Source organism: Varanus komodoensis, unplaced genomic scaffold (assembly GCF_004798865.1).
Source record: "Varanus komodoensis strain SLA01 unplaced genomic scaffold, ASM479886v1 scaffold32, whole genome shotgun sequence".
Lineage (NCBI taxonomy): Eukaryota > Metazoa > Chordata > Lepidosauria > Squamata > Varanidae > Varanus > Varanus komodoensis.
The window spans coordinates 12,888,326-12,954,981 of record NW_025335798.1 but is presented as its reverse complement, the minus strand read 5'-3'; the positions used below and the strand labels follow the sequence as shown (position 1 = coordinate 12,954,981).

The following is a 66,656-nucleotide window of genomic DNA, read 5'->3' as shown; positions in this document are numbered from 1 at the left end:
TTAGGCTTGTAATAAATAATACCAGCATTCCAAATCCTCCTGACTTGGACACACAGAATATCCTTGAATGTGAAACTGAGCACAGTCCTCAGCCTGCTCCCTCCCTCATCATTTCTTGCTCCCAATTTTCACCTCTTGTGTTTGGTACATGACACATCCTTTTCATTGCAAGAGAAACAGCTGCCACTAAGCTCATTTTCAAAAAGCTCACTCTTGTCCAGGATATTACACTCCAGAAATGCTTGTCCTTACATATTTGATCTACCACCAATGCTGGGGAAAACTACAAATGGAAAATAATAGCAACAGTAATAATAACAGACAAATGTAACATTCCTTATCCTAAAAATGCTACTGGTTCATATTAGTGATACTTTGATTAATCCAATAAAGGGTTTTTTCACACTCACTGGATTCTTTTCTTTTTTTTTTAGTTTTAGTTTTTGGTGGGATTGAATATGCTGGGAGAGTCAAACTACGTTGCTAGCAAACTACTGCATTCCAGCGCTTACTCTTTTGTCTCCCCGTGTCTAAAGATCTGGTTCCTGGCAACTTTTCTGCCTTTCAAGATTATTGCAGGCTGGCACCAGCGTGCCACATCTGGATTGGCAAAGTACTTTTGATCCACCTGATGCAGAATTTGGTCTAGTTCGTGAAGCCCTACTCTTTTTCACATTACATTTCTTGAGTCACATTGCCACTATTAGCTGTCCTGCACCCAGGAAACCTGTTCAAAATGGTTAAAATTCAATAGATCAGCCATGGAGGCGGGGGGGGGGGGCACACAAAGCATTTGAGTTTACTCTCCTCCCACCTTCCCATTCTCTGTCAGACAACTGATCCGCAGAATTTCAACCTGGTTTGGCCATTGGCACCTCCACAATGACTTTTTAGAGGCTGCTGATGGCATTTCTCAGCCCAGGAGAGAGTTAACTTTGGAGGGCTTTGGAGGGCTTTAGCTTGACTGACTCTAGTAACCCGCTACCTCGCCGTGTAATCCAGGGTATGCAGGTGCTTACTGTGGTTACTTAATGGTAAGAAGTGGACAATCTGCACATGGTCGGATGCAGCAGGAGTATTAGTATTTATTACATCATAGAGCAAGTCTGATTCTGTTATTCAAAATAGATTCCAGAATCTAACCTTGACTTAAATGAAGTCCTCCAAACAAAGCTATTAGCATAACACACTAGTATTAGTGAAAGTCTCATTAAGTGATATACAGAACTGAATTGATTGCAAGACTTATCTTCCCGCTCTGGAAGTGTGCAAGGTCCCTTTTGATTGATCCATGGAAGGAAGGTTCAAGTTAGATGCAGCAGTTAAAGCAGAGAAACATTGTTTCAAAAAAGAAAAAGAAGAAATCAAATCTTTTTTAAAAAAATCTACCGTAAAATATGGAATATATGGCATGATAGTTTAAACATTTGAAATTAAATATTCTTCGAGTGCAATCCCATGCATGTTTAAACAGAAAAATGCAACACGCGACGCTGGGTGTTGTAAAACTTTTTGTTTGCTTGCCTAAACATACTCAGGGTTGCGCCTTTAGCAGCTTAAAATGTATAGGCAAGCCGTTGTTCCACTAGCCCGGCTCTGTTTACTTATGCAGTTAGTATTAAATTTTTGATGCATCATTCCATGTTTATGTCCTTGTATTGTTGTTTAAATAGAACGTTGATCTGTGAATACATGACATGTATTAAACATTTTAAAAGCTTAGAAGAAATCCATTTCCATCACGTCTGCCATCCTAAGAACACTTCACCCGTCTGGTCTCTCTTTCTAAATCTTCTAAGCACCCCCGCTAATTAATGGTACCGTCTCGCCTATATTATTCAACCTCTCAATAACCCAACGCTTCTTAAAGAAGGCAGTATGTCTAGGTCGATGTAAAAATGAACGAGCAAACTTTACGAATGTATGTACACAAATATACACAGAGAGCGAAACAGTAGTGCGAAGAATGAATAGTGCGACGCTTCAGGACTAACAGTCCAAACTTTGCAGGTTCCCATGCCTTTTCTTTCCTCGCCTCCCCCCGTTGAGGTGCAGCGAATGGCACGATCCAAAGCATGCTTTGTGCCTTGGAAGTCGGAGTTGACGGCGAGCGTAGCAACCGCGGTAGAGGCGACGCTGTTGCAGGTTGCGGGGGGTGGGCGAGTGGCAGCCTTGGCGGGCTAGTTGCCACCCGCCGCTCCCCCGCCCATGCGCCCGTCCCTCTCCGCGCGTCGGCTTGCCTAGGGCTGTGTGGACGACTCGCACGCACGGTAGGTTGGCCGGGGAGCTAAAAGTTAAAATAGAAAGGGGTGTGTGTACTTCTGTGATGCTGTAGCCTGCGCCCCCACCCCCGAAATTTCTCTGCCCCTCCCCCTTTCCTTTTTTTCCCCTTTTTTTTGCAAAAAAAATTAAGCAATTTACAGGGATCCCCCCCCCTCAAAAAAAAGACCTCAAACCGGATGAGCTGCTTTCCCCCATAATTTTCTGTGGGGCACCTGACCCACTTTGGTCTAGGACTGACTTCGAAGCTGATCCCTTCCCCCCTCCACCTAGCTGATAGTAGGAGGTGAGAACAGATTGATTCCTCCTGTGTTACTTATTTTTCATTAAGTATCTGTAAAAGCAGTTTCATACCCAAAGGTGTATGAAAGGTTGAACCCTAGGTCTGACTTCTGGGGATAAATCTCAACACAAACCCTCCCTGGAGTAAGTCCATTTAAATGAATGGGACGTAATAAAGTTATGAGTCTGGGCATTCATTGATGAGCCCTGGAGTAAAACCAGCAGTGTGGTACTCAAGAGATCTAAATTCTAGTTCTTAATGAACCATAAAGCTCACTGAGTAATTCAGGAGCAATCACTGGCTCATACCCTAACCTAACCTACTTCAGAGGGTCGCCATTATGAAGATAAAGTGGAGAGGAGAAAGTAAGCCACTTTGTGTTCCTTATAGGGAAAAAAGGCAGGGTAGTCCCTTGAAATGAACAGAATTAAGTCAGTCAAATTATTCATTTCAGTGTGTCTATGTTATGTAGGATTTTATGTTAGATTTTACTCCAAGGCCCCAGAATGGAGCAAGTGATAGAACCTGCAGCAGAGATGCCTGGCATCAGCACTTGGACTGATGTGGGCATGCTTGGATAGGCCAAGGCTGACACGGCTCACCACAGCATCCTTTCTTAATTTTTAAAACTATGTTGTGCTCACTGGTGGACAGCCAGGCACACATGTGATTACAGGGGCTCATTTTATTCTGTAAAATGTATTTTAGAAATATAATAATAATAATAATAATAATTTGTTTATTAGCCTGAGGGCTGCATAACCAAGCTTGGCTATATTCCCCTAACACTATGATTTAAGTGGGTTAAAATGTTAAACAGCATACTTGGAGTATGCAGGTTTTGATTTGATTTGTTGTTGCTCCAAGAATGTAGAGAAAAGGGTGGCACTGGGAGAGAAAAAAGCTAGTCGTGTATTTCACAATTGGAAGTGATGCAATAGCCATCTGCTCTCACGCTTCCCAGCCCTAGGTAAGACCATTTGGTCCAGGATCTAAAATTATGTGGCTGCACCACTGCTTCTAATTGTCCCTGCAGCTCAGTACTGTTTATTTTTACTGGCAGTATCTCTTGAGCTTCTTAAAGGTCTTTCCCATTACCTATTGCTACCTAACACTTTTAATTGGAGATGCAGTGAATTGAATAGGGACATTTGGCATGCAAAGTGTATGCTCTGCCATTTGGCCATGGTCCTCATCCCCACTCCCAAATTTATGTAAGAGGGAATTCCTATTATTATCAATTGCAAACACATTTTCCCAGTTCAAAAGATTTAAGCAACCTTCTTGTCACCTATTCATGCAGTTTTTTAAAAGATACACAAACAGTTTTTGGACTTCTCACATGTACCTTCTTGGTAGGAATGTTGGTAGTACTTACTGGTAATATACATGTCTGCTACAGACAGCAAATTATACAGATTAGGTGGTAAGATATAGTGTCATATGTGGAACAGGCAGCAAGTGTTTGTGGTACATTTCAGTAGTGGTGTGTGTGTGGGGAGGGGGGGGACAGGTTGTAGCCCTGGCATACTTGTGTGTCTTTCAGTTGTGTACTGCTACTTGTAGCTAAAACTATGCCTAGATGCAGGGGGCTGTATATGCATTTCTGTGTGCATTAGAGGAATGAAGTCTCATAGACGGGATTTATCTTGCCACACTTGCCCAAAGGAATGGCTATAACTCTTCCATAAATTTCTTATTAATTTCACCTTCTGTGTGCCTTTTCTCTTAAGATTTAAAAGTTTAAAATTTTATTGAAGAAAAGGTGTGGCTAGGACAAACTTTTAAAATCTGAGTGGATATGCACACACAACCATATGAGCAAGAGCAATATAACCAGGGATAAACACATCCTAAATGAATTGTGTCCTTATTTTATCTAGCCCCTTCCCTGCCAATACTGTACTGTCTAGTACTCTCTCAGGCAATTCCATCAGTTCTGTCTCTTTCCTCTCTGCTTTTGCCTTAGGCTTGTCATTTTTCCCCCTTTTCCCACCTGCAACCAATCAGGAGATTGCCTTCTTCTTTGCCTCTGTTCCAAATGTCTTCCTAAATTCTTCCACTGACCTTCACTTTCGCCTTCTGCAATTTTTTTCTTCCACCTCTGCCAACATCCTGGTTTCTAAACACATTCAATTTTTTGGCTAGTGCACGAACCTTAACCACGTAATATCCCCAAAAGAATCTAAATACAAAAATAGAGGACAGTTCTGTTCATTCACATTTATGTGAGAGCATTATACTGCCTTTACATCTATATATGATTTGGATTTTCTGTTTTTAATTGGTTGTATTATTTTTATTGCTGTTTTATTGTAAGCTGCCTAGAGAGCCCTTTGACTATGGGATGGTATACAAAGGTAATAAATAAGGCATGCAAAGAATTTAGCGATTTGTGCTTTGTTGTTTAATATAGCACACAAAGGCTTTTCTAAAATGAGAGAGAGAGAAGATATACTATGAAGAAAAGGTAGAGCCACATTTTGCAAGACATGGTACAGAGCTGATTATGAAAAGAACATCCTCATGTCACGTTCACATCCTTTCCATCATAACAGATAGAAACATTTTTCACCTCCTGATGTCATCAAATTGTGTATTAACATTGTACCTGCCAATTGTAGCAGGTACAACTGAGAGAGACTGCAGAAATGGCTTACAGTGTCTGCAAGACACACTGTGGAAGGAAATACTCCCTTTGAGGGTGGGGGATTTGATGCTGGGATACCATTTGAGTGATGGTACTTTATCAAATGTTACATGCAGTTCTGCTCAAAAATATTTCCAAACTTGGCTGCTCTTCTTTCCTTTTTTTAGGGAGTCAGCCATGCCTTAGGTTTTATGCCCTTTGGTATAGTGAAGAAAGCAAAAATAATAGATACCAAACAGATTAGGTTTTGTGAATGAAGCCAGCAGTGTATTGTTTAGCATTTTGTGGCTGACCTCAACCAATATTTACATATGAGATAACTATGCTTACTTTAGTGAGACCTATAATTTCATTTAGCTTCTGCTGTGTTTTGCATTTGTCTTCATTAAACTAACCCTATTAAACCATTATTTAAAGATAAGAACTGAAACAAAGAAGAAGCTGGAAAATGATACTTTAAAGATTGCCAGAGGAAGAGTTATAAAGCTCTGAAAAATAATCAGATGGACCTCTAGAACAGGCCATATTCCCTTTCTCATACCATTCTGTTTGTAGTTGCTGTTTAGTGCCATCAAGCCACCTCCAGCCTATGGCAACCGCATAAATGAAGACCCTCCAAAATGTTCTATCCATGGCAGCCTCGTTCAGCTCTTCTAAGTTCAAGGCTGTGGCTTCCTTTATGGAGTCAATCCATCTTATATTTGGTCTTCCTTTTCCTCTTCTGCCTTCAGCGTTCCTAGCATGATTCTTCAGTGAGTCTTTTCTTCTCATGATGTGTCCGAAGTATAACGGCATCAATTTTGTCATTTTTGCTTCCAGAGAAAGCTCTGGCTTGATTTGATGTAGGACACACTTGTTCATCTTTCTGTTGGTCCAGGGTATTTGCAAAGCTCTCCTCCAGCGCCCTGTTTTGAAAGCATCTGTTTGCTTCTTGTCAGCTTTCTTTACTGTCCAGCTTTTACACCCATACATTGTGATTGGGAATACAAATAGTATGATGTGGCTGTTCCTCCTGAAGAGGGTGGATGCATTTTAGTCTGGTGTCTCTGCTTTGGCCATTCTGCCTTGGATGAGCCTGCTAAGAGACCAGCTCAGTGCAACAGTCTGGCCTTCTGGTGGCAGTGCTCAAAGCTTCTCTGACGCTCTCAAATCCCCTCCGCACTTTAATGTGTGCATTCCGGGAAAGGGGGCATTCTGTAGAAGGGGAAAATAAGCTTTCTGTATTCACATTTATTTGCTTAGCATAAGCATGTTTCATAAGCTTAAGAATATAAACTTTTCTGTGACAAAAGTGTTTGCTGTTGTTTGGGAAGCAGTGTTTGTTAGTAATTTTTGAGCATTAGCTTGACAATTGTACTTCTATTTTGCTATTGCTAAGCACATCCCTGCAAGAGATTGCTGAACTGTGTTGCTGACCTGCTACCTGTTACGTTACCTGAGCATGTGGCTGAGGAGAGTTTAAAAAAAATTGTTAGCAGCAAAGTCAGGAGTCCTTTCTCTAACTGTTCATGCCCATTTTATTTATCATTTCATGTCCATTTTCTTTATTAAGTTTTGTGCCTTTACAAGTGGAGTTAACTAGTTTTCATGGAGGTCATTGGAGCATGAGGCACCTACATGAAATACAGCACGTGATCTGACCTGGTCTGCGGGACCAATTTAAGTAGACAGGTAATGAATGTCACTATTGCTTCAGTGTTTTTTTAAATGTTTTACTCTAAATCAGAATTGTTTAGAAAGGAGTTCTTAACTTTGCTGATAGCTGTGGATGGGGACGGGGTACAGGGGAAAGCACTCTGGTGCCTGTTCCAGCTAAAATCACATCTTGGATTTCTCCATTGATTTATATGGGCAGCTCTCACTTCCCTCTGTGTAAACTTTTAAAAGTAGCTTCCTGCTGTGTACCGCAAAGTAACATATCCCAGCAATAAGATGTTGCTCTCTCTCCCTTTTTAAATCTATGACCTGATTGCACATAAGGTGCGTGGAGCCTGCCATGACTTAAGTTAAAAGAATGTGTGGCACCTACAAGTGCCCAACTTTCTATTCAAGACCTGACTGTGGCTTGTTGTTTCATCTGAACCCAGGCAGCATGGTTTGTTGGAGGGGAAAACACCCCCCTAGTAACCTGTGGTGTGTTATTAGGTTAGTGGTGGACTGTTTCCTTCCCTCCAATAAATAATGTGTCCTGGGTTCAGACAACATAGCAAAACACGGTAACCTCCTGCTGGAATGGCACCAAGACATGCACCGCAGCCCATTCGTGTTTAAATAAACCACAGTGGGCTACAGTGATCATGTGGACTGGTGCACTGTGTGTGTCTCTTCCTCCAGTCCTAGGAACTTCACTACAAGCAAATGACCCATTCTCCGTTTTTTCTCAAAATGTTAGCTTTCTGTGCCCATGGGGCTCACTCATTCTCAGTTGGACTGTTTTGGGTCTTCCTCCTTGGCTTTATTCTAAAGATATGTTGGATGTTAGGGTCCCCACTAGTCTGCTGGCAACTCCCACTTGTTTGTGGGTGCTGTCCCCCAAAGGTTCTAGATAAGACACTGAAGCCTTGATGTGTGCTGCTGCTGTGGCAGATCATTTGCTGAGGAATTATGTTTGGAAAACAAAAATACTCCCATCAAAAAATACATGTCATTAGCACAGAGAAGATCAGAAACTGTAGTAGACTCACATATGCTTGTGTCAGAGAACTGAGTCATTAAACATTTGGTTTTGCATATATTTTTAAAATAACAGTAAGGTTCCATTTCCTTCTGCCACACTTGCATATCCTTTTAACTCTCTGGTTTGGTTCTAATTTAGGCACTAACTTGAAAGTAATTGATTTGGTGACTAGCTGACCTGGTCATTGTTGGCCAACAATTCCCATCACCCTGAACCATTAGTATGCTGGCTGAGGCTGATTGACATTTTAGTTCAAACCATCTGGAGGGCACCAGTTTGGGAAAGGCTTGGGTACACACAGAAGTTGATGGCTAAAAGAAGAGAGAAGCTTGTTGATCAGTAAAGTCCTTTGTTTAAGAAGAAAGCCACCTCGAGTTTCTGTAAAGAAGCTCTGTTCAGTTATAACTACAGTGGTACCTTGGCTCATGAACTTAATCCGTTCCAGGACTCTGGTCGTGACCCAAAATGGTCATGAGCCAAGTTAAATTTCCCCATAAGGTTCAATGTAAATAAGGTTAATCCGTTCTGTAACTATTTTTTTTATCAGAAAAATGTTAAGCGAAGTGACAAAGATTGCGGCCATCTCCCCCCACCCCAAGCATGAGCGTGGCCATCTCCCCGCCCCCCCCCAGCACAACCATGATCGCACCTGTCATCCCTGCATGTGCCCATCATCCTGGCGCATGGGGGTGGGGAGAGACAGGCGCAAACGGGGCGCACTGCGGGGGGAGAGACGGGTGCAGTTGTGCTGGGGAGGTGGCCAAGATCGCAGTTGCGCTCCTGTAGGAAAGACGGGCACAATCTCAGCCATCTCCCCCCCGCCCCCAGCATGATCACAGCCATCTGCCCGCTTGGGGTTGCGGGAGGGTGGGGAGATGGCCACGATCATGGTCACCACCCAATGCGGAGTTCGCGACCTGAGTCGAAATTTTTATGAAATTTTTGTTCGCGACCCGATTTGGTCATGAACCAAAGTGTTTGTGAGCCGAGGTACCACTTTATTTAGATTATGACTAAAGCATTCTAGCAGTGGGTGGGGAAGAGTTTCCAAGCTGTTAGGAGAAATTGTTTGGATGTGCCTTGGAAATACTTGTTGCATGTTTACAGCATCATCAACTATGAAAGGACCTGAACTTTTGACTGATAGTGTGAGCAACAGTTGAGCTTGTGCATGTGGAATTTCAAAATGTTTTGCACCTTATTTCAGGGAATGACCATTCTGACGCCTAGGAAGCCATAGTTTCAACAAGAAGATGGAGGTGGTGAATACAGCCCAGTCTGATTTCAGTGACACCAAAGGATCTCTTAAAAAAGAACCATCTCTTCTTTTGGACAGCCTGGTGGAAAAGCCTGAGAAAGGAAGCTATGTTCCTAATCATCTTTTGGAATCCAGTAAGTAACGGACAAATGCAGTGTTTTTAGGCGAACAGAGATATTGATTATAGGCTTTTAAAGACCCCCAGTCTGGGTACTAATGAAGTTGATTGATTAAGCCTGTATTTATGGGAATGATCCCTACTGCAGTTCAGGCCATGTGGAAGCACAGTTCATCCATTTGGGTTGCACCTAACAGTCCTTGTCCACCAGTAGAACAGATTGGCTGGGAGAGAAAAGAAACATTCCAGATAATCTGTTCAGGTAATACTGGAAATTGCCTGAAGTATAGTCTTTCAATGCCGTGTGTTCACTTTGGCCTTTACTAAGAACAAAAACAAGGAATGCTATTAATTCTGTAACTGAATTGAAACAAAATAAAACACATTTTTGGAGTTGATGCCAGACATGGACACTAGCCAAGGAAGAAATGAAGCTTTAGCCTCAAAAGTGGTCCAAGGTTTTTTCTTGAAAGAACAGATATCATCAGTGTGGGGATATTGTCTTAGCAGTACTTGATTATGCTTTGTGCAGAGAAGAGGTTGGTTCAAACAGACCGTGGCACAAGGCCATTTAGAGGTAATCTTGTTTAAACAAATGGAACAAGTTTAGTTGGGCTCTTACCCTGCTAAACTGATCTAGAGTACCAATTATTGCCTAAGCCTTATTTCATGTACTTCTTTTAATTTCAGAGATTTATACAAAGCTTTTAAGAAATGATGTCATACAGGCTAAACCTGCCGTTATGCATTTTGGAGGGTATGAAATTAAAAAATATCACCAACAAATTCTGGTAGGTAATACAGCTGTTTTGACTAACAGGTAAAATGTGGTAACGGTATGTGTTGAGTGCCAGTCTACTTGCCCTCCATTTATGTTAAAGCTGAAGAGCTAGGCTGGCTTTGTGATGAAAAAGATGAGCATTGTAGATGCTCAGTAACAAAAGACATCAGCAAAGTGAGAATACTTAGGGAAATGCAGCTTGTTGATATGACGGTGATTCTACACAGAATACTTTTCCCATCCTCCAAACCAAAAAGAGCTTACTTCACCTTAAAGCACTTTCAGTTGCTTATTGGCAAATCACTTGGAATGTCTAACATTTCTTAATTTATCTGTCCTCTTAACCTGACCCTGTAAAATTGGGCTGTTGATGTTAGGTTCACCCACCCATCTCAGTTTGCTTCCCAGAATTTCCCCCTGAACTTGAAACTCTTTCATCAGAGTCTAAGTCATGGGTCCTCAAACTACGGCCTGGGGGCCAGATCCGTCCCGCCATGCCCATTTGGACCTGCTGTGCCCACGTGCATGCCCGCCACCACCCACCTTGCTCCATGCGCGGGGAGGCAGTGGTTTGCTCGCTCAGAGAAAACGATCTCCAAGCGAGCGAGCCTCAGAGGTTTTGGACTCCCCATGGCCGTGCCCCCCGCTGCTAGCCTGGCCGTGCGCGCGCTTGCCACTGCCTTGGCCCACGTGCATGCTCACAGGCGGCTTGGACTTCCTGGAAAATCTCCGAGTGAGCAAGCCGCCGCCTCGTCGCATGCCCGCCACCGCCATCTCACCAGCCCGCACCCGCGGACACCCCCACCTCACTGGCCCGCGCCCACCGCTGTCGCCTATCAACTGGCCCCCTGTTGACAAAGTTTGAGGACCCCTGGTCTAAGTCAACAGCCTTTGAAGGCTGTGTTATAGGAGGAGGGCCCCCAGTTCCTACAGTATCCACTGTCTTTTCATACTACCTTATTCTTAAAAGAAAGTATAATCTCAAATTATATTTATTTATTTATACATACATACATACATAGTTTGTTTTGTTCTACAGAAACTTGTAAACATTTCTGGAGATGTTCTAAACATTCATATTATTCCACCTGAGACAAAGCACTTCCAGATCAAATACAGCAAAATAGTAAGTGCCAGCAATAACTTGCACATGGTTCATTATTCGTTCTCCTCTTCTTTCTTGCTGTTTATTGTATAGCAGTACAAATAGTTCGGTAGCACTTTTGGGAAAATTGTTCTGTTCTCTTTTATAGCACCGACTTGTCCCTGGCTTGTCCTTTACAGTTAAAGTTGATTTCTGCCCTGATGAATGGCGGTACTATTATGACTGCATCCGAATTCATTGCCAGGTAAGATATCACAGGAGGTGTGTGCAGGCCCCCTCCCTACCTGTGAACATACTGTTATCGTTCGTGACATCTACAAAGAACTGGTATGATGAGTTTACATTACTAGCTGTTCTTTGCTGTTACATTAGTCTATGTTATTTATCTTTTTCTTTCATGTTATTTTTGTTCTTTGGCCATTAGGAGATAGGACATACAACTGAAGAGGGGCTAAGTGGGAATGAAAAAAGTTATAAAGTGAATCCAGGAAAAAATAGATGCTAGGAATGCCCAGCTGGGTAGCTAAAGGGCACAGCAGAACAATTAGTCAAGACTTCTTTTTTTAACTGGAGAAATAGCCATGTCCCCACTCATGGAAAAAAATGTATAAGAAAATGATTTATCAACACAGTATTCTCAGGCACAATCCCATGAGTTAGATTTCTACTGGAAACTGCTTAAGAAGGCGTGTCTTGGTGTAACCAACCATTCGTGCTGCAGGGGAATAAAAAGACGTTTTTCTTGGATAATGAACATTTTAGACAAACTTCCAGTTTGCACCTAATGAGAAGCCAGTGTGAGCTTGTCTTCATGATGAGGGTGGGTTATTGTGGTATATGACAAGCCCATTGGTAACCCCAAAAGATTCAACATCTTTTGAGTGGCTTGTCAGCCACACCCAAAACCTACACTTGCTGGGTTCCTATGTAATGAGAAGCTACAATGCACCTCTGCCATGTCCCAGATATTCAAAATGAAAGCCACTATCAGCAAAATTCACCCACATGGGTTTCATGTTACATGTAAACCAGGTCAGAGATTGTATATGTTTTCAAAGTTTTTTTCCATTGCATGAGGACTAGAAGCATACTTTTTTTGAAAGTCAAAAGTTGACCATTTATCAACATTCCTAAACCACCAAAGTTTAGGCTTTAAAAGTCTAAACTTGGCCATGCAGTTTTCTAAACTTGTTTCCAGATTCTCATTGAGAGCCAAACCTGTTCTCTCTATTTTTGCACAGCCCTAGGACAACAGGTAACTTCAGGGGATCTGGAAGGCCTCCTCTCTTTCCTAGTGCCAGTGCCAGAAAAATTGGCACTTTGCTGCCACATTTTAATGGCAGGCCCTTACAGACTCATGAAAAGGACAAATAGAGCTTGTTTCAAAACAGGTTTTCTTCTGGTGGTGATGCCTACACCGGAAGACAGGGGTTCCATGTGCAGCCCATGGGCCATGTGTTATTCACGTAAAGTATACACCTAGGCTATTCGGGCACTTCTATAGATAATAAATGATGATGGCCTAAGTCCTCACTGAGGCTTACATCTGGGTAAACCTGGTTTAGAATTTGGCTGCAAATCTTTTCCCAGCCCTGAAGTTTTTCTTTTACTAGGAGTAGAGATTATTCAGTGCTGCCTCATGCTGGTGCCCCTCCACCACTTCCACAGGGGCAACCCAGCAGATCCTCAATAATCAGAACCAGGCAAAGCACTATTCCAGAATGGCCCGAGCCAAGGAGCTTGCAGAAGAGAGCTCTGCCGACCTGTGCTGTTCCAGAAAGGAGCACTTCTACTTGTTTCTGGGGTTAATGTTGGAGGCATTAGTTTCTCCTTTGCACTTATCCCCCCCCCCAAAGCACAACAGAACCAGCAGGAGTGCAGTGCAGTGTTGAATACTTCTGCAGATACTTTTCACAAAAATCCTGTGGCTCACCAAACCTCCCCTCTGTAATGTAGAATCCAGTAAGTGGCCGCCTGAGTGCATATCAAGTAATAATTATCCTTTGTCTCTGTAATTTTCTTTATGTTTTCTCCCAGGGAGATGACACATTACTTGTTCCCTTGCATGCCTATCCTGTGATGAATACAGTAGAATTTCCTTCCTACATTAGTTTGTCTGATGTTCCTCTTGGACAGTGGTAAGCAGCTATCTCATTAGTTATTTTTTATTTTATAACAAGCATAGCTAAGATAATTCACATAAGGTAATGTTGGGTGGCAGATGAAGGATCAGAATACCTTGTCTTTGTCTAGTGTTAACTAAATCAGCAAATACAATTGCATCTGGTTTTATTCTAACAATATTTGCACATTTTTCTTTCAGTGGCCAGGGATTGTAAAATGTATTTGATTATTTTGTAAGCTTATCTGCAGCTGTTACACATTTTGTTTCCAAGGCTGATGAGTTTTCTGTGTGGCAGTGCAGCTTTTCAAGCAGCATTAGGTCTCTCTGATGGCCTCCAGTGTGTAAACATTTTCCATCAGCAGTACTTTGTGGGAGCACAACTGAGTTAGGCCATCAGTCAGCCTTGCTTGGCATTGCCTTAGACTGACTTGCAGCAGTTTTCCAGGATTTCAGACAGTTTTCCAAGATTTCAGACAGAAGTCTTTCCTGTGGTCCTCCCTGAAGATCCCAGGATCGAAACTGGGAATTTCTGCATGAAAATGGAATACTGGAAATAGTTTTTGTCAACGAGAAGCAAAAATGCCATATTCCCACTGGTTCCCTCCCTTTGTATTAATAGATGCAGTAGACATTAGAAGAAAATGGACATAAATGTTCAATAGACCATGGTAGAGTCATTCCATGATGATTACAGAGCTCTTTTGGTGAGGTAGAGCACAGATCTGAAATTTAGAGGAAGGCTGGACTGCTTATACTCTGTTTTCTTCCTTAGCTGTCTTAGAAATTATTGTAAATAAAGCAGTAGGACAGTTTTAAAACTGCAGTAAGCTCTATTGAACTCAGTGGGGCTTCCTTCTAAGTAGGTATGTACAGGATTATGCTGCAATTCTCTCTTGGAACACTAGTTATAAATAGTGGCAGTGATTATACTGGAACCCCTTTACTTTTTAATGTTGGGAATATTTTTACAAATTCTGCTGTTTCTTTTTTATCTCTTCTCCATCGCTGCTGACCCCCTCACACCCCATCCACCCCATGTCCTTTTTCCCAGGCAGGGTGAAATTGCTACCCAAATTGGAAATGTTAAAAACTCACCAAGCAATGACACTCGCCATTTCTTTTCTTCCAATCTTAAAATAAATTTCAAGGAAATAACTTCATATAAACTACATTCTTTGCTAATCAGTTAGACTAGATTTTAGACAGACAGTTTACAGAATGTAGAAATTGTTTGAATAAAATCTATTTTTTTAAACATGGTAGAGAATATGCAGTGTTTTTCTAAACTGATTTGTTTTGATTAGCAAGAGCCAGATGCAGAAAAATCACTGTCTGAACAATGAGGACAGCTTTTAGATCATGTACAGGGAAAGGAACCACAATCTTTTTGGGTAGGTGGACTCATTTGGCGTTTGGGGAGTATTGTAGTCAGTTTCACAAAAATCTCTTTTGTGGCAAGGCTTTCTTGTTCATAAAAAGGCTCCCATAGTGGGCCTGGCCAATCGCAGAACTTTTTTTTTCCAAGAAGGCAAACTGGTGAGGTTAAAGGAAAGGTAACTTCTTCAAAAACCTACGTACCAGCCAAAGAGGGAGTCTGAACTGCAGAACACAAAACCATCCATTGAATCCAAAAGAAGAAGATACTGAAAGACAGCAGTTCGCTTTGTGATGTGGAAGCTTAGCAGTTTACAAAACAAAAAAGAATGCATAAAACAAAAAGCAAGAAAGGCAGGGAGTCTGACCGGCACTGCATCGGAGATTCCAGCTACAGGGTATCAGACAAGGAAGTGGCAGCTGAGTACCCTGACTTGCTATGTATTAAGCATGGTAGCTTCTACTATATACGGAGCCGCATGGGCTTGGGCTGTTGTCCTAAACATGGGATGAAATATGACCTGAAACAAAGTAATTAGTGCATACATCTTGTCAGTAGCATGAATGTTACCTGGCAAGTAAGAATTAGGTTACAAGTTCAACAGTATCACAGGGCAAGTCTTCCTGGATTGGATCTCTTTAGGTCAAACATGGAGAATTCAAGGGTCTGGATGTTCCTCACTCTAGAAAACAGGATATAGATTCTCTCTAAGGGGTTATTTCTGCATGTACAGGGTTTGGAATGAAGTGCAGTAATCAAAATCTATCACCTGAGTGATTCTGACAGATTATTTACTGAATACAGGAAAATCTAAAACAACCAGCCTATGAGGTTGTTTCAGAATATGTAGTGCAAGTCTATGCAGGTCTACTCAGAAATAAGCCATGTTGAGTTCAATGGGATTTAGTCCTCCAGGTACCTGAGTAAAGGATTGCAGGCTTAGTTCTTCATTCAGGGAAGAACATAATGTAAATTGCTATTAATGTAAAATTAAGTTTTTACAGCTGAAAATACTTCCTAGGCTTTTCTTATTATTGTCTTCAAAATGTTACTTCAAGGATTAGGAAGTTCTTCGTCGTGGCTTCTGTGCATCACACATATGGGTGCTGCGCCTGTGCAGTGCCTTTGGCCGGAAGATTGCAAGCTAACGGTTTTTGGCGGGAAAGCTCCGCTCCCCCTCCCCCATAGCCTATAAAGAGCAGAGCGTCTGCCATTTTGTTCAGTCTTTGCAACCGCCGTTCACTGTGCCTCATGCCGCTTTCGCTCTTGCTCTGACCGTTGCTTGTCTAGCTTGTTCTTCTCGATTGTTCTCTCCCAGTTGTTATAGCCACGGTATTTCTTCTAGTTCTTGTAGTTCTCTATCATTCTACCTTCTCTTCGATCTTCTATCAAAATACACACACACACACACACACACACACATATACACACACTTACCCTCTGTACTATCTCCTTTTTTCTCTTTCTTGTGATGGCGCAGCAAACGGCTTTCCGCAAATGCGCGGAGTGCGGGTCTAAAATGTCTCCGACCTACCTGCATGACCTATGCCTCTGCTTGCGGGAGGGGCATAGGACTGATAAATGCTCTCACTGCCTGGCCTTCACTAAGCAGGCCAGGAAAAACTGAGAATCGCCTGCGGAGGCTCTTGTGGGACCAGGATCTCATGCAGTCCAACCCGCTCTTTGCTTCGAAGTCTGGCTCTGCTTCAGTGGCTCCACCCTCACGCCCTTCGGACGAAGGCACGTCTGCCACGGTGGTTCCACCTGCTTCCAAGAAAAAGCACAAGAAGCTCAAGCATGCTGAACCCGACAATGGCCTGGGGCTGCGTATCTCCAACTACGAGGCGACGTTGGCAAGGTATCAATACTTCATAATACAATGCCTCCACAACGTCACCTCGACCCTCCTGGACCAACCGGACGACCTGGCCAAGGTCTTCATCAAGGAGGCGATGCAGGTTGCTGTCCAGCAGTTGTCCACAGCCAGGCACCATGTGGACATGAACTCGAGGGCCTTGCTCGGTGCTGTTTCACTCCGGAGACATGCCTGGCTAAGAATTGTAACTTCCCGGAGGAGACTAAACGTCGGATAGAGGAAATGCTCTTCAACGGGTCCGGGCTTTTCCACTCGCGCACCGACCACAAGTTGAAGAAGCTACATGAATCCCGCATGACGGCACGCAGGATGAAGCTACAGACCCAGACCAGGCGTAAGTGGTCATGGACTCATCCATCTTATAGGCAGTTCTACCAGCCTAGACAGCAGCCCCAGCACTGGCTACAGCAGCGCCGCCGTCCTCAGCCTCAGCAATGCTATCAGCAGGGCCATCGTCGTTTCAACGATAGGAGACAGCATTGACGGGACTAGCGAACCATTCCTCTGATCCCTTCCATACCCACCCCCCTCTCATCTGGGGACCAGCTGCAAAGCCGACTCCCCATTTGGGAGTCCGTTACATCTGATCGGTGGGTATTGTCCATCATACAGCATGGCTATCGGATAGAATTTGACATTGTTCCTCCATCGAGTCCGATCCGGTTTACATCATGCTCGCCGGTACTGCTCGATGAAATACAACAACTTCTTCGTAAAGGAGCGATTCGTCAAGTAACCCCACCTGACGGACTCCACGGATTCTACTCCAGATATTTTATGGTCCGGAAGCAGGATGGTGGTCTATGTCCGATTTTGGACTTACGTAATCTGAATCGATTTATCGTGACAAAAATGTTTTGAATGACCACCCTTCAAAATATTTTGCTGCTGCTAAGGAAAGAGGATTGGTTCGCCTCATTGGACTTGAAGGACGCTTATTTCCACATTTCGATCCACCCGAGTTATAGGCGTTTCCTTCGTTTTGCTGTTGTACCCCATTTCTACGAATTTACAGTTTTACCTTTTGGACCGGCCACTACTCCGAGAGTGTTCACCAAATGTATGGCCCCTGTCTGCGCTTTCCTACGCCTGCAAGGCATACAAATTTACCCGTATCTTGATGATTGACTGCTAGTGTCCCTATCTAGGGAAGGACTCCTCGCATCCATCCGTACAACCTGTACCTTGTTGGATGATCTGGGCCTACGCATTAATACTGAGAAATCTTCTCCTGGTGCAGATGCTTACCTTCATTGGAGCCCACCTGGATTCGACGTTGGGAAAAGCCTTCCTTCGTCGGGACAGATAACAGACTCTTGCTCGCCATATCCATCGAATGCGACAAGACGGGATGGTCCCGGCAAAGTCCATCCAGAGGATCCTGGGACATATGGCTTCCTTGGTTGCTGTGGTGCCACACACCAGACTTCCACTCTGTCCATTACAACTCCTCTTCAACAAGATGTTCCACCCACAGAGAGACCCACCATCGAAATTGATTCGAATCCCATCCTCGGTGCTCCATTCTCTACTCTGGTGGTTGGTCCCAGTCAATCTGACTGTTGGGGTTCCCTTCAGGCCCTAGTGTCCTTCGATAACCCTCAGTACCGATGCATCTCTTCTGGGATGGGTAGCGATATGCTCCGGCCTATACACCCAAGGCACGTGGAATCGTCGAGAATCCACGAATCATATCAACTTCCTGGAGCTGCTGGCAGTATTCAAGGCCCTACGTTCTTTCAAGGATGTTCTCCAACATCGGGTTGTTCAGATAACTTCGGACAACATAGCCACCATCTTCTATCTGAACAAACAAGGTGGAACAAAGTCCCTGACTTTGGCCAGACTTTTAATGAAAATTTGGGACTGGTGCATTCCGAGAGACATTACGCTGATGGCAGTCCATCTGGCTGTTACGGACAATGTGCAAGCGGACCTCCTCAGCAGGCACATGTTCATCTCTCATGAATGGGAACTAGATCCTCAGACACGCGACCATCTCTTTCATTGCTGGGGGTTCCCCAACGTGGACTTGTTCGCCACCCAACAGAACAAGGTGTGCGATGCTTACTGTTCGAGAGCGGGAATCGGGGACAGATCGCTAGGGGATGCCTTCATGATTCCCTGGAACAACCTGAACTTTTATGCCTTCCTTCCAATCCCTCTTATGATGAGAGTGATAGTGAAGATAGTATACGATCGGGCCACGGGCATACTAATTACCCCTTGGTGGCCACGCCAAGCTTGGTTTGCGACACTGCTCAACATCTCTCATGGGGAATGCCTCCATCTACCACTGCTTCTGTACCTCATAACCCAACAGGGCAGTACGCTTCACCATCCAGATTTATTGTTATTGAACTTAACAGCGTGGCGAATCCGATAGCTACCATTGCGCCATCGGTATCAACGACAACTTCAAGTGGTTTGAATCCTGCTATCGAATCCAGTGGGTTTGGCGTTTCCTCTTCGTTTCTTCCTTCCGTACCATCGGATTCAAGGATTAATCCATCGAATCCGACAGTCTTTCATCCTGATATCCAACACATCCTTGATTCTGCTTTGAAGCTGTCCACACGGAAGTCCTATGTGGCTAAATGGAGATGAGTTTCTACCTTTGCTGAGTCTCATTCATTCTCTCCATTTACATCATCGATACATCAAATCCTTCAGTTCCTGTTAGAACTACACCATTCCAGATTGAAACCGTCTTCAGTTAAAGTGTATGTGGCAGCAATAGCCTACCATCGTGGCTTGGTTGACGGATCAACCATCTTCTCTCAACCTACTGTTAAGAGGTTTCTTAAAGGACTTCATAATCTTAATCCATCAATCAGGCCAGTAATGCCTACATGGAGTCTCTCTTTGTTCTGCAAGCACTTACAAGAGCTCCTTTCGAACCATTGGCAACAGTCGATTTACGTCTGGTTTCATGGAAGACAGCATTTCTTGTTGCGGTTACTTCAGCCCGACGGGCCAGTGAGCTCTACGCTCTCCGTATAGACCCTCCTTACCTGAATTTTCACAGAGAAAAGGTCATCTTGCGCTTCGATCCATCTTTTCTTCCTAAGGTGCCACATCTTTTCATATGGGACAGGATATTATCTTACCTGCCTTTTTTCTGTCACCGTCGACTCTGTTAGAAAGATCATTGCACTCACTTGACGTTCGGCACTGCTTAGCCTTCTACAGATCGAGGACTGAATCTATTCGACACTCAAATAGACTATTCGTTAAATATTGCACCAGTGATCAAGGCGCTCCAGTCACTCCGCAGAGACTTTCCAAGTGGATAGTCCATACTATCACTTTATCCTATCAACTGGCTAAGATTGAATTACTCACAACTCCTCGAAGCCATTCGACTAGGGCTGTTGCAGCCTCATCTGCCTTTGCATTGGGGGTTCCAATTGATGATGTATGCCGAGCTGCTACTTGGGTGAACCCTTGCACTTTCGCCAGACATTATCATCTAGATGTTTGGGCTTGGCAAGATTGCTCCTTTGGCAGAGCCGTTCTTTCATCTATTCTTCATTGAGGACACCTCCCCTCCTCCTTTTATGGTAAGCTTGTTAATCTACCCGTATGTGTGATGCACAGAGGCCATGACGAAGAAGAGCAGGTTGCTTACCTGTAACTGCTGTTCTTCGAGTGGCCATCTGTGCAGTCACACAACCCACCCACCAGCCCTGCTTGGTGTCGGTGAGTGGACATATTCGTTGGTACCGAAGGTTCCCCTTTTTTCATGGTACCGATCTTTTTCCTATCTAGTAGTGACAATTTTTTCCACATGGGGGCGTACGTTCGGTCATCAAAGACTGAACAAAATGGCGGACACCCCGCTCTTTATAGGCTATGGGGGAGGGGGAGGGGAGCTTTCCCGCCAAAAACTGTTAGCTTGCAATCTTCTGGCCAAAGGCACTGTGCAGGCGCAGCAACCCATATGTGTGAATGCACAGATGGCCACTTGAAGAACATCAGTTACAGGTAAGCAACCTACTTTTATGAATAAAAACAGGATCTCAAGCTTTAAAACAACAACAGAGGAGTAGGGAGAAGTCACCAGGGCACTTCTGCTTCTGCCCTTCCTGGAAACTGTTTTGCCGTGGTTTTGCTTTATCCTGGAGGCCCTGCATATGCCCTGAAACACACTGGCTTGGGTGCAGTCAAGCCAATGCCCAGAACAAAAATCTGTGATTATTGGATCTCTAGGGAACTACATGGCTATTGATAACATGTCACCAAACACATCACATAGTTCCCTAGAGATATTCATGGCTTTTTGTTAGGGATACTCATATAGGGGTTATGGTAGTCCACGTGTTCATAAATACAAGGTCTTTGTAAGCAGGTTGTTCATAACAGGGGCTACCTGTATTTAGAGTTCTGGCAGCACGTATAATTATACAAAAATACTTTTGGCAAAGTTTGGATGTAAATCACTAAAAATAAAAAAGGATTTAAGTCTAGTGAATATTTCATTATCTTGTAAGTTACCCTTCCAAGTTCAAACCAGTGCTGCTTTCTAAATCAAGACCTAACTTCCTGATACAGAGGCACAAATTGTGGTATAACTTTTATTGGAGTAATTCCTTTAATTATCTATACAGTCCCAATAAAGACCTGCAGATAAGAGATTACAACATCGTTCTTTGGGCTGGATCACTTTACAAGGATCTCAACAGCGGACTCGGTCTGCCTTGGGTTCAACAGACAGAATATAACCAGATGAGTTTATAATTCCATCCAGATAGCAAAACCAGGAAGCTTGCCAGGTTACGAAGATGTTGCATCCAGCAAACTCTGCTGCCCATTACTCTCATTTACTTATTAGAGAGTGCCTGCTAAGGATCACGGCTGGACTTTCAATCCTGGCAAGGAAGCCTACTTCACAAAAGTGTGTGTGCTAAACCTTGCCAGCTGCCTCTGTTCCACCTCCACTCATTGATGATGCATTTTGGACATACCCCACTTAGAAACATAGGAACAGAGCGAGTCAGAAGGGACCTCCCGGGCCATCTAGTCTGACCCCCGGCTCCAGCCAGCTCCACTCACGACATGCCCACCATGTGCATATCCAGCCTATCCTTGAACACCCTCACTGATGGGGCCTCAACGACCTCTCGTGGAAGCCCATTCTACATCCTCGGGGTCCTGACTGTCAGGAAGTGCTTCTACAAGGTCCTCCCCCTGTGACCCTTTTCCCTGATCACGCAGAGATCCCTGTCAGGATCAGATCTCCCAGGCCGTATCAGCATCCTAAATCTCTCTCTCCTTTCTAGCTTGTAAGCCGGTGGAAGCCCTAGTAGAACAGAATTCTCAGGGATCTGGCTTTCTGTGGCTGGGCCTGGCTTACAGCATCTCCCTGAGAATCAGTTTCACAATATATCATTCCCCACAGACTGGCTACATCTCTAACATGCTGCTGACGTACAAATGTGTATGAACATCCATTTAATTATTTTTCCCGTTTCACCTTTTGTAGCAAGGAATATGTGATCCCCCTGCAGTGCAGCTGTCCCATAGATTTTGAATTCCACATTGAGTATCTTCAGCCTCACAAAGCATTTACTGTTCATCCAACATCTGGTAAGATCTGATTGAGGAAACATTGTTTAACATTTTAAATAGTTGGGCTAGTAACGTAGTTGTATATTGAAACATCAAAGTTACAAGTGAAGAACAGAGCTCTTCCTCAGCAGTTTCAGCCCATCTGGACTGCCTCAGGCTGAAGCTACCATCTGCCTAGCTCTCTTCCACTTGCAGCCTGATCCTAAACTTGTTGAGGATATATCAGATATAAATACCACAGGGTTCAGTGGGACTGATCCAGCGGTATCTGTGCACTAACTCTTGAGCGTGTGTGAGCAGAAACCAACACCTGTGCAGCATCATTCGTGCTTGCTAATGTGATGGGTTTCTTGGGAATCTGTTGTGCTCACATGTGTGATTGATGTTCTGCAGGGGTAAGTTTCCAATAGCATTGTGTGATTTTGCCTGCACTTGGATGTTGTTGGATTGTTCCCAGCTGAACTGCCTTCAAGGAGAGCCTGGTTCAGATGGCTGCATCAGGAGGCTGGGTGTAGCCTGCAGGCCCTTCCATGCTTGCAAAGCAAGGCAGAAGTGACTGTTTCGTATCAAAAACTTCCAGTGCTGGGTGCAGTGTAAAAATACAAGTAGCTTAGAGGTTGAGTTTAGGCAATGGATAGAAATCACATGGATAAGTCTTCCAGAAGGAATAAGCCTCAGTTTTATGGGTTGACTTTTGTTTTTGTTTTTTTGGCTTTGTTGCCTTGAAGTGCTACAGACTCTTTAGCTATGAGAGCAATCCCAACAGAGGTTGTAGAGGGAACAAAGGGACAGATTTCCCAGGGCATGAAGGCAGGGTAACTTTTCTAGACTTTTTAATGCAGTGGACCTTATTTTCTCAGGATCTCCTTTTCCCCCCAATGAAAGTATTTGGAAGGGAATTAGCTATGGCAGTTCCAGGCTGATAGAACTGATGGACATTGGACCAGGCCTCTCTCTCAGGAATAGAGAATGCGTGGGTCCAGCCTATCCAAAGCCCTGCCCTACGCACCCCTTCCCCATCCCCAGAATGCCCTGTTTCTGAATATGGCACTGGCAACAACACTGGTGGTACATGTATGTCTGTAGAGCTTTCTCTGGACCCTCTGCAGTTAGAACGCCTTTCCGCAGGCTGAGGGGTAGCTCTTCCACGTCCTAATCCCCCGAGAGATCTGTCCAAGTCTGTCAGTGCTCTCTGCCCATGAGCAGTTGGGGTTTCAGTCTGCTGACCAAACTGGTTGAACTCATATCTCCTCCCAAGGCCTCCCAAACAATCCCTGATTGTTTTTGGCACTTTACTGCTTGGCATATTTCATTCAGTGTAAAAAGTGCCACTCTGACTTCAGGATAAATGCATGGATTAAATTTCATTATTTATTCATTCATTATAGGAATAATTCCAGCCAGTGGAAAAGCACAAGTGGTAGTTACTTATGCACCATTTGAATACGGAACGGCACAGATGCAAATCCAGTTGTGGATTTCACAGTTTGACTCAAAACCTTATGTATGTGCATTCACAGGAACTTCTACACCCAGCCAGAGTTTTACGTATGTTGTACTGATGCTTGCTTTGAATTATTTTTAAATCATTGTGTTTATTGAGAGACCTTGGCCAGATACGTCATATTGCAGGTTCCCCTTTGGTATATGCTAAAGATTGAGAAAAAAGCCAAGCCACTGTAAAAACATCAGGTTGGATTCTGAGTAAGTTAGTTGTGCCTTAGGTGCCATAGAAATTCATGTAACAAGTAAGTTGGGGCTAATGTACTCATGTGAACTTACCGCCCATAAAACATTTGGATCTTTTTAGTATAGAAAAATGGTGAATACAGGAAGGCATGGTGAGGGATGTAAACAATTGTGAGTGGTGCTTAAATAAAGTGAATAAGAAAAAGTCTTCCTATGCCATAACACTAGAAAGGGGCAAAGCAGGAGGTCATTTGGTGAACCTGAATGGTGTGAGATTCCCACGCACCACTTCAGAGCAGCAGTTACTGGCTTGCTTTTTGGGGAGGCAGGGAGGGTGTGGCACAAATGGGTGCAGTTTCATGTGTAATTTTTCTCAGCCTTTGCAGGTGCCCAGTTACGGCTGCTCGAAATGTGGGTCTTGCTCAGTCAGTGCCCTAGTTGGTTTCTGCTGGGAAAGTGCAGTAGGCCACAGCCATGGGCTGAATATACAGTATATCACAGAAGTGAGTACACCCCTCACATTTTGTAAATACTTTATTACCCCAAACATACCTCCAGGACGACCACTGCCTTGCTAAAGAAGCTGAGGGTAAAGGTGATGGCTGGCCAAGCATGTCTCCAGACCTAAACCCTATCCAGCATCTGCAGGGCATCCTGAAATGGAAGGTGGAGGAGTGCAAGGTCTCTAACATCCACCAGCTCCGTGATGTCGTCATGGAGGAGTGGAAGAGGGCTCCAGTGGCAACCTGTGAAGCTTTGGTGAACTCCATGCCCAAGAGGATTGAGGCAGTGCTGGAAAATAATGGTGGCCACACAAAATATTGACACTTTGGGCCCAATTTGGACAGTTTCACTTAGGGGTGTACTCACTTTTGTTGCCAGTGGTTTAGACATCAATGGCTGTGTGTTGAGTTATTTTGAGGGGACAGCAAATTTACACTGTTATACAAGCTGTATGGTCACTACTTTACATTGTAGCAAAGTGTCATTTCTTCAGGGTTGTCACATGAAAAGATATAATAAAATATTTACAAAACGTGAGGGGTGTACTCACTTCTGTAATATACTGTAGGTGGCTTTGCACAGACTTGATAGCTGTCTGTTGGCAAGCTGTCAGGTGAAAAGCAAAGTGGCAAAGGAATGCAAGTGGACGGCAAGTACATCAGCCCCTCCCCCTTGGTGTGATTGTCCAGTTTTTTAGTATTGCCCTGACTTTTGTAAGTGTCCTCCACCTTTTCCACATTTCCCCAGCCTCTGGGTGCTCCAGAAAGGGAAGATTATGCCACCTCCTTTGTGTAAGCACTTTATATTGCTAGTAGTCAAAAGAAAGGGTTCTTTCATTCAACCTACCTAGCAAATTAGGCCCTGATGCTGGGAACGACTGACAGCAAAAGGAGAAGGGGACGGCAGAGGATGAGGTGGCTGGATGGAGTCACTGGGGCAGTGGGGGAGGGTTTGGGTGGACTCTGAGCAATGGTGGAGGACAGGAGAGCCTGGAAGAATGTTGTCCATGGGGTTGTGGGCATGACTTTGCAACTAAACAACAACAAAGCAAATTAGAACAAATTTTTTGTGGTGGGGGAATGACAAGGAATTACACAGTCATGAAATTATCCGTTTGAGGGGGGCTCATTTGCCTAGCATCTCGCCACTTCCTGCAGTCCGCCTTGGGTTTATCATCCCAGGTTCCGATGACCTGTCAACCCATCATGAATTCAACAAGGCCTGGGTTGTTGGATGGTTTGTTGCCACAAATCAGCCTGCCCTGTGGGAAGAGGTGTCTATTTGAACTGCACAACAAGCCACCATGGCTGTTTACCCACAATTGGTTACTGGGTCATGCAAATCCAGTCTAGTTTACTAAAATGCAGCTACACTACATTGTGTACCTCCAACCTGGCACCTTCTGTGCCAGCTGGGAATTATGCCAACTTCAGTGCAACACATCTGGAGGGTTACAGCTTGGGGAAAGCTTTTGCCTTGGGTGTTGATTGCTGAAATGCAGAAATCATTTGGGATTGTGAAAACATATGTTGCTGTTAGTTCCTCTGCTACTTTCCTCATGTCTGTCAGTGCACTCTAAATAAGTTATTAATGTCTTTTGTTTAAAAAGTAAAGCCTAATGCAACTAGTATGCACTAAAACACCCAAATTATTTACTTAAGTAAATTTATTTCCTTACCAAGTGAGGCATTGAGAAGATAAATGGATCACAGAAGGTTTCTTAGCGTTCTAGCACTAACTGAGCACAGGAACTGTCTCTGTGTGTGACTTTGCTGTAGCCAAGCAGTTGTCATGAGCGGAGCTGGCTGGAGCCGGGGGTCAGACTAGATGGCCCAGGAGGCCTCTTCTGACTCGCTCTGTTTCTATGTTCTAAGTAAAACAATAAAATAAGTTACATGAAGTAACATTGCAGCAACTAAGCAAGGAAGGTTTGCCAACCTTGGCTTGAAAACAAATTTAAGTGATTCACAAGTCCTGTCTCAGGATTAGAGGAGAGTTTTATAGACTCCAGCTCAAACTAAAACCTGAGCCAAAGGCCAGTTCCTGGCTTCCCCTGCACCTGTCTCCACCACATTCCTTTACTCCCAAAAGCCACTTCCCCAAGACACCACCTTTCCCTTTGCTTTCCTTGCAGCCAGGAGTGGCAAAAGCTACAGCAGAAGGATATGGCGAAAGGCAGGAGATGTCCCTCTTCTCTATTGACTCATTTTGCTGACTGACTGAACCCTGGGGTTCTGGGGGCAATGGGAGAAGTACAGGAAGTCCCCTACATACAAACAAGTTCCATTCCAAGAGCATGCTCGTAAGTCCAATTTGTTCATAAGTCCAACAATACAGCATAGGTACCCAACTAGCACAATGGGCTATATAGTACTGGACTGTAATAGGTTTGTAACACCACTGAAGGACTTCTGTTGACATCCCTAGAGGGCTTTCAGAAGTTACACTTCCAGGTATGTGGCAGTGCAGAAGTGCACCCGTGTTGTTGTCTGATGGGTTCTTCTGCGTCTGATGTTACCATTAGGTTGGTGTGACCTGTGTTACACTTTGCTGGACTCATCTCTCTCAATTATTACAGTAAAGTACACAAAAGCACATTCGCATATTTGAAAGTTCGCAACTTGAAGGTTCATATGTAGGGGACTTCCTGTAATGCCCTCAAGGGATCTTGCCATTGCAGGAGCTCCCCCATCTCTTGAGGGAGATGATACTCAAAGTTTTAGTCCCAACATTTTGCCACCCACATCCCCAAGGAATTTTGTCCTTTCCAAACCTGTAGATGTACTTTTGCTTATGGATATTAAATGTATGTCTCTTTCAAAATCCAGAAGAGGAGACTTTGAGAAGCAAGAAGCAATTTTGCACAGAATACCGAAATCCGCTGGTAAAGCAGTGGTACGCCTGCCACAGAGGACACTATCACTAAAACATAAGTGGCTTGGCCCTCTTCAAAGAGGACAGGTGGGAATTTAAGAAAAAAAATACATTATTGCTTTTAAAAAGTTGTGTTTGTTAGTTGCTGTGAAATGTCACATTTTATTTTATAGGCCATTGAATATCAAAACTTGCGATTCCCAGCTGATTTGTCAACTTCTTATGCTGTAGCAACTGTTTTGATTCAGGAACCAGGCAAATTAAAGATTAAGCACTTAAGAGAAGGTAACAACTTTGAATATCAGATGTTGTGCAGTGTGTGATATGTATGGTTGGAATTTCTGGACATGTCTGTAATAGGTGAAAATGACAGCAGACTTGAGACTTAGAAGTTAAATAAATTTGTAAGTGCAAGCATTGCATATTGTTTACCTGTTTACTCCTGCATCCTCCTCTTGTATCTCTTGTGTTATTTTCTTGATTGTAACTCTCTTGGGGCATCTACCTGTTTTCTTCTTTGTATACATGGATGACATTATTTAATAATAATGTTGAGGGCAAGGCAGGATGGGGTAAGGAATTCAATTTCATTATCAAGGACAAGATATTGTATACATTTTGAAAAGGATAATATGAGGTTTCACAATGACATGCTCTTCAGTTCTGCTAAAAATTATGGTGTTGCTACTGCAGTTTTCCCACAGAAAAGTAATGGACTGTTACTAGCACAAGTGAGAAAGACATGGGTGGATTGACTCTATATTCTGATTCTCATAAAACATCATTACACTAGCAACTAATTATTAAAACATTAAATTTAAAAAAATTAAAGGAGTTCAAAAAAATTTATCTTTCCCCCTACCTCCTGAACTTCCCAGAAAGGCTGGCTAATGGCCCGAGGAAGAGTTTTGAGGTGTAGAGATTTGCTTCCACCATAAAGCACAGCTCTGTGCACTGACTGTAGCCTTCTGTATATTTTCGAATTCGATTCTTTGGTTTAGAGGTCACAGTGTCTCACTGCAATCTAAGTAGTATTGACTGATCCGTTCCATCTGGACTGAAGGATCCCACCCACCCCGCTTGCACTAGATCACCTTCTGCTTCCTCTAGCCTGGCAGTTCTGTGTGAGCCCGAAGGGCCGCCTCACACCACTTCTTCTTTCTGTTCATATGGATGCTGCTTGGCCACTCTCTGAGCCTTGGTCCCCTGGCCATCTCCATTGTGAGACTGCAGCAGGGTGGAAGGTACAGGAAGAAAAAAGAAGAGGCCCAAGGATGGATCCTCAGGCGTCTTGGTTGTGGGGAGAAGGATCAAGCTGCCATGAGCAGGTCTTGCCTACTCCTTTTTTCTCTCCAGTAGACCAAGTCTGCAGTCTCAAGGTTACCAAATGAAGATACTCAGAACACCCTTCACACTTACAACACCTCTGAAACAGTTGCATTGTATATAATTTCTGACATTCTATTTCACTACTTTGAACCTTAGGACTGGGGCCAAATCCAGCCTGTCTGGGCTCCCAAATGGATCTTCCAGGGTTCCCAGATTCTGTTGGCCTCACCCCCTTCCCCACAAAAAAGTGATCATTCAGTGGTTCCCCTGCTTTTGCAAAGATTTCCTCCCTTCTAAAAGGTGGAATACTTCTCCAAAGGCTCACTTGCTGACAGTAGGCGCTGTCAGCTAAAATAGGCTGGTATTTTGACTCCACCGCTTTTATATTCGGCTCTGCCTCTTTTGCCTTCAGCCCCAACAACACCTACAATGCCACTCTCGAGAGCTTTTGTGAAAAGGAGTTTAACCCTTGTTGAAAGAGACCCGACACCCCAGTCTGTAGGTTGATACTTGCTATCAATGCTAATTTTCAGGTGCTGAAATGTCTCTTCGGTATATTTTATCTGTTCTGTGCGTGCATGTGTGTGTGTGCGCACGCATGCCCGTATCCGTGTGTGTGTATGCAAGAACCCTGCAAACAGTAGACCTTGCTGTAACAGAAGTCTCATTCTCACAATGTCAGATGTTTCGTAATGAAAAGATATTTAAAGATGATCTGCCTTCTTTAAACCGATCTTTGTAACAATGTGACCCATGCATTTTCCACATGCTGAAATTGTCAAAATGCCAATGAATAATTCAGCCTTTATAACAGGCGGGTTGTGATAGAGGGGGGCCGTCCCCAAGCATCCTGTTCAATAGCTGTCGGTATTTGTGTCCTGCAGTCTTAGAAGGACAAGGTGATGGAGCAGTTAAAACAAGGCAGGTGAAGGAAGCCGTTTTTCTACTGAAAGTCAAGCAAGACATCCAGGAAGAACAAATCAACCAACTTAAATGGTGAGTGATACCTGCAGGTTAGCCAAGAGGAAATGAATGAACATAACTTCTTTGAACAAAGCAAATCACCTAGTGTATTAGTGAAATATGTTTTTGAAAAAAATGATTAAAGTCGTCATATTTGTGTCCCAGTTCATATCTGATTGTAGTTAGAACACAATAATTGTCGATTTTATGACTGCTACTGCCCTACCCCCTAAAGTTGTTTCAGATAGTACCCACTGTGACTCCTGGCTTCCAGTTGCTTATGCGCTGATTGAAAAGCAGTCATTTGACTCACTCAGTGTTTCAGGAGAAAGCAAACTTACGTTCTTAAGTATGGGTAGGGGCAGAATCCATGCATTAGCCTATGAGCACAGTCCAGCCAAAACGAAGCACTTTGAAATCGTGTGCATTTCACTGGGAGAAGGTTAAGTAAATGCTAAATTCGTCCGTTGAAATTAGTGGAAACTTCAAAATGGTCTTGCCTAATGTGAGTGATAGGCATATATAATATGGTAAGTGGCTCAAATAAACACAATATGTGTCCACTGCAGGCCTGACCATGATATACTAACTGGATTTGCAAGTCATGCTAAGTTACAGTGGGTTGTCATCATGGGTGATCACCACAGAGTGGCTTAGCATGACATCTGAACCCAGGGGTGTGTGAAAAATCCACTTCGGTGGTGGGAATCCATCAGATTCCTTCAGCTCAGCTCCCTGGACTCCAGCTTACTTTCTCATAGCCCTTGGTCCAATGTGGCACCAAGCATGCCAACCGTTCATGCGTGTGTCTGGCAGGAATTGAATTCATGCCAATACTGCACAAGTGGAATCCTTCTCCTGCACATGGGCTTTGTATTTGCTGCTCATGCTGCAGAGAAAGCTTGCCAGGTTGCACAAGAGGAGCTCCACTAGTGTTTCTGATCCGTCTTCAATTGCACCTAAGCTTGATTCACTTCCTAAGCAAGCATGAGAAAGAGGTCTGGGGAGCAGAACAGAGCTGGATTCTACAGGATCACTGCAACCCTATCCAAACCCAGAGCAGGTTTCCCATCATGGGTAGTTTTGCACAAACAAGCCGTTCTGGGAACCTTTGCCTTGGAATAGGGTCATTGTTCTCAGGGTAGCTTGTCATGATGATCAAACCCGGCCACATCTCGTCCCAAAGCAACTGCAGAGCTGCCTGGCAACAGCTGGGCAAAAAAACCATTTTGCTCTTCACAATTGCACCAATACCACCTCCTTCCTCCATTACCAGTGATGTCCACCCTGCACCAGTGCTGAAAATGTATTTTGGAAGGATCCTAACTTGATTAGTACATTTGCCTTTGTAGCTGCAACATTATACAAATGTATTTGTAATTTTTATTATGCAAATCCACCTGTCCACCATGTACAGTCTTTCTTTGTCAATTTGCTTTCCTTTTACTTGCCCCCTTTGGCAGGCTCCTAAAGCTGTAATACATAAGGAAATTAACAAAATGAGATTGCACATAGACAGGCTAAATTGTTCATCCTTGCCAAGAACAGTGGAAAAAATAGTACTTAAAAGGGATGAACACACTGGCACAATTCAGAAGCACCATGAAACATTTCTAAAAGTGAGTGAAGTGATTTCTTATGAAAGGCGCACCAAAGGAGTGGAGAACAATATCTCCCATTCGTCAATGTCATCCTCTTGCTATTCTGCCTTCAACTGACAGTTGCCAATGGCCTCCATCGATCGAATTCCAAGGATGGCTCCTGAATGGGGTGGTGCAGTTGGGGCAGGTGGGTATAAATACTGCTGGGTGGCCACCTCAGTTAATCCATCCAATCAGGGACAGGATATGAGTGGGGTTGCCACATAAGTGGCACTGGGATACATGCAGGGAGCATGCCGAGGGACCAAGGAGGAAAGCAGCCCAGCCACGGATTTCTCCGAGTTAATGTGGGCTGTTCTGTGAGCAGTTGATCCTCCTTATGGGCAAGTCTGCAGGCAGGTGGTCTTCGCAAGCCACAACACGTTTGTTTTGGATTGATAGTAACTATGCGATGTATTGCTCTTACGGAGAGACTTGCTTGAGCTGAACTTTTCAAGTGGAAATATTTTCTTGTTTCTGAATTCAAATGCAGGCAGGTTCATTTAGGCAAAGATCCCATTAGCCCAACTTTTCAAAAGCAGATTCTTGAAGACCGACAAAGAGAAGAAGAGCAGTACAAGGTTAGGATATATTTTGCTTTTAAAATGACTGTATGGGTTTGTATGCTGTGGGCAGTGAATAGAACCTACTTGGGTAAAAGGGCAGGCAAAACAGGAGGCAAAAAAGAGAGACGCACTGAAGGGGAAGGGACCTCCCTTCTGCTTCAAAGGCATGTCTTGAAACAAAACACACTCCATCCTTGCTGCCAAGAGCTTGAGCATCTGTATATTATCATGACTTTTGCACAAAATGTTCACATGGAATGTTGACGGGAAAATAGGAGAGATAAAGAAGATTAATGGAGGTGACCTCCTGTACAGCCTGCTTGGGCGTGTCTAGCCATTCCCTCCTTGTCAGGGAGCGTCTGACGGCATCGCTGCCATGGTGTTTCCTTTGGAATACTTTATTTTCTGCATCCCCATGGCACCTTCCCTGTCCCTTAGGCCTAAAGGTTTTGTTTAAGACTGAATGCTCTCTCGGATTCTGAACCTTTTGTATGCCTTTTTCTGACAAGGAGCTTCATCATCGTTGCAGCCCTCTCAATCTGAGACCGCCGTATCCCCATTTTGTGACAGACCTCATTTTGTTTTATCTATTTTAGTGTAAGGGGCTCTACCTTTGAAAAATTCCTGGTGAATAATAATAAGACTTTCAGGATACAAAAATATAAGAAATATTAATATTTCTACTTAGCATTAAATGTAGAACTTTGGTTAAGGTTCTGTTAATGTGCTGATTTGGATGTATATATATTTATGATGCAAATCCAGATTAAAAGAGGAGATCCCATTATGGAGAAGGAGTTTCATAGGAAGAATGTTCAGATCTCTGTCAAACGTGTCATCCGAGGTGTCAATGAGGTATGTCTTTGTGCTAGGGTCAAGAAGGTGGATAGGACTGCAGGGAAAAGAGGAGCTCTTTGTGTTCACATAGAGTCACAAAATGCCCACAACACTGGAATAGAGCAATCATGAGGGTATATATGAATATCATGGATTAAATAGAATTTCTTAACTGGTTGCCTGCTAGAATTATTTGATCTGTAATTGGTGAGGAAGAAATGGACCATAATCTCATGATACAGTTTTTATAACGGAATAAGGCTGCCCTCCTAAGGACACAATCCTATCAATGTTTAAACCAGAAGTAGTCCGGTGACTCCTAGCATTCCCCAGCCAGCTTGTAGGACCTTTTCCTATCTAAACATGAATAGTGCATTTATTTGGAAGCGCATTCTGCTGAAGTCACAGTCATACTGTTGGTGTAATTGCAGATACTATTAATCAGCGTAAATATGGTACTGCTTTTTCTTTTTTTGTTGCTAGTCGCAAAGTTGCATCCGACCCACCACGACCCCATGGACAGCAATCCTCCAGGCCTTCTTGTCCTCCACCATCCCCCAGAGTCCACTTAAGCTCACACTGACTGCTTCAGTGACTCCATCTAGCCACCTCATCCTCTGCCGTCCCCTTCTTTTGCCTTCAATTGTTCCCAGCAGTAACCTTCTCATTAGGTGGCCAGAGTATTTGAACTTCATCTTTAGACCTTCTAAAGAGCAGTCAGGGTTGATCTCCTCTAGGACTGACTGGTTTGATCGCCTTGCAGTCCGAGGGACTCGCAGGAGTCTCCTCCAGCACCACAATTCAAAGGCCTCAATAGAATGCTACAAATTCATTGTAAAAAAGGTTTTATTTGCAATTTCTAACTAAAACAGCTGAAACTTTTGTTCTGTGTGTGCCATGCAGTGCCCCAAATTCCAGCCCACGTTTGACCTCCTGCTTAACAACCCTTGGTGCCATAAGCATTGGACTCTGCGGCGGTTTCAGCAAGCTGCACGAAAGGTACTGAACCAAACCGCCACAGGTAATTTTACGCAGAGACACACGTACCAGCTACAGACATACTCATCTCTAAAAAAATTTTCTGGACTTGAAGATGTAATGGATAATATTTTATGAGAGATCAGAGTTTTTTTTTTTTTTTTACCCAGACGCCATTTCTTTTGTGGGTGTTCCTGCTTTCCTGTGCAGCTGCATACATGTGGGTGTACATACCCCCCCAAATTCCCCCGTCTGCTCCAAGAATCTTCCTGTCTGTGTTTGTTTAAAAAAAAAAAAGTATTTCCAGTTACGTCAAAGTAAATTTCATAAAATTCTGTGTGCTGCCAGGAAACTAAACTCAGGAGAATAAACGGCGTCCATCCTGTTAAACTGGAAAACAAATGAACATGCAGCTTGTCCCACAGGTGGCAATGAAGTGATTTATTAAATTAAAATTAGAAATCTTTATTAACTATTGGAAGAAAAAAACATACTGATATGTAACACTGATTTATTATGAACAACTGTATATTTAATTTGCTTTGATATTTGCCTATCTTTTCATTATTATGAATGAAAATCCTTGGTTCAAGAGACCAATAAAAACTGATGAAATATTTTCATTAAAAACTAAACTGAATTTAATTTAGATCATGTTCTTCCCTAATGCTGCAGCCCTATAACCACTCTCACCTGGAAGTGAGCCCTATTGAATTCAGTGGGATTTACTTCTAGCCTGATATTCATGGAATTCTGTTGTAAATGCACCTTATAGGGAGGGGAAAGTCATCTTTAACATGAAGAAAACTGTTTTTGTTTTGTATGCCCTAAATTCAATTGGAATAACCCAAGTTAACATACACTCAAAAAAGATGTATAAGTTCTAGAATGCATACCCATCAATTGTAGACTTGCCAAATATCTTTAGACCCAAGCCTTGGCCATAATGTTTGGCTAATATATCTTCACAGTACAGAAAAGAAGATACAAACATAAAATATCTCTAAATCAGCCTTAAAGTCCAGTAAATTATTAGGTCAGAATATTTCAGAATACATGATCTTCTGTATACTCCACATCAGTGTTGCACGCTCCACGTATACTTTATAGACTTTCCTCAGGTATACATCCAGCTATAACTAGACAACCATATTAAATTTATCATATATCAAATATAATGGTGGTCTAACCACTTACGCATAAACAAGTTAATAGGATTAAGTATACATAATTATGGAACAGCATCTTAAATCATTCTTCTAGGTCCTACTTCAGTGTCGACTAAAACGTGTGATAAATTGGCTGCATGAAGGATATAAAGTTGTTAAACTTAAAGAAGAGGAAGAGATGTTCATATCAGGTGAAGCCTCAAATCTACTCTGTTATGTTTAAACTGGGTTTTTATTTTAATTAGTAATTTTATGCAGTGAAAGATAATTACCACAACCCAGAAAAGACACCTTGATGCTTTTACTCCACAATGCTTTTTACATGAAAAGGCTTATTACTGACTATACTGGAGCCTAGAAAATCCCACCATGAGGACATGGCTTCAGTAATCTGGCCACACAAGGCTTTCGGTGTGTTGCACTTCCCTGTCCCCTACAGGCATTTCGAGTACTGTGATGATGCTAGATGGGGAAGTCGCACCATTCACTCAGTCCCATAACAATCAGTGGGTGTATCACTGAGTAATTCTGGAATAAGTGTGAGGGTCACTGTTGGTGGGCAGTTGATGGGGAGGGAATCTCCTGTCTTCTCCCAAGTTTGGCATCAAGATCAGGTGCTACAGATAGCAAGTGGTGGAAGGGCAAGATGCTCTACAGTTGGCCTCTAGTGGGAGACCTGTCAGCCCCCCTTTGCTGTGCTTTTCATCTTGGCCTTCATCCTCGTCTGTCTCCGTGCAACAGAATGCAGCAGCTTCAGAATGGGCAGCACAACAGCCATAGGCAATGAGGAAAAGAGAGTGCCTTTTGTCATGACTGCAAGTCGCGTCCTGCCTTTTGAATTCCCCACATACACTGCACCTCGGTGGGCTGATGAACTGGTAGGTACCACCAGGACACTCACTGTGACGAGTATGTCATTTAATGCAGTTTTCTGTCTTCCCTGGCATGGACAACTACCTCCTATGGGTGCTAAGCCAGTATTGGCAGGATTCTGCCATTCAGTTTATGAATATTGTCAGCAACAAACCAGGTTGAAGTAGATCCAGAAAATCCTTAGGCACCTTAAAGTAGAGCAGCCTTCTCCAACCTGACCCCCTCCAGATGTTTTGAACATCAGCTTCTATCAGGTCCATCAAGCAAGGCCAATGGTCGGGAAGGTGGGGAGTTGTAGTCTAAAACAACTGGAGGGCAACAGGTTGGGAAAGCCCGCGGCAGAGGGTCAAAAAGGACAGGTGGTGATCGACTGACCTTTTGTGTTGATTGTTATGAGCAAAAGTAGATATCCATTTACATGACTTTTCTTTTTCAGGCACCAGAAATTCTTGGCATAGTTCCTGTCAGGTCTGCAGGAATCAAGATCAAACAACCTCACCAGTTCTTTGAACTCAAGGTAAAATACTGTATCAGATTTTCCAGATAATTGTGGCGTGGTTAGGGTGTGAATATGGAATGCTTTCCTGTGTTGAGTGCTTCATTCACACAGTGTTGAGAAGGCACAAGAATGATGATAAACGAGATGCAAGTACTAGGAAGAGTAATAATGATTGTCATAAAGAGAACATAAGAGCCAGGCTAGATCACACTCGCATCCGCCTGGTTTAGCGTTCCAGTGGCCAACCAGCTTCTTAGAAATTCATTTCATTTGATCATTAGGAATTTCTACAGCATTATGCTTTTTCCCCCTTTTGCTACAAGGTTCCTCAGCATTATAGGCTTATGGGATATCAGCTGATCTGTGTACACCATGCAGCTACCAGTTACAAAGTTCCAAAGTACTCTCAAGTTCTGAGGACAGGCGCGGAGGTAACCAGCCAGTCCAACATCCTCTTTTTGGGGGGTTTGCTTCCCTTTTTTGTGGCATGATAAGTGTGACCAAAGCAGCCTTTCCAAATTACCTGTTGTTTCTGTCTTTTCCCAGGAAGAGCTGATCCCAGTCATCCCTGCTTCAGATGAAACGAAACAGCTTGCCTTGGAGGAACGAGAGGATGCACAGGACGTCTCCCTGTTAAACCTGAAAGCTCCTGAAGCTTTGCTTCACCCTCCAACTGAACATCCTCTTCAGATCTTTGTGAGTAAAAAAGGACAGATCGTGCGATGTGCCGCTTAAGAAAGGATGAAGAGCCTGGGTCTGTGTCATTAGGTTTCTCCCATGTTTCAAGGCCATGTTTTGTTTTCTTCCAGAATCCTAGTCCAGGATTGCATGTGTTCAAGTCACCACTACCCTATTCAGAAAGCAGCATCGAATATCACATTTGTCCTGTTCTAAAATATGCGCTTACCAGGAAATACCCACCCAAATCTAGCATACCAATTTCACAAAAGAAATTCCTCCATCACAGGGTAAGTGCTGCTGAAATTACCGGGGCGCTAACAGCTGAAAGCTCGTCTTTTCAAATCAATCAGAATTAGGCTAGCAGTGTTTCCTGATGAACCTGTGTTTGTGGTTGTTACAGGAGGTGATTCGTGGTGTAACTAACTGGAGAAAATTTCCCCCAGTCATCTATTCGACTTTGCCTAATGTACCGGCTCTGAATGGTGTAGCGGTACCATTCTGGTAAGAAAGAACCGTCATGTGTGTCAAAGTGCGAGTATAAATAGCACCTGACCCTTATTGGCAAAGTGGCACGCTTGGACCAGCCTTGGAAGATTTGGAAGTGTAGTAATAGCTGTCTGGAGATCTTTGCCCAGGCATTTTTGGTTGGTAACTTGCTGCTTCTCCTTCTGCTGGTGGGCATTAGTTACTTATTCGAAGCATTTTATTTTACCTGGCTGTTCAGTGGAAAGGACTCCCAGAGTGGCTTACAACTTTGTTGTGAACTGCCTAGAGAGCTTCAGTTTGAGGTGGTATAGAAAGGAAATCATAATAAGTGCCTTTAATAACAAGCAAGATAGTCCCTGCCTGTTGTTCAAGTGCACTGGTCTGAGCAGCTGAACAAGCTGTGTGGATAAATTTGGAAGGTGGTCATTTATTCTTGATGCATGTCATTCAGAATGAAGTGCGTGATTTAGGTATGTGCTTATGTGCAGTTTATATATGTAAGGATAATCCTACTTTAGTTCCCAGCTACATGAGGAAAGTGGAAGATGTCGTGGCTATTATCTGCTACGCATTGAGAGGGCAACGGGCGGCTGCTGGCGATGAATTCTGACACTGCACCCGATGGAGCAAAGTGCCTCCCCACCAGCAGGAGTTGCTCAGCCTTAAAAATCAACTGTGTATTATACAGTTTGCTTGTTAGGTACAGGTTGAGAGTTATTACAAATGGAAACTTTATATTTCTTTTTGGAACTTGGCAATATATATAGGACACATTGAAGCATTAGGTGTTTCTTAGTTTGCTTTTGAAAATAATTGGTATAAATATCAGAGTCAGAAAAACAATAGAACCAGTGCCAATATCATGAAGTTGTAAAGGGTGGCGGGAGGCCTTTCTAACACCAGGAGCACATTTTAAAAGCCTTTATTTGCTCCCCACCACAGAGTCTCTCTTTATTTTGCCAAGGATGCTGCCTTCTTTGTGTCCTCTTCCTTCTATCCTTTATTTGAAATTTCCTCCATCCTCCTCCGCTGACCAACCAACCAACCACTGCACTGCTCCTCTTTTCCTTGCACTCTTTCTCCCCTGCTGCTTCGCTCCTTTTCCTCTGCTTCTCCTTTTTGCCCTCCTCATGCCCACCGCTGCTGCAGCCACCACGATCCGCACCCCCTTTCTTCTTACTGCCCTGGTTGCTTCAGCCCAGCTCTGTGCTCAGTTCAGCCGTTGCACAGGAGGCAGTCAGCAGAAAGAGCATTGGGGCTGGCAGGCGCTCTTTGGGATCCTGGTGTGCAGCATTGCTTTTGCTTGTGTCACGCTGTTGACCCGATGTCGAGCGTGCTTTTCAGGTCTCTTCTTAATGCCTCGGTGTGCTTATGTTTCCACAGTACAGATCCCTATAATGTAGACATGATTCCAAAAATTACTCCTCCAATTCTCAGTGGCTTACCAGAGCAAGACAAGGAAAATGTAATTGATGAGTAAGTTTCTTCCCTGCTGTTTGTTCAAAAGAAAGTTACTGTGTTTTTGTGTTTTAAGCACTGAGACTTGATAGCAAAGTCTTGCTATGTGTTTGTGGATGTGCAAAGGATTTGAAACTTGTAAGATGGCTCTTGCATGTACAGTCTTTGCAATTCAGTAGGCTGGAAATAAAAAAAATAGTCATTTGTGTGTCCTCAACCAACCTGAAATATACAATTATTGTCAAATTTCAGAGTGATTGGAGGGGAGACAGCCGTTTTACTTTCACCAGAGATGATAAGGGCTGAATTTCCCCAGATCGATCTTTCAGCCGACAACAGTAAATCACCCAAGGAGGGAAGGTAGGTCTCTTTCCGTCAGAATGTTGGGCAGCCAGTCCAGACGCCTCTGCTCTGATTAAGCAAGCGATCCAAGGAATGCTCTGCCCCAACTCACAATCCAACCCCCTCCCCAACTCACTTGGTGCAGGAACCTCAGAACTGTGGCAAACCCAGGAGATGCCTCTCCAGCCCCTGCTTGAAGTCTATTTTACAGTTACATTTTTGGAATCTTCTGCCATCCCTGTATTATTTTTGGCAATTCCAATAAAAAAGATACAGGTGAAAGATAAAGATCCACCCTACAGTGGATTCAGATGTTAGGGTTTTATGGGATGGGCTATTAGCAGGGAAGGCAAGCTTTCAAGTTGCACAGAATTACTCTCCTTTCAAAAGCTTGCTGCTCTGTGTTCAGTCCAAATTTGGTTGGATTTCTACAGGGAGCTTTGTAATGTCAACCAACACTTGTTCAGCAATATGGTCCCTGATTAAACTGACGTGTTCTTAAGCCCAAGCTCTCAAAGCAGCAAAGGTGGTGCTGAGACTTGGCCTTTGAAGTGTATTCCTCTAACTAGTACTGTTCATCTGAGTTAGTGCATGAAGATGTAGCCTGCAATTCTTTGGCAAAGTAAAGACTGAAATAGACATACATTAAATGCATTAATGCATCTGATGTGTATCTATTTTTTGTTTTTTAAAAAGTCTGTTAAGGGTGTAAGGATTGTGGCCACAGGGAGGGGGGTGTTTAGCTCTTTTCTCCTCATGCTGTAGCCCTGCCCAAAGTCCATCTCCACCTTGCAAGCTGGTATTCAACCCCGAGGGGAAAACTGGCATCAGCGACCGTGGCTGTCTCCCTCCCAGGGGAAAAAGCAGCTGCTGTGAGGTGGAAGGCATGATTTCCCTCAGGACGCAGCATGTATCACATTTATATCTTGCACCTTTCCTTCCCAGCTGCTATTTTTAAAATCAACCAGACAAGTTTAACATACCTTCTAGTTCAGCCCCATTACAGTGGAATGGAATTTGCTTCTGTAGGATTAAACTGGTTGTTGTTGTTGTTGCTAGTCGCATCCGACCCATCGCGACCCCATGGACAACATTCCTCCAGGCCTTCCTGTCCTCCACTATCCCCCAGAGTCCACTTAAGCTCACAATTAAACTGTTAGTATCCTGTTAATATTTTCTCTTTTCAGTGAAATAAATGTAGAGGTTAAAGCTGCTTCCTGCATATCCCTGAATGCTTCTGCACCTGTTTCCAGGTAAGTGAATAATGTGAACTTTAAGGGCATTTGCTAGCAGAGCTAGTAGAAATTGCGATTCTTTCTATTGGTAGATGCCCCAAAACCATCACTCTGTAGGCTCAGGATAGGAAAGGAACAAAAACTTGTTCTAAACATGCTTGGATAGACAATTGATAGCCAACAGGGGGGCAGGATACGGACAGCATATTCAGCAAATATGACCGTGACCGCATAGGCCCTAGCTTGTGCTTTCAGAGTACAAGGAAATGGTAAGGGGTAGCTTCTGCAGTAGGTCACACAATTTTGTTTCTTTGAGAAAACACCATTCATAGATACCTAGAAATTTGATGGGCAAAATGTTCATAGTACCCTATAAATGTTCATAGTTGACTTTCACTACATATCGTGTGTGTACCAAAGTACTGGAAATGCACCATTCCGTACTTTAATTTCTAGATAATAGTTTCAGACGCACAGAGGAAATGGGCAATAATATAGGGTAGACTTCTTGGTATGTTGGACCTAGTATAGAACTTTGAAATAGGTCATTCCTCCTCCCATTTATTCTAATATGCTCCACCTAATCTGGTTACTCCTGGACAGCATTGTCTCCTGTTGGTGTAAAAGCTTCCTGATTCACTTTGTTTCAAATCCTGAATTTTTTGTCTGTCTTTTTGCAGAGATGTAAGAGACATTGTGGACTGGTGTTTCCAAACTCAGAACAACATATTTGGACAAAGGGTTGAAGAAGCTATGGAGAAACTGAGAGAAAAGGCAGTACAGAAACAGTTAATCCTAGACTAAATAAATGTGATCCCTTTGGAACATCACCTCACTTTTGCTTGAATGTTTTCATGAATCAGACAAGCTTCCTACATTTTATGGAGCATAGTTTCCTGTTCAGAAAGAAGAGATCTACTTCTGGGTCAGGCTACAAGTTCCCAGAATTTCCTTCATGGTCTCTTAACATTGCTAATTGTATATTGTATATGTTGGAAAGCAATGTGTTTGCATTACCCCTCAATACCCATGCATTTGATGTTTCAGAATATCGGTCATGGATCAGCAAACTTCTGGGGCTAACCTCACCCACTAGCATAGGAAAGGGCAGAGTGAAAAAAATTGAAGCAAGCAATAAATATGATTGGTTCTTTCAGGGAGAAATCCTCTGTGTGGCATTTTTAACTACCATTATTGATATGTATATAACTCTCCATACACCAGTTTAACCCCTAGCCCAACCACCTATGTACACAAATACATACATTATTTTTATAAGCCTGTATGTATGATGCTATATTTCTTGTCTGAGCACGGTTATTGCTTTCAATACAGTGTGAAGAAACTTGTATGCTCTGATTGTGCCCCTGGCTTTCTGGCATATTTTGGCATTGTGATAACTATAAACTAGGTCACTGTCCTTCAGACTGTACTGGAGACTATTTGGCTCTCTGAGCTGATGGAGTCCAAGCTTGAACCACTTCCCTTGCTGTCTTTGCCAGCTGCAGACACAGGCACAATAAACAGCCATACTGAGGCAGGGATTCCAAAATGGAGCCAGTTGATCACATGACTTTGGTGCAGTCACAGGCCAATTCAGAGACAGTCTGGTTATGTCTAGGAGCTGACTCTGTAGCAGCTGGTACAACTATGAAGTCTGATTTGAAACAAGAACAAAGCCTAAGGAAATGTCATATAAACAAAGGTCTGCAAATAAGTTTACTAGTATTAAATGGAACGAACAAATCTGTTTCATTTCCCCCTTCTTTTTAATGGAATTATTTTTCTAAGTAAATTTTCCCCCTTGTATCTTATGTCCTAGTTCAGATCTGTCCCATCTAACAAAGGGTTTTATTACTGAGCTTAATATGCATATATATTAAAATTCCAAATCATGTTTTCACTGACATCCACAATTGCCTATATGGTCTTTATTAAATTAAAAGTGTCTGTGAAAAATCAGAGAAACAGAAATGATTGTGGATACCCATGGAAAAGAACCATGTATATTTGATATCAATATTAGTCTTTATTTAGGCCCCAATACATTGCCAGCTTCTTAAATTATTTAGGTTTATGGGATTGAGCAGGAGACAGAAAAGACATCAACTCATATTATGAAAATAGATGTGAATTCAGAGACAAATAGTATTTAATTTCAAGAACAAAAGATACCAATTAACATACAAGAGAAAATGCAATCAAGTTGTACAATACAGTAATCAGATTTAGGTTTACACATGCATGGTATTAGTTTCCGCTACATTTGGTGGCCACGCTTGAATGTGAGATCAAATTCCATTGAAAATCATTCTAACATTCATGGTGGTGTGTCTGTGATTTCCTATTTGAATGTGCAAGTCATCACCCAATCTTGCATCACACATATGGGAGTGGGGGGGGGGTTGCTGTACCTGTGCGGTGCCTCCCTCGGGAAGACTTCTCTAGCTTAGCCTAGAACTTTCTGTGGAGCCCTGCCCCCTTCCCTCCCTGTATATAAGGGCAAGCGCCCACCATTTTGACAGTTGACTTTTGAGCACTGTTTGCCAGTGCATCGGGATCGCTAGCGTTCATTGACTCTTTTTGCCTACTGCAATATTTTGAACTTGTCCTACTCTGAAAGTCATCACCTGAACTTGCACTTATGTGAACCACCCTCCAGATCACAATACCAACTGGCATTAGGCAAGCCCGATAGTTGTGATCTTGAGATGTCTTCTCAAGATCTCTGTTTTTCCACAGGGTTTCTCTGAAATGTCACCCAGCCATCTGTGGTTTGTGACACACAGCAGAGAATGCAGTTCTACTACCAATTAGCATTGCTATTACTGTTCTGTTTGATGTTAATAACTATATGTAATGTATTAGCTTGCAAGCAGCATTGATTTCAACCTTTTCTGAAAGATAAGAGAGACAAAGTGATGGCAGGAGCAATCCAGTCCTATGGCCTCTAGACAGATAAAATGGAGGTCCTGTAAGCCACCTCGGGTTCCTTCCTTGCACCGTTTTGGTGTCATCATATGCACGTTTAAACCAAATGCTGGGAGTGGGACGACCTTTTTTTCAGTTTAAACATACAGTACATCACACCCTAAAGGAACTTTGGCCAACTTTCGGTCTGCTAACTGCATTACCCAAGAGTGATCACACCTGCTCTTGGCAAATTTATAAATTGCTGTCAAGTGCAGTGCATTATGTAGTTAATGAGAAATCAAGTTTGTGGCACCCTAAGACTAAACAGATGACGAAATTGGAGCTAATCTGCAAAAGCTTATTCCATGATAAGCGCTGGTCTTCAAGGTCATACTTTTCCCTGCTGTAGCGACAACCCACTTGGATTCTTATAATGTGTAGCACATGAGCTGCCTTGAAGCGTCAGCTACTGCAGGGAGCTTGGGAGCTTCAGCTACTGCAAAATTCCACAGCTGGGGACCTGATTGGGACGAACTGTGCAGAACACAACTGGCTTCTGATCTGCTCCTGTGCATGCTCTGATTGTTGACCTCTAAAATCCATGAAACCTCTACACTGTGTGACAAAAGGACAGCTTGTTCCTGTATGAACCGGCCACATGCTGATCTCTCTCTCCAAAGCCTTTGTGGGCCTCCCTGCAATCAGAGGAACAGTGGGCTTGTTCCATGCCAATACCAGATTTTTGTAATACCCCTTTTGGATGCTCTCCTGGTTGGTTATACTTTTGTGCATAAGGTGAAGACCATTTGTTGTTAAAAATGTGTGTGTGGCTTCCCACTGCCAAAAGCAGTCTCAAAGTGACTTAGATCCGTAAATCTATAATTACAGATATAATTTGTATAACAGGAAAAGATATTCTTACATTCTTTCTATAACCTAAAGAATAGCAAAGTCCACATAAATTGCAACAGCCCAATAACTCAAAAATAAAAACCATTAAAACAACCCAAAAGCAATGCAATGGAATACAACAGTGTTTATCCACAATACACAAATCTTCTACCCTCTCCCATCAAACAGGTTTGCATGAACCCCACAGAAGCAGCTACAGCAACTGGGCTCAAGTCAAAAAGACTGGGAAAATGAGGGCATCTTGGCTTGGTGCTGAAAGGATGGCAATATCACATTCCATAAACATGAGGCACAGAAAAGGTCCAGCCCTGAACTGCTGACCCCACCAAGCTTCTCCCAGAGCAGGGACACAGAAGGACCTCCTTGTCTGTCTGTCTGTCTGTCTATTTGGGTATTTTTACCCCGTCCAATACATTGTAGGTCTCTGAAACCAAATCCAGTTTCAGGGGCTGGGCAGGTTCATATGGGTGGGGATGGTCCTTGAGTTACTGGTGTTGGCTTTTTAACAAGTTGTAAAGCTACACAGCTCTGTTTCTTTAATTTGAGCTTTATTATACTGCAGTATTTGATCATTAACTCTTCATTGTTGTAGCTGTACATTGCTCTCTATGCAAAAGGCAGCTGGTCTCTTCCTGAACAGTTCTGTGGAAACCAGATAATTTGTCTTCTTTCAAAATCCATTCCATTTTGGACAACCAGGACATTCCACCAAATTATAAAATCATACATGTTTGCATGTTTCTAAACACTTCCATGTCCAACAAAGGATGAAGCATGTCTGTGGCTGTAGGTGAAGGAAGTCTAACATTTTAAAAATATGTTAGAACGTGTAGAGGGAATACCATGCAATGTGGATTATTTATTTACTTACATATATTTATAGGTCGCCTGTAATTGCTGAGGCCTTCCTAGGCAGCTTACAAAGTACAACATACCAACAGAATAAAAACACATTAAAAACCAAATAAACTATAATAAATTAAACATCTATAAGGAACAATTTAAAAAGTCCACAGCATATGGCTAAACTTTTAAAAAATCCTAAAAAGATACGTTTTTGCATTTGTGCTCTAGAATGTCTGCAAACATGAAAGAATACTAAGATTCATGTTAGAAGTCAGCAATCTACTGCTTATCAGTTTCAGTAGCCACAGAAATTGATAAGCAGTAGATTCAGATCAGACAAAAGGAAGCACTTCTCACAATGCATAGTTAACTTAAGGGATTTGCCGCAACAAGATGTGCCAATGGCTTAGGTGACTTTAAAAATAAATGAGACAATTTTGTGGATGATATCGCTATCTGTAGTTACTAGTCATGATGGTGATATGCAACCTCTCAGGTCTGGAAGGACTTGCTAAGAAACCAGCACTGGGAGAGACTGATGGTTTGTTGGACCTCCTGGACACAGCTAGTTGGCCAATGAGAGAACAGGATGCTGCACTTGATAGACCTTTGGACTGAGGCAGCAGGGCTCCTCCTCTTCTTAAAACAGTGGCAGTATTTTGACACAAGCCAGGATGGTGCAGTGGTTGGAATATTCGTTCTAGTCCCCACTCAGCCATGACGCTCACACAGTGACTCTGGGCCAATCCCTGGCTCTCACCCTCACTCACTTCACATAGTTGTTAAAGCCAAAAAAAGTGGGATATAAATGCAACCAATAAATGAAGCATGCATTTCTATCAAGGACCGCTTTCACAGATGCTAGCAGACCAGTGAAAATCCACTGAGGAGAAAGAGGATGCATCTGATATGCAGGGAAGCGAAGTAATTAAGGAGGCTGGACAGCTGACATACTGGGGGAGTGGGAGCTGGAGCCCCCACTCTGGGAATTGCCTGTTGCTTTGTTCACAGCCCCTCTTGCTACTACCTGAGGAAGGCATAATCCCAGTTTTTCAGTCTCAGTTACTTTTGCACTGTCATCTTCCTACACATTTACAAATTTAGGAAACTGTGCATAGAGTTTCAGCCTTTAATATGATGCTGGAGGTTATCTGGAGTGAGACATAGCCTAATTCTGGATATAAGCAAGACATTTTCAAGTTGATTTTTGATTATATTTGCTTCAGTGAGGTATGGTCTGGCAGATGTCAATGTGTCAGGGAAGGGGCAACATAAAGAGCTTCTTCCGTGCTTGAAAATGGCTTGCTACAGTTATCCATACACCAGTAACCTCATGCCTAGATTATCGCAATACACTCTGTGTGAGGCTGCCCTTGAAAGCAACTTACTCAAAATTGGGCAGCATGCTTGCTGACCAGGAGAAGGCGCTCAGGAACACGTTACGCTGGTCCTGCACAGGCTACACTGGCTGCCGGTTGCTGTCCAGGCCCAATTCAGGGTGCTTACAGTAACATACAAGGCCCCCAGCAGCTTAGGTGATCCCTTCTCCATATTCCTCCTCACAATGAAGTAAAAGGGGAGATGGCCAGGAGAAGGGCCTTTTCCATAATAGCTCCCCAATTAGGGAACTCACTTCCACCAGAGAGCTGATCAGCTCTTTATTTCTTCAGATGCCAGTTAAAAACATTTCTTTCTTGCTGCTTATTTTGATGAGTGAGTTGTCTGGTTCAATGGTTTTGATGGTTTTATGTTATTATTTTGCTGCTGACTTGTTATAATTTTAGAAGCAGATTTTAAAATTTTTATTATGTACAAATTTACCTTACTTCATATTAAAGTTATTTAAATTTTCAAGTATTACTTCAAACAGTTTAATAAATTGATATTTTACTATATTGATCATTCAATTTATATCCATTTTCATTTACTGATTTTATCTTTATTGTTGGTTTTTATATCATGAGTTGTTTAAATACATTATGAAATACGTTTTAATTGTTGTATAATATGTTGTAAGCTGCCCAGAGAGCCTTATGGCTAAGTTGTGTGTGGGGGGGTATGCAAAAATATTGCTGCAGTCTCTTGGTGTACAGAACTCAGGGGTGTCCATTTGCTCTTACTTTCCTTTCATGGATAGTCTACATCCTGGTTCTGCCTGCTCTCGGTCAAAGATAACAGCTTTCTAAAGAAAGCATTAAGAAAATGTTTGGTTCCCTTGTTTGGAAACCCCATTCCTTGTAGTAATTTAAATAATAGATGCCATTTAAGAAAGCACCCTACATTGTGCAATATCTAGATTATTTCGGGGAAATATCTTTAGAATCACAGTTTTAATGTGAAATATAGTTTTATTTTTCTTCACATAGTGTTGTCCCCTAGACATACACTTTGGCCCTTCAGTGCCCACCAGAATTTTTTTCATGTGCTGCCCCTGCTCTTGTACCAACCAGGGTTGCAAAGACTCTTTGCTGTGGCATCATTAAGGTATGGCAACGGCTATGCTGTCTTCATGTGCACAATTGCATGGAGGGATTTGACGCTATGGAATCAGCCCTTAAGTATGACCATTCCAGTCTATGTCTTTTGCTGATCACAGCCTCTGTCAATAGATCAAGTGTATTAATTTTTTTTAATTCAAGTGTATTTTTCTTTTATAGTTCCCAATAATTTGCTTGTGTTGGGAGAATTTGGATAAATCCTGTCAGAAAAACATTACTTCTGTGTGCATTTGCATTATGGGATCAAATCCTGTACTCTTTGCTGTCACTGTTTAAAATGGCATTCATCCCCTGCTCCTTTCTCTCACCTTTAGCTGTAAGCTACAGTACACAGGCCATTTAGTCCAAATTTACATTGTAAACCTTCACAATGATTAAATAGCCATTGTTGGAATTCAGTTTACAAGGAAGTATCTTCCTAGCCCAGAGGCTCCATGTGCCCTGGCCAATTCAGACTGTCTAGAGTCTAGATAAGAGTCTTGAGCTCATGCATAGTTTCAGTGGCTTGAATTTACATGTCCAAGCAGACCTGGAGATGGGTTCAAGCTACTGAACTAAAGTGTCAATACAGGCAATTAGAAATACTGTAATCTCATTGTTACTGTGTGATTGACTGAATTTTCTTTATCTGTTCTGTATGTGATGACCTCAGAATCTTATTGTAATGTCTGCCTTCTGTCATCAATTGCCCTGTAGCTGTGTACCTATAAATGCCCTGCAATGGTATTGAAGCTTTGCAGCAGAGTTCACCTCTGCCTGCCAGGTAATGCAGGCATTATCGTGAGAGTACCGTGGGAACCTTGGGGTAATACAACAAAGTCTCAGATGGTCTGGATGCTTGATCTTTCCCACGAACCCGAGTTTTATTCCCTTTTCTCAAATTGAGGTTCCAGAATTCTGACACTTGTATACTTTGTTGCTGCACAAATAGCACATAAGAATAATTACTGTTTTACTCCAGTAAATACATTTACTGTTTTACTCCAGTAAATACATTTTAAGTCTGATTAGGCATTAATCCGACATGTTTTCCCTTAGAGATTTTCAACTACTGGCCAGCTACATAAAAATAATCCCAATCTATTCTGATTTGGCCCAGGATTTCCTGTTTATCCCAGTTCCAGTGCAATAATTGTTTCATACACCAGATGGCAGCAACAACAAGCCAATTGAATCGTAATCCTATTCATAATATCGAGGAAGAATACACGGACTATCACCAGATCTTGTCTGTGCTAAGATATAGGACAGTGCAATTGGATATTTGCAACTGGTATGAATGGAAAAGTACACCTTCCCACCTAAACCGTGTTGGAAATAGCCAGATCTTGTCGCTGTGATGTGCTATGGCACCATCCCAAGTGTCAGAAGGGCAAAAATTTGGAAAGAAGTGTGACACCAGGTAAACTGTAGATGATTGAATCCATACGGGGAATTGCTTCGTAATAATCTAAATTCATAATGAGACATACTAACACCATTTTATTCCTGAAACAGATACTATATTTATGTCCAAACCAAACATCAAAACTGCAGCAAGCTCTCTTGTAGTAGATAAGCTCCTTCCGCTGTCTTTTTCCAGGCACTGATGCCTCAGCTACATACGCTGCGATTAGGCTAATATATAAGGCTGTAAGGTTTATTGGAGGTGTACAGCCCTTGTCATTAAGACTCTACAGCAAGTCGTGATTAAGGATGTACAGATTTTGTTAAATCAGTTCTTACTGTGTTTTTCACATTGTTGTCTTTTGTTTCATTATCTATTCATAGACGGAATTGGATTCTTTTCACAGGGAAGTATAGAAATTATGTCCCACTAGTGCAAATGTGTATTAGCACTAATCCTCATGACTGAACACATGCAATTGTGCTAATGCACATTAGTAGTTTTTCATCGTTGTGTAAATCTGCTCCAAAAGTAAGCAACCAGGCCACAAGTCTGTGGAATCCATGCAGCTTGGAAGAAGGCAGTCTGCTGCAGAACCTGCAAGTTCCATTCATTAGAATCTGGACTCACTTGAGTCTGTTGCAGAGAAACAGAAAGCATGGATAATATGGCAGCCTTCTTCAACCTGGTGCCCTCCAAAGTGCTGAACTACACACCCCTCTCCAGATGTGCTAATCATGACCATAATTGTGTTCACGCTTTATAGGTTCAATATAACTGCAATAAATAATAACCCCCCTTTCTAATATTGTATGTTAAATTCTATTAGCAATAACAACCAAATATCCAAAGCAAACCAAAAGAGAAGAAAAAAGGAAGAAAAACATGTAAATTTTAAAGATTTATTAATTACCTTTATATCCTGCCCTTTTCTTTAAAAAAAAAAGAATTAAAAGTGGCTGACATCATTCTCTTTCTCCTGCTCTCAATCTTATCCCCACAAAAAACTCTTGTGAGGCAGGCTGGATTGAGAGTCTGTGACTGGCCCAAAGTCACCCAGTTGGCCCCATGGCCAAGTGAGGACCAGAACCCGGGTCGCCTGAGTCCCAGTCCCGTGCTCTACCATCACACCAGCTCTCCCTCTGTATGCATATATATGTACATATGCACACATGTATTCTGCACATGGTTATGCAGAGGCTAGCCTCACTGAATTCAAAAAGACTTTCCCTGTAGCTGACTCCCTCATGTGCTTTCGATTACAGTCCCAAAATCATCCTCATAGAAGACAGTATTGGGTGACAGCAGTTCTTTCCACTTGGATTCAGGGTAGAGGTTACCATTTGTGCTCAGCTGATGAAATGTGTATATACTGTTCCCCTAGCACAGTGATGGTGAACCATTTAGAAAGCAAGTACCCAAACTGCAACCCAAAACCCACTTATTTACCGCAAAGTGCCAACACTACAATAAAACCTGAAAACTGAGGTTTTAGTTTAGAAAAAACACCTCGCAGCCAGTCCAAGCAAATATATATACATCCTTGGCAGCACACTGACCAGCCATGTGAAAGCTCGGACAAGTCGTGGCTAATGAGTCCTGGCTCATGACGTCATCGCCTGGTGCCACTACTCCTTTTTGAGCATGCGCATGGCCTCTATGTGCGCCGTTATCCGATGTTCAACTGCAGGGGCGATGCTGGGGCGACTTGGCTCGCATGCTTACAGAGAAGGCTCTGCATGCCCACTGTGGCATGTGTGCCATAGGTTCACCACCACTGGCCTAACCCTACCCTGCTGCACACCCCTAACCCTAATATAGGAGTAAAGTTCCATTGAAAATAATGCGGTTTTGAAAAAGCCTCCCTTGAGTAACTTCTTCTGCGCAGCTCATCATTTCTGCCCTTTTTAAACACATTCCAACCATCAAAACCATGCCAAGATACCACATTTTTTAACCCTAACCCTACCCTGATGCACACCCCTAACCCTAATATAGGGGTAAAAGACCATTGAAAAGAGGGTGATTTTGAAAAGGCCTTCCCTGAGTAGCTTTTTCTGCACTGCTCATCATTTCTGCCCATTCTAAACACATTTCAACCATCAAAATCATACCAGGACACCTAGTTTTTCTAACTCTAACCCTATCCTGGTGCCCACCCCTAACCCTAATATAGGGGTAAAGTTCCATTGAAAATAATGCGATTTTGAAAAGGCCTCCCTTGAGAAGCTTTTTCTGCGCAGCTCAACATTTCTGCACATTCTAAACACATTCTAACCATCAAAACCATGCCCGGACACCTTGTTTTTCTAACCCTAACCCAGTGATGGTGAGCCTTTAGAGATCGAGTGCCTGAACTGCAACCCAAACCCACTTATTTATCGCAACATGCCAATGCTACAATAAAACCTGAAAAATGAGGTTTTTGTTTAGAAAAACACCTCACAGCCAGTCCAAGCAAATATATCTATATATCCTTGGCAGTGCACTGGCCAGCCATGCGAAAGCTCGGGTGAGTTGCAGCTAATGAGTCGCGGCTTGTGACATCATCGCCTGGTGCCGCTACTCCTTTCCAAGCATGCGCATGGCCCCTGTGTGCGCTGTTATCCAATGCTCGGCTGCTGGGCGATTCTGGGGTGACTTGGCTCGTGGGCTGACAGAGAGGGCTCTGCATGCCCACTGTGGCAGTGTTCCATAGGTTCGCCACCACTGCCCTAGCACATTGCTCTTGGGATGGTTTACAGATAGCTAAACATTAAAATAGCATAACAATAACCAAAAACATATACAAGGGTAAAAGCAAAACAAATTACTATTAAAAACAATAGATAACAACATATAAACCCCCTGCAACAAATCATTGTAATAAATACCAGTTTAAAAACACATGTCAATCAACAATTAAAATAACAGGAGACTAAAAGGGTTTTGACCTGGTGCTGAAATGTATAAAGTGTCGGCACTAGGCGCACCTCCCTACAAATTTGTTTCCATAAATGAGGCGCCACTACTGAAAAGGCCCTTCCCTTGGTAGCCACCTTCCTTGCTTCCTTTAAAGGTGGCTCTTGGAGAAGGGCCACCACTGAAGATCTTAGTTTCTGGGTAGGTATATAAGGGAAGAGGTGTTCCTTCATATATCAAGGTCCTAAACTGTTTAGGCCCCAACTACAATTGGTAGCCAGTGTAGGCAATAGAGAACAGGGCAGGTGTCCGTATCAGCCCATCCCGGTCAACAGACGAGCAGCTTTGTTCTGCACCAACTGAAATTCCCAGACCATTTTCAAGGGTAGCCCCAAGTAGAGCACATTTATTTATTAATTAAAACATTTATAGGCCATTCTTTGCCGCAGCCTCAGGACGGCTTACAAAATATCAGTAGAAATAACAATAGGATAATACAAATTTCAATAAAAACAATCAATAAATACATAATACAATAAATAATAAAAATAAATCAAATCAAATAAATCAAAAGCAACTGTTAAAAACCATTAAAAATACTAATTTTTAAAATACCGTTTAAATAAAAAGGTTTTAACCTGGTGGCGAAAACAATATAAACTCGGTGCCAGGCAAACCTCTCTGGGTAGCGCATTCCACAATCTGCGTGCCACCGCAGAGAAGGCCCAGCATTGCAGTAATCTCAATGTGAGGGTACCAGTGCATTGCTCGCCATTGGTAAATGCTGCTCATCCAGATAGGGGCACAGCTGATGTATCAGCTGCAATTGATAAAAGGTGCTCCTGACCACATATGCCAGCTGGTACTCCAGGGATAATTCTGGGTCCAGGAGCACCCGCAAACTCTGCACTCTGTCCTGTAGGGGGAGTGCCACCCCATCCAGGACGGTGTGGCTATCCTCCTCCTGGACTAAGGTTCCACCTATCAATGGCACACCCATTTTATCTGGATTAGGTTTCAATTTCTTGGCCCTCATCCAGTCCATCACACCAGATATGCACTGGCTCGGAGTCAAAGCTTCCTCACCTGGATCAGATGCAAATAGAAGTGTCATCAGCATACTGACGACTCCTCAGCCCAAACCTCTAGATGACCTCTCCCAGTGGCTTAATGTAGGCATTCAACAACAAGTGGGATAAAACTTCGATGCACATCTTGGCATGGCTGCCATGGGGCCGTCTGGAATCGGCCAGTCACGTAGGAGTAGAAGGATTGCAGAGCAGTGTCTCCAACTCTTAACCCGGCCAGCCAATCCAGAACGATACCATGGTCGATGGTATTGAAAGCCACTGAGAGGGTTAGGGTTAGGGTTAGAAAGAAGAAATAACACTCCCCTTGTCTTTCTCCCAGCAAAGGTCACCCCACAGGGTGACCAGGGTTGTCTCTGTCCCAGAACCAGGCCTAAATCCGGACTGAAATGGATCAAGATGGTCCATTTCTTCCAAGTGTGTCTGCAGCTGCCCAGCAATAACACCTGGCCCAGGAAGGGAATGTTGGCTACAGGCCGATAGTAGTTATCATCTTCTGGATCCAGGCTAGCCTTGTTCAGGAGAGACCTGATCTCTCCAAGAGATTGGACTGCACCTATCAAATCCAGGAGCCTCAATAGATTCCCTGATTCATTGGATACTCTAAGCCCACCTTCCCCAATCTGGTGCTTTCCAGTTGTTTTGGTCTTCAGCACTAATCCGTCAGAGGAGAGCAAAGAAACAGGTTGAATCAAAACAAGACTGCAGGGATGTAATGTTGATAGGCAACCTGGCTGCCTCCAGGGAGGCAGTTCCACCGATTATTCTAGCAGGAGGCATGTCTCCCTCGAAGAGCACATTTGCAGTGGCTGCCCTCCTCAGAGGACTCTCGCTGCTCTGCTTTGCCATTGTTCTCTATCCCATCCTTCTTTAAAACTTAAAATTCCTTGCTAACCAGCACCGGCTTCTTTCATGGCAGCATCCACTGCTGTTGCTCTGCTACCCTGCCAAAACGAGGAGCTCCTGGTCCAGCAGAGCAGCAATGTTATTGAAATCATACATGTTCACAGGCAGAAAGATTCCCCGCTGACACAGCTGTTAGCAGCTGCCTATGGGGATGTGTTCCCCTGTGTAGCAGGAGTGGCTTTCTTTTTTTAAAAAAGGGCTAGGCTCAGGCCTGCGCTTGCTGATCATGGCAGAGCCCAATTCTGGGAGAACCTGAGGCTCCCTGGCAGCCAGCACACACGCAGCTGCCTTTCTTCACCCACTTGTTGGCCCAATCACTTGCTGAGCCAGGACAGACATCTGTGCTCAGAGGAGGTGGCCCACGCTGGGGGTCAGAGGCAGCTCCATTACTGGTGTGTTGCTGTATAATCTTGGAAGGTATAGATGCGCATGCACGCCGGCCTTGCGGGCATGGATAAGTGTGATGGCTGTGCATGCACACCTGTGTGCAGGTAATGAGGGTGTCTGTGTGTTTTGCAACAGGCTCTGGCTTCCCAAGGGTTCCCATCATCATCACATGTAAAGCCAAGGGATGGATTGTGGAGGCGCACAGCGCCTGTCATGCTTTCTCCAGTCCTCTGTACGTCTTATGAGATAGGCATGATCCAGAACTTTATGCTGTGGTGTGGTGGATGCTTTGTGATAGCCAGACAAAGGCATGGACTTCTGGATATTTTCAGAACGTGCTGCTGTGAGGGAAGCTTTTCTAGGTGGCTCTGAGAATATCACATCTTATTTTAATCATCATCATTATTGTGGCACGTCATTGTTATGGCAGTGCGGATTCTCCCCCTTCCAGCTGATCATCTTAGGGTCACCTGATGCTCTGAGGAATGCCAAAACATGAGAATGTGGGTCCAGGGGAGCACTTTTGTTTGGTGGTGTGATTTCCTTTGCATATTTTTTGCCTTGGTTTTCCTGTTCTGCAGTACAGGGGGCTAACTGTTGAGGGTTCAAGGACTGCTTGAACTCTCATGCATCTCCAGGCAGATGGGCCACTAGCTTCTGCTGCACATTTGTATCTTAAAGGTCCCTTTGACTTTGCTTTATGTTTTGTTCTCAGCTGGTTTTTTCTCTATCAAGTGCCCTTTATTACTATCACATCTAGAAGTTAACTGAAACCTTGAGAACAGAAAGTGGCCTACAGACATAGATGCTCTTTTCCTGCATTTCTTGTGTTTTTGTGCTTTTGTGATTGGTTCCAACAGTATTTTTATAGTGCGTTACTCTGGATGTCTGTGATCTAGAAGTGAAATAAACTGCTATAATATAGTGTTACTTTAATGCAGATTGAAATGCTGAGGGTAAAATGCAGACTCTTCATGAAGACAGCCTGGAAGCTGCAGCTGGTGTGTGCACTTTTCAGAGGTGGCATCCATGCTAATCTGTTGGAGAAAAACTCATGAAGCACCTTCCAATCTCGTTTGTGGTCTTGGGTGCAATACAGCCAGATGAATTTGGTCTGTGCCAGCAGAAGTCCTGCCATTCTAGAAAATGCGGGCTCGTAAATCTGCTGTGAGTGGCTTTAGGGAAACTACGGTCCGGAAAGGTTGCTGTGCAGTGGATTGAATGAATGAATGGCCAGTAAATGGGACACCTGGAGGAATCTCCCACAATTCTCTTTTAAAAAGATGTGTTTTTTATCATCACCACCACAGAGAAAGAGAAAATAGAGACGGTTAGGAAATGTGTATGGATAGATGGGTGGGTGGAACAGTAAGAAAGAAGCCCCAAGACCAGTCCCAAGTTGCTGTAGTTCATAGTAGTCAAGTTCTGTCTAAATTCTTACAGCCCTTCTTAACTTGCAATCCTATGCATGTTTGGACAGAAGGATGTCCTGCATGCTGGGAGCTGTGGGGCTTTTTTCTGTCTAAATAATTCACCCTTAATCACAAATGTAGCCCAGTCTTCCTCTGATGGACTCAGGTTGGCTGTGGCATACACAGATGCAAGCTGGCTTTTCACAACAACCCTGTGAGGTAGGTAAGAGAGCGAGCAAGTGACCAGTGGTCCTTTCAGCGAGTTTATTAGCCGAATTTGAACTCTGCTCCCGCTCCTCACCAGAATCAGCTTTCCAACTACCGGGCTAAGCCGGCTCCAAGGCCTGTTGTGCCAGCCGCCCTCCCAGCCCATCAGCGCCCTCCCTCGGTGCGCAGGGAGGCGCGATGCACGGCAGGAGCGGCAGGGGGCCCCTTCGCGCGGTCCGCCCGCTCCCGCAGCGCGTCCGCGCCCGAGTCCCCGCCACGCCCCCCGCGCACCTGTGCGACCGCCGCCCTGGAGGCACTGCGGGGCGGGGCGCGCTCACACGACACCTGCGGGACTTCGCCGCGGCACTCGCGAGCCGCCAGCAGAGAGGCGGGCCGGGCAGCAGCAGCTCGGCGGCGCTACCGGTGAGCCGCCCTCGGGAGCCTTTACGCGCAGAGCGCCCCGCGGCGGCCTGCTGGGCGACGTGACCTGGTGCTCGGAGGAGAACGACCGGCGCCCCTTCCCATGAGAAGGGCGGCTGCGGCCGCCGCCGAGCCTCGGAGCCCTGGCCGAATGGAGACGCGCGACGAAGAGCCGCGGGGCGCCCCGTCGGAGCCGAAGCCGCTCCCGCCTCTCCTCCGCGAACTGGGCTCCTACGCGGCCCGGGCGCTGCTGTGCCTGGCGCCCGTCTACCTGGCCGGCTACGCGGGGCTCAGCACGAGCTGGCTGCTGATCGGCTTGCTGCTCTGGATGTGGTGGAGGAAGAACCGGCGGGAGAAGCGCTCGCGGCTGCTGGCAGCCTTCGGGCTCGTGGAGGACGAGAAGCAAGCCATCAGCCGCGGCATCGCCCTGCAGCAGCTGCCGGCCTGGGTGAGTGGCCGGGATCCCGCGCGCGGCTTGGCTCTTCCGCCGGCTGCGGAGGACCAGGCGGTGTGACCCGGGGGGCTGCCCTTGTGCCGGCGTACAAAGGGATTCCGCGTGAAATGGGGGGGGGGCGCTTCGGGGCCTGCGTTTGATGAGGCTGAAGTTCGTTCGCACCCCACGCAGGGGCAAAAGCAGCTCTGAGCGGGTCGTAGAGCAGAGCTGGGGCCAGCCCATCTCGGGCAGCTGGACAAATGCTCTGGCTTGGAGTTGCCAAGGCAGGCGATCTTCCTGCGGAGCCTAATTTTCCCGGGTGGGCTTGTGCCATTGCGGGGTCGGCGGAAAAGTGAAATCGGGGGCAACAAAAAGCACAAATCCATTTTATGGTAACGAAAGAATCCTACACCCGCTTATCTCGGAATAAACCTACTGAACTGAATGGGATCATCTTCTCAGACTTGTGCAGAATTGTGCTGTAAATAAAAAAGAATCTGGAATACTAAATATGAAGCTCTATTACGGCCATCCACCGATGCTGTATTCTCAGTCTCCATTCAATAGTTTATTGGCCACATTATTTTTTGTAACTTTACAAGTCAGCCCAAACAGGTGTCAAGCATTTTTAATGATTGTCATTGGCTTTTAAAAATATTTTAAGTTACTTAAATGCCCCTTTACATCTTCTGTGATTAGAAACCGTCCTGTTAAATGTAAAACTTCTGTGTGTGTGAGGGGGGAATTCAGGCTTCAGTTCTGAATGTCGTTACCTGGGAGTAAGCCCCATTGAAGTTGGTTGTTTATCCCACTCCTGTGGGTGCTTCTCCAAGGCTGAAGGTGGTTTACAACTGTGTTAAGAAGAGCATCAAAGATAAAATACTGATCCAGCCATAATATTTGCAGGTATGGCTGGTACCTGTCCTTGGTTGTGAAGGTTAGCTTTGTTTTTGATTGGCTGCCCTCAATAATGAAAAGATGGTATAGAAAAGTTGCTAGCATACAGCATGTTTTGTGAAAAGGGAAACTATGACATGAAGGGCTAAATTAGATTAAAATTTCCAACTGCAGTCACAGGGCAATGCATTCAGGAGACATAACGTACTATATTCTAAGAAACTGTATTACAAGAAACCTTAAATGACCTATATCATATGACAAGTTTATTCAATAATAACTATTTTAATATAACATAACAAGGTGTGTTTGGTTTTAAATGTCAACCGTATTAGAGGCATTGTTAGTTCTTAAGGGCACAGTCCTTTTCCAGTGTGGAGTAATGGTTAAGATTGTGGCCTGGGACTCGGGTGACCTGGGTTCTAGGCCCTGCTTGGCCATGGGGCCAACTGGGTGACTTTGGGCCAGTCACAGACTCTCAGCCCAGCCTACTTTGCAGGGTTGTTTTGTGGGGATAAGATGGAGAGCAGGAGGAGGAGAATGATGTGATTTACTCTGAGTTCACTGTAAGAAGAAAGTGGGATATAAATCTAATACATGAATAAATAAACCTGCAAAGAACTGTGCCCTTAAGATCACTGGTTCTTCTACTCTTGGCCAATGTGAAATACAGAAGTGTTGGTCAAGTGGACACTTCTTGTCCAAGATGGGTATGAACAGTGAGGCAACTGAATCGCCTGTCAGACTATGGTGATGACTATAAATGTACTAAAATGTATGTACAGTTGAGTGTTGGAGGCCATGCCCTTTGTGTAAGAATCGTAGCTCACAGACTTTGAATCCTAGACTTCTGGGGTGAATTAACTCTGATCAGTAAGCCCTGATAATTAAGACCTTCTAGTACATGTTTATTATTCCTTGAGGGTCAAGCTAGGAGTGATGGTTAAATGCACAAAATCTGCATTTCCCCATAAAGCAGAGGCCACTGTGGTTGTTAAGTAGATTGCATGAGGGGCTGATAACCGAGGGGGGCAGCCAGCTGCCTGTGGGAAGTCCACAAGCAGGCCATCGCGCATGCCCCACAGAGGCTGCAGGGAGATCGCCTTCTGGGCATTTCCTGTCATCACTGCAAGTCTTGATGTCATATTGCACATACATCCTTGTAATGCTGCATAGTCACTGGTATTTGAACCTAGGAGCCAAGTACCAAGGTTTTAAATATCAACAGGACTCAAAAGTATTTTGTATTCCTCAGTGTCGGCAACATAACTGTAGGTGCCTGGGAATTTTCTAGCTCTGCTTAATAATCAGGGCAGGATAAAATGGATTTGGCTAGTATGAGAGAGTGGTTAGAATTTTTTTTAATGGTTGGATACTACGTGAACCAAGATGTCCTCATTTGGTTTTAGTGTTTTCCAAATGTTCCTTTTTAAAATTACAGCAGTGTGTTAGGCTGCTGGTTAAAACACACACCAAAGCATCAGCACATGTTACTGAATAAACTGTGGCTGGACTACCTGATTAATTAAGCATGGGATGCTGCTAGTAAGTGAAATATTTTTAATACCAGACTTAGCTGTGGACGACATAGCACAAACATTGCCTCTGAGCCCACGCAGAGTCCTTGTTCTTGACCGCTGACTGAATAACTTGAACCAGGATCCTGTTCATCATGGAACAGGGGTATTGCTCCTCCGTTAAAGGATGACCTTCAAGGGATATCTCAGTTTATAATCAGAACATATATGATACAAAAACCTTGCTGAAGCTGAGCAGGTCAGTGTCTGGTCAGTGTCTGGATAGGAATCTGCCTGGCAGTCCTCTGTAGTACTACCCTGATATTCTCGACAGAAGGCAAAGAGGACATAAGCATAGTAAAATAGCTTTGTATAACTCTATAAGGGCAACCAACAACTCAAACACTTCAAATGTACAGGTCTGAGTCAACTTTCCCAGACTTCTTGGGGACTACTGCTCCTATCATCCAGCCTGTAGGACAGGAGCTGTAGTCCAACTCATCTAGAGGGCGCCAGGCTGAGACACGCTGATTGGACTCATCCACATTCTGAAACACTTTCCCGTCTGACATACCTGAATGTTGCATATCCAGTCCTAATGCCTTTTGAGCCCCTCCTTGTTTCAGTCAGTATAATGCAGAAGGTGGACAACCTCCTCCTTCAATAAAAAATCTTATGTAGCAAAGGCGGAAGGCGTTGTCAGTTATACATAACTGAGAATTTATGGCATCATAGAAGGAATGTTATACTTTCAGAAGAAAGTGTTTAAACACCCAGTGCTTCAGTGTGACCTCTTTCCCTCTGAATGACGCATAGACTGCCTCAAGAAAACAACGAGGGTACAGATACAAGTCTAGGTAGGCTAAACAACCTAGCCTGCATCCGTTGCATCCGTTAGGCCCACTTAGAGCTGGGCTTGCCAGTCCAGAATGGGCCTTTTCTGGGTGAAATGCTAAGTGTGTTTTTGAACTTGTAACGCTTTCTTGAAGCAGGACTCCTTCCACCCCATTTCTTGGAACCAAAAAACCCAAGTTCTTGAACCAGACCTGTCAGGCATCTGGCTGGCTTTAGTTGCAAGGCTGGAATTTTCACATATGCTCATATTTTAAGAGAGTGTTATTTGTATGCAATATGCAGGCAGTTCATTTATTTGCATATCGTATATGGGCAGTTCTAAAATCCTTGCCATAAGTGATATGCTGCTGTTGTGCTCCAGCGAAGGTCATGACAGGCAGAGTGGTCTGTTCCAGTGACTAGCAGATTTCAGACTTCTGGCCTCTGTTTAGTTGCCTGTTGGTAAAGATACATTAGCTTCTACACCCTGGCACCTATATGTTGAGTTTGTATCCCTATACAACTCAAATCTGAGTCTGTGTTACCCAACTCAAGGATTCTAACAACAACAACAACCAAACTCTCCAAAACTGGCCATCAGAGCTGCACCAGGGCAACCTGTTCCTATTCCTGCCTTTGAGGTAAGCAGCTCTGAGGCTGAGGAGAAAGCAAGAAGCACCAACAGGGCCTCCTCAGAACATGCTGCCGCCTGAGGTGGAGCAGCAAACGCCACGGCCACTGCCTTTGTTCCCTCTGGTGCACCAACCTAGAAGCTATCTGGCCCTCTTACCCCGTAATGCCTCATTCTGTGGAAGGCCTCCACCTCGTGAGGCAGGGTGTTTATTCAGAACAAGGCATCAGGAAGGGGCAAGGGGGCTTTGGGAGTGCCATCAGCCACTTTCCTTCTGCAGCAAAACTACTGCTTAATGTCTAAGAGCTCGCTGGTGCGCTTTAGACAGTGTTTTGCCAGCAAAACAAAGTAACATTGGGGCTTCTAGTAGCAGCCCAGTACAGTGAGGGCAAGCACCCAAGTCAGGCATGGCTACACTCTTGTCAAGAACCCAAATCCCAGTCGAGCCCTCCGACAGTGGCCTCCTGGGCTTTTCCCTCTTCACAGTTGCAATCTGATGGCTTCACTGCCTGGTCCAGACAACAGTGGTGATGAGGAAGAGGAGTGGCAGGTGCCCCGGCCTACTTCTCACTGGCTTTCTGCTTGTCGGGCATGCAAGCGGCAGCAGTTATGAGAGAGTGGATGAGGAGTGAGAGCAGCTGATGAGAATGGCAGTGAGGGATTCGACTCACTCAGGGAGGGGGCCGTTGTCTGCAGGGCCTTTCTTGTGATTTGTCTGCAGGTCTTTCAAACCCTCAAGCTGCCACTAGGCAGGAGAGTACCTAGCCCTGGTCTTTTCTTTCTTGTCTGGAGGCAAACAAGCTGATGGTTCTGCAGGCAGCTGCTGAGTGGAGAGAGAAGGGTAATCGGCCACCCCAGGTGATCGGCAGCCTGAAACAAGGCATTTACTTGGCTTCGTGGAAGGACTACCTTGAGCAACACCTGTCACAAGTTTTTCTTTGAAATTTTGATTTCTGCTGTTATAACTATTGAGAATCAGAAATCCAAAATGTAAAGTCAATCAAGAACCAGCAACAGACCTTGATCTTGTCCCAGTGTGGTACCTCTGTAGAAGTACCAAAATAATAGCACAATGATTTGCTTGTCTGCTCAGAAGTAAGTGTTGCTGTGGCTAGTAATACTTATCCCCGAGTAAGTAAGCCCAAGAACTTAAGCAATTGGCCAAAATGGGCATCTAAGGTAGTTGATAATTAAGAATGCAGCTTAACTCCCTGGTGTTCCTAGATAATTTTCTTCGCAGACAATCCTATCTGTATTTACTTCCTGAAACACTTCCAGCCCAGTTTTTGCAGGTTGTAGCATCTGTTGCCAAACAGGCAAGGGAAAGCTAGCATAAGAGGAACATTTGTTTCCCCTGGGGCGAAATGCTTCTCTTTTGGTCTGCACCTATGAATTTGAATGGCTACTGTAACAGTCATATCAAGGGGAAGGAAGAGTTTAACACAGACTAGAGGCCTTTATGCTTCTGGATGCTTTATTCACTGGCCTAGCATAAAACTGTGGAAAGGGTGTCAGGAAAGTACACAGAGTCCAGTACACAGACTGAAGCTGCAACAATTTATATGGGGCAGAACATGAATTGCTAAAGTATGCTACCAGAAATAAATATCCAGTTCCAGCTGGACCATCCTTTCCCTACCACAAGGCCATTCAACTCTTAACTTCCAACGCTAACTGGTTCAAATAGCCTTTGAAGAATATTGTCAAAAATGGGATTGAACTCTATTACATAAATTTATTTTTCTATAAGGGTTTGAAATCTGCTTAGCTATTATGGCTTCTTTCAAAAGAGAAAACAACTCCTGGGCATTTCTGGTATTTGGCATTTATAAATTTGATCAAATAGTATCAGCTGACACTGAAGTATAGAACAAACTTGGATCACCTCTTATACCTGCTACACGTTTTGTATCTTTGCTGGTGTTTTGCAGAACTAGTTCCATTTGTGTACCCATACATTGTGGTCCCTTTTGGATTAAACTTGTCATCAGTGATAGTGAAGGTGCTGAGAATTGTCTGATTCACCATGGGTCTCCTTACAGGACTAAATGCCCACCTTATCTGCTTTTACCTTTTGTTTGTTTGTTTGTTTTTATGTTCTTCATGCTTGTAAGAAGTAATTGGCTGCCTTTTAAAATGTTGGCTGCCTTTTATGAACCTTTTGTTCATAAACTGAACAAAAAATCAGAAACAGCTGCCCAAAATATAATCATATGCACAGCACAACATAGCTTTGATGTCAGTGTGTCTTTTGGTGTGGTGGCTTAGAGACTGCACTGCATTTCAAGAAATCCCAGTTCAGGTTTTTTCTTTGCCTTGAACTGACTAGATGCCCTTAGGGCATTCATTGTCTTGCACCCTGGTCCCTGTCCCTGCAGTTCAGGAGTTCATCAGACAGACTTGCCTTGCAGACCATGTGAAACAGGTTAAACACTTGAAAGCATGATACGAATGCTATTGCCCTACCCTTACAATGCTCAGATCAGTGTAATATATTCTGAATGTTTTATTGGGCATCTGAAACGCAATCAGGCCCAGGCCTTCTATTGAGTCCATGTCCAAAACAGCTCCCCTCCAGAGAAAATGGTGGCCTTTTTAATTAGGATGTTCGACCACCAAGATCTAGGCAGAAGTCATCCTCTTCATAGCATGGTTGTATGATGCAGCACAGATGTGTGTTGAAGATATAACATGGGGCTGTCTTACATCCTTGTGTAATGGGTTGTTATAGATTTCAGTATGAATCACACACTACAAAGAGTGTTGATCCCCTCATGAGGAGCAGACAATCAAGGTAGAATGTGTCATTGGCTTCTTGTGGTGTTTGTCACTTTCATAACTAAATGTTAATAGCATTTGATCTCCATTACTGCCCCTTAAGTGAGCCACATGGAAATGCAGTGAAACCCACCCTGGAATTCCATTCTGTCAGGTAAGGGAAGAACAGAGCAGCTTAAAATGGCCACTAGAGAAACATTACTTGTTCTTGTCTGAAGAAAAGTGTGTCAGAGAATGTATGCTTGAATTGATAGTTAATCTGGGTACTTAAATGGGCCCTTTGCACTTCATGCCAGAGATGGAACATGGTTCTTATGACTAAAGCTGTCTAATACTAAGTCACACTTGTTCCATGTGACCCACTATGACCTACACTGATGGGCTGGAGCTCTCCAGTCCTGTTGCTTAATTTCCTTCTAATTGTAGATGCCAGGGACTGGGTAATGTGAGCTGCTGCTTGAAGGAAACTTAGAGAGTCCCTTTGGACTACCGATTACTGGAATATAAATTTCGTGATAGAGAGACAGACAGACAGACAGACAGAAAAGTAAAAGTGGATTCAGTACTGAAGCCAATTCAGTGGTAAGCCCTTCATGGGCTGCACAATTTCAGACTGCAAATACAAGTATTTGAATGTTCTCCCACCTTAAACATGGCCAGGTAGTTGACACCCATCCATCTACCCCACCCCCTGTAGGGACTGGGTTTGCTTCTCCCAAAATGCAGCATTCCAGAGTGATTACCCCAGAGTCTGAACCTGAACTGGAACAAGGGTGGGGGGTGTCAGAATTCTTAGCTGAAATGGCAAGGGCAGCAGGCCTAGCTAAGTGGCTGGTGAGAATCAAACCACATCTGGTTCTGGATTAGACATTAATGAAGAAGTAGGGCCAGAGAGGGACAAATGTAACACAATCACATTTTCTGGCACCAGATCAAAAGAGCAGACCAACAGAGTCATCTCCAAAGTTCCTACTGTCTGCCTCCCAAGCAGTGGGACCTCCCTGAGGGTGAAACTTACTCTGTTTGGTTGGGAAAGGAGGATGGGAATACAGTTTAGAACCAATTTCTTGGCGTGAGTGGTAATCTCTCTGATTATCTGGCTTCCTAACCTGCTAATGACCTCTGCAATATTGCTTTTTTATCACAAAGCCCACCTGGCTAGTCTGCTTTAACCTAATAAAGCATGTAGTTAAATGCCTCTTGCCTGATCTGCTTGGAAGGAGAAAGGTGATGAGGGAAGACTGGCCATAAACACTCCTTCTTGGGAGCTCAAACTGCTTCATTAGGATAGAGCACAGGAGAAAGAGGGTGAAGAAACAAGAGGAAAAGGTGAAAGCATCAGCCTGGCATTTGGGTTTGGAGGGCTGGGCTCACATTACTGAAAAGTTTGCTTTGGTATCCACTCATTTACTGTTTGTTTGTTTGGTTTTTTTTTTTGGGTATATTGCCAAGATGCTACAGATGTCCTGTCTTCCGAAGCAAATGAACTAAGACTACAATCCTATGTATTTACCTTGGAGTAACTCCCACTAACTCAATATGCCTTGGGTTTGAAATGGCATGTTGTTGGTAACAAATTTGCACTCCTTGGAGAAGAAAAATCTCAAAGAATAATATTTCTTCAATATTTTCCAATTATATTCTCACAGAGTTTCCTGGAAGCTAGCTAATAAGCATACAAACATACCAATTCCAGCAGAAGCTCTCCATGCGCTCATTCATTACACATTCTTTTGTGTTGAAAAGTGCTGGCTAATTGTATCCTGCACCACAGCCTTCTCGCTGGTGTCTTGTTAGTCCTGTACTCTTAATAGCTTCTTGTCTGTTAGCTCACTTAGTAAAATGGTTTCTCATCTCACTGTTGTTTGCCTTTACCTGCCAGGTTCATTTCCCTGACGTCGAACGGGTAGAATGGCTGAACAAGGTAATGTGGAAATGAGCTCTATCTGGGCAAGCATGCATATCGGGCTTACTCGGCTTTGAAGCTGGATTTGTAAATTGGCTCATAAATATCCAATGAATGTACTGTTTGTTCTAATAAGTGAGTGGATTAAATATATGTGTATGTTGGTGTGCATATCAGGGCTTGGTTTGGAGCTTGTTGATCAAAATCTGTGTTTAGTTGAGAAAATATGTTAGCTCTTGTGCCTGTAAATCATCTTCCAGAATACATAAACACTGAGACGTTGCATCCGTTCTTCATTCTTAGTAACAGTATACGGCATTTGTATATTGCTTGTTGGTATCCAAAGGAATTTACTTTCATTTTCTCATTCCCTATGACATCCTGTAAGGGGAAAAATTCTGAAAGATGGTGGAGGACAGGAGAGCCTGGAGGAATGTTGTCCGTGGGGTATGATGGGTTGGGCACGACTTTGTGACTAAACAACACACAAAGGAGAAAAATCCTGCTATCTTCATCTCTCCAGTGTTGCAGCGGGGGTCTGAGAGGAGCCCTGCTCTGTCAGCTGGACCCGTGGTCAAGGAATGCTCACGAATGGGTGGGGGCATGTCTGTGACTGTCTCGCTGGCTCCCAGGCGCTCACCCGATCTTTTGCACAGAGGCTCTGTGCATCCAGGGGGTGCGTGATGGGGACAGGGCCAGGGAGTATCATCCTGACTCTTCTTCCAGAATTGGTCCACGAAACTTGGCTGAGCAGTGGTAGGACTTCAGGGCAGAGCTCCAGGGCTGCTCTTTGCAAAATGAGCAGGAAGGCATCCAAAAACAGCTGGGCTAGTTTGCAATATTCTGAAGCGAAGTGAAGTACATCACCATCTAAAGCACACACCTGCATGATTTTATTTATTTATTTATTTATTAAAACATTTTTATGCCGCCCCATTCACCGAAGCCTCGGGGTGGCTTACAACACTAAGTTAAAATAATTATAATATAAATTGAAAATATAAATATTAAATTAAAAATACAACAATGATCAATAAGTCCAGGGTCTAAAATTATCTAATTGCCTTACTGTGCCTACAGTTGCCACAAGAGAGTGTTCATAGCAGAACCAAGAACTGCACTGGAAATTTCCTGGTTCACAGTTCGCTTTCCTAGCTACTAAATTGTGGCGGCTTTCAATGTAGAAAGGACAACACACAAATCCTGGGGTGGAAAACATTACACCATGGGCAATTTTATACAGTCCATGGGATTCTTCCAGAAATGTGATACCTCAGGTTTTAGACAAATTAAAACATGTGAATTTGAGTTGCAAGCTTGAAAATTACTATTCTGAGTGAGCTTATTCCATGGTTTGTAGAAAATTGCTTATTTTACCTGTTCTGGAGCTGGCTGGGAGAGCTTTTTCTTCTAGTGGTAAGGCAAAAATCAACATGATCTTCATATACCTAGTATTTTCTGTCTTCCATGTATATTCACTGTAGAACTTGACCTATTGCCTACCTTCTAGAATTTTTAGAAACTAAAAAGCAGCTGGCTTGCTAGCTTTAGTTTAAAGCAG

At 43.7% G+C, this 66,656-nt stretch overlaps 2 protein-coding genes across 2 annotated transcripts in view; both read left to right on the top strand.

The window, feature by feature from the left end:
* The first annotated feature begins 9,143 nt into the window (after window positions 1-9,143).
* On the top strand, window positions 9,144-41,026 carry CFAP221 (cilia and flagella associated protein 221). Its single transcript, XM_044438302.1, has 24 exons — window positions 9,144-9,282; window positions 9,957-10,057; window positions 11,087-11,173; window positions 11,301-11,396; window positions 13,190-13,290; window positions 22,014-22,117; window positions 23,488-23,647; window positions 27,121-27,253; window positions 27,340-27,451; window positions 29,380-29,491; window positions 31,592-31,679; window positions 32,430-32,519; window positions 33,405-33,500; window positions 34,743-34,839; window positions 35,390-35,526; window positions 35,958-36,038; window positions 36,344-36,451; window positions 36,567-36,716; window positions 36,830-36,988; window positions 37,102-37,202; window positions 38,571-38,663; window positions 38,898-39,005; window positions 40,175-40,240; window positions 40,903-41,026. Exons 1-24 carry the CDS (start codon window positions 9,144-9,146, stop codon window positions 41,024-41,026), a joined length of 2,643 nt encoding a protein of 880 aa, XP_044294237.1.
* Window positions 41,027-56,202: 15,176 nt separating this feature from the next.
* ESYT3 (extended synaptotagmin 3) overlaps window positions 56,203-66,656 on the top strand; it is a 41,694-nt gene continuing 31,240 nt past the window's right edge. The window contains exons 1-2 of the mRNA XM_044438483.1: window positions 56,203-56,547; window positions 65,072-65,113. Coding sequence (XP_044294418.1) covers window positions 56,203-56,547; window positions 65,072-65,113 — 387 coding nt within the window. The remainder of the gene's footprint in view (window positions 56,548-65,071; window positions 65,114-66,656) is intronic.

Coding starts and splice junctions, on each gene's coding strand:
- CFAP221 (XM_044438302.1), top strand. CDS start 9,144: ATGGAGGTGGTGAATACAGCCCAGTCTGATTTCAGTGACACCAAAGGA. Junction 29,492..31,591: donor CAAATCAACCAACTTAAATG/GTGAGTGATACC, acceptor ATTCAAATGCAG/GCAGGTTCATTTAGGCAAAG. Junction 35,527..35,957: donor CTCGGTGGGCTGATGAACTG/GTAGGTACCACC, acceptor TTTCTTTTTCAG/GCACCAGAAATTCTTGGCAT.